At 32.3% G+C, this 59,626-nt stretch overlaps 1 protein-coding gene across 3 annotated transcripts; it reads left to right on the plus strand.

Moving 5' to 3' along the window:
* The first annotated feature begins 32,936 nt into the window (after window positions 1-32,936).
* On the plus strand, window positions 32,937-39,925 carry LOC143235394 (uncharacterized). 3 transcript variants are annotated; one of them, XR_013019163.1, is made up of 3 exons: window positions 32,937-33,615; window positions 36,000-36,161; window positions 39,789-39,925. XR_013019163.1 is itself a non-coding variant. In XM_076473529.1 (3 exons), exons 1-3 carry the CDS (start codon window positions 34,047-34,049, stop codon window positions 39,842-39,844), a joined length of 291 nt encoding a protein of 96 aa, XP_076329644.1. In that variant the 5' UTR covers window positions 33,640-34,046; the 3' UTR covers window positions 39,845-39,925. The 3 variants fall into 3 exon arrangements, 2 of the variants coding, with proteins under 2 accessions (XP_076329644.1, XP_076329638.1); XM_076473529.1 differs by lacking the exon at window positions 32,937-33,615 and adding an exon at window positions 33,640-34,119; XM_076473523.1 differs by lacking the exons at window positions 32,937-33,615; window positions 39,789-39,925 and adding exons at window positions 33,640-34,119; window positions 37,987-38,268.
* Window positions 39,926-59,626: the final 19,701 nt, after the last annotated feature.

The raw sequence follows: 59,626 nt of genomic DNA on the forward strand, positions 1-59,626 counted from the left end.
TATAGTATATTTAATGTTTGTTTGTTTTTTGAATTTCGCACAAAGCTACTCGAGGGCTATCTGTGCTAGCCGTCCCTAATTTAGCAGTGTATGACTAGAGGGAAGGCAGCTAGTCATCACCACCCATCGCCAACTCTTGGGCTACTCTTTTACCAACGAATAGTGGAATTGATCGTCTCATTATAACGCCCCCACGGCTGAAAGGGCAAGCATGTTTGGCGCGACAGGAATGCGAACCCACGACCCTCAGATTACGAGTCGCACGCCTTAACACGCTTGTCCATGCCGGGCCTTATATTTAATGAATATTTTCTTACTGTGATTTGCTTGTGTATAACATTACGAATACAAAACAACTCTTTATTTCTCTTTAGTTAACGTTTGTTATGGTCATCTTTATAGATTGACAATTTTGTACAGCATGCTTAATCTACAAGTTAATGTTACACGAGTAGTTATCTTGATTGTTAAACGCCATAAGGCGACTACTAAATGAGGGTTACATAATTATTAAGTAAAGTAAATTATTAAATAAATTATCCTGATACCTGAGGACTACGTATTTTGTACATAATACAGACACCTAAGTGCTACATCACTATTAAGTAATATGTAAATTATGCCGATAACTGAGGGCTAGATATCTGCTTTGTAATAAGCACCACAGGTCACGACTATCTTGGGGTAGGGATGACGTCATATTTCCTCGAGGTGTTAATGCCTTAGGGGAAGGAATGATATCATAGCTTGATACTAGACGTCAAAGTTCTATGTCGTGGGTTGAGCTCCCTAGATGCTAGTGTAAGAAGGTACAGATTCTGCATATTTCATTTGTTTATACCTGCAAAAATTATGTCTTAGTCAAACTTCATTTTGTTATAGAACATAAAACAGAAGTCCATGAAAATAGATGTATTTAAAAATAGGGTATCGTTTTTACTTCCACGTGACAATGTGAAATACATGCAACTTCGTACTTTCCCCGAAAATGTATACTGCACTGCTTTAGAGGCATCTAATTCTAATAAGGCCTGGCATGGCCAAGCGCGTAAGGCGTGCGACTCGCAATCCGAGGGTCGCGGGTTCGCGCCCGCGTCGCGCCAAACATGCTCGCCCTCCTAGCCGTAGGGGCGTTATAATGTGACGGTCAATCCCACTATTCGTTGGTAAAAGAGTAGCCCAAGAGTTGGCGGTGGGTGGTGATGACTAGCTGCCTTCCCTCTAGTCTTACACTACTAAATTAGGGACGGCTCGGTGCAGTGGGCTAACAACCTACTCACTTAAATACCTGTTGAAGAATCCGCAAGCGATTGCGGACCTCTGTTCCTTGATGGAATCTAATGGTGATAACTAACTAACTAATTCTAATAATGATGTTTTTCTAAAGAATTAATATCAACTTGTGTTCATGTTAAAACATCTACGTATTTAATTGAAATGTGTAATTTGTCTGAATTAATAGGTGAGAAGGAAATGATGAATATCTTGATTTTAACAAAATAATAATATTTATTTTGTTATTTGAGATCTATAGGTGGTTATTTTAGATATAAATCTTGATTAAATGTACATTAAAAACACGTACAATATCGAAGACAATATTAATGTTTAAGCTTAATAAATCACAAGGCTTTTGTTTCGATATACCTGTTGACAATATAACTTGAAAGAACATATAAACTTTACTGAAGAGTTTAAAACAAGTGTATGTCATATTTCACACATATGTATAGGCCACTGATTTTATTTATATAATACGAAAGATATTTAAAGCGTTTTTTTCAAAAATATATTGGTGTCTTATTTCGTTGATTTGTAATACAACAGTCGCAAAGCTGTCGTCAATGATTTTAAAACTCTTTAATAGCCCTAGTTTTTGTCTGAAGTTAATGTTTTATTTTGTTATAAGAATGAACGAAAGCTAATCAATATTAAATATATATTTCAATTGGGAATGGAGAATATCTTACTGTTATTTTTATTAATCTGTGTGGCATCCTCTGTAAGAAGTCTTTAAAAATCCCTTTCTTTACTTTCAGCTTATCTGAACCGTCACAAATTAGACAACTTGGAAGTCGTCGTGGTCATGGTTATCACTGTTGTGGAATTTTTACTAACAGTTGTGCTGTTGTTTGTCTTTTTCAAATCGTAAGTATTCGACAACAAACAAATCAATTTACATTAGCATCCTGAATTCGTGGTCTTGTCACACCTAGTCGTAATGATAAAAGTCGTGTATAGCCGTAGATAAATAACATAAAAAATGAACAGTTTCACAGGCCTGCGAAGTTCAACTTCATAAAAGTTGTTTGCGTTTTAATAATGGATTTTCGAAAAATCAGTTACGCAAAGTTTAAAGATAGTGTTTATTTTATTCTATCACGCAAAAATTATTTATTAGGTTGTTCAGAAATAAATGTCATTTTTGAACTGCGGAATTGGAAAAATATAAACCAGTGTTGTAAAATATGCTATAATCAAAGTAAGCACCATTTGCTTCAACACACTTTTGTCAACGTGTAACGATACTGTTTATGTCCCTGCTGTAGAAATCAGAGTTTCAATAAACTCCCTGAAAGCTTCTTTTGAAGCTGCCTGGTTTTGAAAGCATTTTTTTTTAAAAAATTGTCCAAATGCTTGAAAAAATGAAAATCCGAGAATAAGGTGGATGAGGCAGAACCTCGATTTCCGATTCGTTCAAGTTTTGGAGCGTCATATGAGACAGGTCTCATAACGCTGATTTTGCTGAACTTTATCCAGTTCATGCATGTATATTTAACAAATTTAATGCTGTTAAATGCATTAATTGTCCATTGGCGATTTATATCAGCACAAAAATGATGAATTGTAGTAAAATAATAAACATAACATTATAACTAGACAATCCCCAGTGGTTCAGTGGTATGCCTGCAGACTTACAACGCTACAATCCGGGTTTCGATACCCGTGGTGAACACAGCACAGGTTGCCCATTGTATAGCTTTGTGATTAACTCAAAAATTGAGAATTATTCTTTTATTACCCGCCCTCGTTTTGTATATATATATATATCGTTTCTATGACAATTCGATTTTTACTGACTTTGATAATATTTTTACAGGGTTTTTTAAAATTAGTCTTTATTGTGTAATTTCTTTCTTTGGTAGGTGGAAAAAACTGCAAGCAAGACCAAAGCAAAATAATCTTGATCTCGAAAAGGTTCGTCAGAATATATAGGTTGTGGATATAAAATAGAAATTTAGTTAGAATCAGAAACGCATTGTGATTTGTTTTATACGTGCAACATTTAAACGTCTTTCTAGTTATTAGAATTATAATAAAAGTAATGACGTATTATTGTCATTAGCGATTGTAGGAAAACATTTATGTAAAGCATTAGCAAGTGTTATTAGTCATAACAAAATTATCTTTGTTCTGTGGTTTTTGCACAATTTACTTTTAGAATTATATATTTTACATCTTGAAACTGCTGCTCTCTGCTGTGGTGAAAACAAAAAGAAATGAATAAAAAAGAGTTGAAGCGTAGAACTGTCAATTCAAACAACCAGAGATGATTTATTTTGAACTGTAATTTTTTCTGTTCTGTATATTGTACTGTATTAATAAAATTTCTTTAAATTTGAGATCCAGTTTAAGACGAAGGTTAAGAACAAAGTTTATCATATATAAAAGTGTGTGACCCAATGTTTCTTATATATGTACATACATATGCTGACAAGACGACACTTTTAAAAATCCTAAATATTTAAAAAAAGTACAATTTTAGAATTCAAGCTATAAGATATAATTAAAATTTTAAGTACAAGAATATCAAAAGGTAAAATCACTTTCTATATAATTTTAAAATATTTAACTTGAGTTCAATTGAAAATTTATGTTAATAATGTAACACATTTAAAAATATCTTATAAATTTGTTTGTTTGTTTGTTTTGGAATTTCGCACAAAGTTACTCGAGGGCTATCTGTGCTAGCCGTCCCTAATTTAGCAGTGTAAGACTAGAGGGAAGGCAGCTAGTCATCACCACCCACCGCCAACTCTTGGGCTACTCTTTTACCAACGAAAAGTGGGATTAACCGTCACATTATAACGCCCCCACGGCTGGGAGGGCGAGCATGTTTGGCGCGACTAGGGCGCGAACCCGCGACCCTCAGATTACGAAGCGCACGCCTTAACGCGCTAGGCCATTATCTTATAAATGAATCTAACATCAATTATTTTGTCTCTTTTTTGACTAATAAAGCAATAACTGCTGCCACTACTATTCGTCGTAAATATAAAATGGTGGTTACTGGTGTATGCTTTTCTTCAGTAATAAGGGTATTTTCTCTTTATTTTGTAAGTCAATAACCTTCTTTCTTAAAAGGAGAGCTATCCTTAAATGGATAATTGGGACAGTCTGGAGTCATAATATATTGATTTTTTTTAATGTTTAGTAGATTTTGACTATTCTTACTTTATTAGAATGCATACTTCATAAATATGGTAGCATTTTACACAAAAAGACTATACGAGATCCTTCAAATATTGGTTTTGTATGGGAATCCTTGGAACTTTATTCTAAAAAGTCCCTATTTCTATAGGATCTCCAGTGTGTATAAAATCTTTATTTCGAAATGTCAACTAGCAATGGCTTAGGTTAGTAGATGCAATATTTTTTCTCATTTTTATGTGTAAAAGTTTTGTAAGGCTTCAATCCTCCTTGCTTTTTAAAAAAGTATTTTTCAAAGTTAATTATTTTTTTCCACAGTTTCAGTTTAATAATTTAATAAATTGGAGTATTTTGCATTTTTGGTGTATCTCATGGATGTCCAGTAAGTATGATCCGAAATTGAATACATATTATTAAAAAATCTTAATTTTGTTTCAATTAAAGAAACTTCAAACAATTGTGAAAAATCTAAGTCCGTTTAAATTATGATGAATGGAAGTGACTGCTTTAACTTGTTTTAATAACATACTCGCATTTTCGTGTAATCGGCTTCTAAATTTAAGACAGCTAAGTTTGTCCATCCCAGTGTTCTGCTGAGAGTTCAAATGACAATTATTATTCCAATTTATGTACTTTTCTGCTTTACTAAATCAAGAGTATCATCGCTAGTAAATTTTAGTCTTTGCGTTTTGGTTGATAATACTTTTGAAACAATTTTATTTAATCTCTGTTTGAAAATGTTATAGTATGTCAGTTCTCTGAAGTTTTCTCTTTGAGGCATCAGAATTATGGTTATAATTTCTTTTCGAAAACAATATCACATTTAACGTAAATATGAACATTTAATTGATTATTCAACAAAAGAACTGTCATATATTTCAAAATATTGTTTATAAAATGGTATTGATAATTATTATATGTAATTTACCTATACCTAGGCACATATTTCTGTTCACGGGCTTAATTTTTCTTGATATATTCTTTGGATTTACAACGCTAAAATCAGAGGTTCGATTCCTTTCGGTGGACACAGCAGATATCCCAATTTGGCTTCACAATAAGAAAACACACACACTAGATATATTCTTATCTTCTTTTCCCTTAAGGTAAATATTTGAAAGATATTTTTCATTTAAAGTAGTACCTATTTTCCTATTTTATAATATTTTAGTAAAGCAGTTAGTAACATGATTTAACAATTATTTCGTATCTTATATCATGGAATTATTGAAACACATTTTAGTAATTTGTTTTTTCTTGCAAAATGTATAGCTACTTGCTCACTCTGTTCGATACTATTTATTCTTGAAAGTACTTTTTTCTGTCATCAAGTTGTACACATTTATTTATATTATTTTCTACTTTTAATATTTCACAAGACTTAGTTCCTTCTTTATTCAATTCCTTTAAGGTTGAATATAAGGCATAACTTGGTATAAGTTAAAGTTTTATGAAAGTTTTTTTGTTACTTTGAAAGCTTATCATCAATGTGTTGTAGGTTTATTTGCTTTATACGGGTTATAAGGTTATTTTGTTTAAAATTCAAGGGTTTAGTGTATCAATAATGATTTTCAATAGTCTCTACCAAAATGATGGTACACCGTACCTTCTAATAATTAAAGAGAGTGTACGAGATACGTATCTGGCTTAGATACATTGGACAATAAAGATTTGCAATATATTAATTTGTTCAGTAAACGCCTTAATATTTTTATTACTCATGCATGGATATAATCGACATTTTGCGGAAATCTCCACGCAGTACCTGTTTTTTATCATCTAAGAATAAACCTTTATTCACACGCGGTATTCATACTCCGAGTTAAATTGACTTCATAAAAATAACTTAATAGCTTCCCTAATAAAAGGTTAAGTGAAAAACGTATTACATGGTTTGATTTTGGAATGTAAATTAATTGTATTTGAATTATTCCAAAGAAAGTGACTGGAAAACAAAGTTAGATGGCAAGACAGAATGTTTAATTTTAAAAAAATAGACATATTCAAAAGGCTGATGTGAGATCACAGCAAGTATTACTTGCTCTAATTTACGTTCTGATAGTTGATGAAGATCTGATCTTCACGTCAGATTGAGAGAATCAACCACTATGTTACATAACAGAATAGTACAAACTTCTCCATAATTCATTTGCTTTCATGTCACCCGATCGAATTGATTCTAAAAGTGTATATGAATTATTTCTAAAAGAAATAATTAGAACACTTGCAACCATGGGTAAATTTAGAAATATTGGGTTGTCCAGAAATAAATGTCGTTTTTGAACAATGAAATTTGGAAAAGTATAAAGCAATGTTGTAAAACATGCTTTAATCAAAGCAAGAACCATTTATTTCAACATACTTTTGCTAAGGTATAACAATACTGTTTATGCCCCTCCTGTATAAGTCAGTTTCTATGGTCAATGAACTCTCTGAAAGCTTCTTTTGCAGCTGCCTAGTTTTGAAAGCGTTTTTTATTCAAAAAATTGTCCATGTGTTTGAAAAATGAATATCTGAGAATAAGGTGGATCAGGCAGAACATCTATTTCCAATTCGTTCAAGTTTTGGAGCGTCATATGAGACAGGCCTCATAACGCTGACTATGTTGAACTTCAGCCAGTTCATGCAGAACCCACTTATCCAACATTTTCGTATTTCCAATTGCACTCAGGTATTGGCAGGGCTTGATTTGCTTGTGCCTAGCTTTTCTGCAAGCTCATGTACTGTTGTGCGAGTGTCTGTCTCAACTGTTTCTCTTAATGTGTTTTCATATAAGGATGGCTTCCTTCCACGGTCTTCGTGGTCTTCAAGACTTTCATCTCCACGTCAAAACCTTTGGAACCAACGCTGAACTGTACGTTCAATAACAGATCCATGCGTGTTTGATGTTCCGTGTAGTTTCGGTAGATTTTCGTCCAAGTTTGAAATCGTAGAGGAAAATTAGACGAAAGTCCTTCTTGTCCATCCTGCCTTAGAGTTTGACAAACTTTGTCTGAGCGTAGTTGAAACAGCAGACAATTAAGACACATTGTAAGCAATAAACTTTGGATTAAACCAACCAATCAACGACAAGTTACTCAATATTCAGCTTCTAAACGTCATCGTGAGAATTCCGATATTTATTTTCTGGACAACCTAAAACCCAAAATATTTGTTATAGAGTAAACAAAACTTTGCTACAACCAGAGTAAAAGCAAACAAAAATTTACCACTTATAACAACAAAAAAGCATCAGAAAACTAGGATACAAATTGTATCACTTAAACACATTTAGTAAAACCATGTCTGGCCAGAACTATCTGTAAGAGTTAATAAAAAAATCTAAATTTCAATGCAACTAATTTCAATAAATATCAAAGAAAGAATACAATTTTTAATTCACAAGAGAATAACAAAATGTTGTTGATTTAAACCATTTCTCACTATTGTCTCCCCCTGATACAACAGTAAGTCTACGGATTTACAATTCTAAAATTAGGGTTTTTATTCCACTCGATGTACTCAGCAGAGAGCCCGATGTGACTTTGCTGTAATAAAACACATACATACTTCTTAAAAACAAGAATTAGCAACAATTTTTCTAACTACATATTGTAAACTAATTCATTTCCATGATCAAGAAAGGCATTTACTGAGTGGTTAAACCACGAGGTTGTTTGTTTTGTGACTAATTAATACCGTAAACTTACATACTCTTTCACAACAGTAATATCAGTAATAGAAGATGAGTTACTGCTTTAATATAAGCAACAATTCATAATTGAACTACACAATAGAAGATATAATAAATGAATGACAAACAAAATTATAATAAAATAAATGTAAAATTTGCTATCTCACAAAATTACAAATATTAACGTACCTCTGACAAAAAAGATAAAATAATATTGGTTCAAGGCCATCGATCCACACCTTTAAGTGAGAACAAGTACTGGAACGTATAAATAAAAGTAACGTTTACTTTGCTGAAATATAAAAAGAAATATATTTTATATTCCATGCATTTTCATATTATTCCAGCATTTTCTGGTTTCAAACTCTAAATCGAGTGAGAAATGTAAGTAAATAAGAATAGTTGTAAACCAGCTGTGCATCTGCGAAATCTTATCCTCGTGTCTGATAAGCATGATTTACAATACAACACGTGGACTGGGCAGACAAAGAATACTATTTAATATGGTAAGGTACCATACAAATATAGCATACAATCTTATAACAATGAAGCATATAAAAAAGTACATAAAAACATTATAAATTAAAAGTTTGAGTTTATACATACAGAGTGTTAGAAACCCACATTCATTTACTCTTACAGTTAAAATTCAATGTTTTTAACCCATATACTAAACACATCTGAACTAAACCTGTACCATTATTCAAACTGCACATCAGATGAATAATAACCCTTTTGAAATAAAAGTTATATATAGTATTTATTACAAAAACCTTGATTTAGAATAAAACAACAATATATTTCAGGAAATATATTCAAAAGCAATTTCGAGATAACTAAGACATCATTAGATTGTTTTATGACGACTCAAAGTAATTCATCGTAACTCTCTTTCTCGTATATGTAAGTAAAGTATATTTGTTTTACAGAGCAGATTTTAAGAAAACACTTAAAAAAATTTTTAAGATGACGCTTTTAATCTATAATAAACCTTTGGGGGATATGATTCACCCAGATAGAATATTTAAAACTATGATTTAGTTATCTCTGTAATAATTTGAACAGTGAAAGACTTTTCAATTAGAAATTTTACTGAGTAGGATTAATGTCTGTGTTCTTGACTACAGCACACAATAATACGTATATAATCACTTACAATAATTGAGAGTAAAAACATTCCTTCCTTCAATAACTTCTAATACTAGCAGCTGAAATATTACAATATTTTACAATTATCTGTAAATTCGTCAACCTCTGACAGTTGACATCCCAGACAAAATCACAAACACAATCTATTGAAATAACGTGATTCATTTTATGTGTCAATCAACAGCACAAGCTATACATTTGGAAAGTGTATACACAATTAGAGAAGTAGTGAAGGGGGTACAAAGGGAACCCAGCCCCCAAAAAAATCTAGGTATATTGATCACATATTATTTTTCGACTTTTATATATAACGAACTCTTTTTGCATTATTTAATACAAATAAAACTTCTATAAAAGCTATTACATTCGATTTAATTTGTTTTTATGACCATTTTACTAAAAATTTAGATTAATTCAGCTTTTCAATTTATTGGCCCTTCTTAAAATTTTCTGACTCTCTGAATGGTAAACATGGTTATACAATCGACTTAAAGGCATGGCCTTGTGTGTAAAGGTATTTGTGGTTTCTTTTGCAAGTATCTGCCAATGTTCACAGAATTACACTTGAGTACCTAAAATGTCCTTTCATCTTACACTTGTATCAAAAGTTTTAACAGTCACTTCCATATACTCTAGTTGTTAATGTTCTAGCCATCACGTCTAATAAAATCGATTGCCCTAGCTATATATGATTAAGCGTGACCAGCAGCTAGTGGATCTGTGGATCCATTGTTTGCATATCTTTAGTGCAAAAAATTAAGCTCAACAATTTGAGTTCGTGGGTTTGTTATAAAGGTGATATTAAAATCTCGTTACTTTATCAGACAAGGGTAGTCAAATAGTTGGTGGTAGGTGCTTTTGAATAGCTATTTTTCTTGTAGCTCATCAGTCCATAAAGATTAACATACATACAAGATGTGTAACTTTGTTCAACTATTCAAAAATAAACAAAAACGCCAAAACTGCTTCTTGTATTGTAAATAAGTTTTTGTATTACAATATCTTGTAAACATTATATAATAGACCATAACTCTACAGCTAGGAAACTAAAAAAAAGCCACTTATGTTTGGCTGTTGAACTATTAGTCAAACAAAATCCATAGATTTTAGTCATGTAGCCAATTTGAATCGTTCTGTTAAGGTCTGCGTCTCCACTGAATATTGAAATGAAGAAATTACTTATATACCAGTATTTCCTCGACAGCTGAGTTCAGATCACACAATAGAGTTTTATCGCTGTTCTTTGGGCTACGAATCTCACTTACCTCTGTATTTTTTGTTCAACCAGGACATCATATGTTCGTAAGTAAGTAGCATGAAGCTTTAGCCTGTTAATGTGTTCTGTATGATTCCTCATGTCATACCAGTACTGTGATTTTCTTTTTATAAATTGAGTTACATAAAAACAAGATAAGGAATGAGTCCATTCGGAACATATCTGTTCTGGCTTGCCACTCTGTATAGATGCATAATTGGTAGGATATTCAGAAGATTATATAAGGATAAAAACATCTAAAATGGGTAATTTGAAGCAAAGATATCGCAACATAGAGAAAAGTGAGAGTGACAATTTATTTAGACATATTATTTTAAAATTAAAACTTGGATAATGTAAAACCTTGAAGTACAAACAACGTTTCAGAATCAAGCTTATTTACATACAGTACTAATAAGGTCCCAACTTGTTTTATAGTCACTAAAATTTTTATTTTTATTTTGTCAATTACTGCACATGACTTCCTACTGTAAATCATGCAAAATTGTATTAGTGACCAATGACCTTACCTTTCTAAATGGCAATACCTTTAATTTTACACACATGATAACCAACAATTTCAAACAAAATCAATTTTTTACCTAGTAATTATAAATTATGTTGAATAAATAACGATTTCTTTTCTGTGTGGGCATTGTTTGAATAGAGTAACATTAACGATGTATTCAATAAAAGGGGATTTATATAATTGATCCAAATACTTTGCCATTGTTTACAGTAGTCGCTAAACCTAACTAAACTTATGTGCTGTTTTCTAAAGATGGCTGATATGGGTATTAAAAACTTTAATTGAAATGAAGTACAGTACAATGTTTCGATCTTCTGTTTAAACTAAATTGTTAACACTCACACCAGTCGTCTTCAGTACAATGTTTCGATCTTCTGTTTAAACTAAATTGTTAACACTCACACCAGTCGTCTTCAGTACAATGTTTCGATCTTCTGTTTAAACTAAATTGTTAACACTCACACCAGTCTTCTTCAGTACAATGTTTCGATCTTCTGTTTAAACTAAATTGTTAACACTCACACCAGTCGTCTTCAGTACAATGTTTCGATCTTCTGTTTAAACTAAATTGTTAACACTCAGACCAGTCGTCTTTAGTACAATGTTTCGATCTTCTGTTTAAACTAAATTGTTAACACTCACACCAGTCGTCTTTAGAATACAGTTCAACCTCAAGTAGGGTTCTTGTCCATCATGAATAAAAGAAAACAGGTTTAGCTTTTAAACAGATACCAGATATTTTAACACAAAAACATTAGAAAGAGTAAAAATAAACTATAAAAATTATTAAGTTTGTGTTTTGTTTGCAAAACTACCAATATTTACATTAAGTTTCTTCGTTCACTCCTCCTGGAACTCTTACTGTCTTGTACATTGGCATAACATAAACTACTCCTAAAAACACTGTTTGCTCTTTAGTGATGTAGATAGATTAGAGCTTTTTCTTTTAACCTTTCTTCAGCCTTGCTCTCTAGCTATTCTCAAAGCTGAACTTTCATTTGAGAAATTAGACCCGTTACTGCCACACGACAAAAAAAGAGGTACTTGTAGTAATAATATTACTGACAGAGAAGAAATGTAATGTTTTCAAAGTAGACCCAAAATTCAAGCGCTTTCGAATAGTGGACTATTCTTATTCAGGAGAATAAAGAAAAGAAGGGTCATGAAAAAAAGAACGTGAAATATATATATTCTATATGGAAAATAATTTGTTAAAAAATGCAAACCTAATATTTAGGATGGGCAGAAAGAAAAAGGCAAATACATTGTTCACATGCAGAACTCTAGAGAACTGTGCGGAAATGAAAGTTGGATTTTTTAAAATTTTCTTGTGAAATATACTAAATGAATGTTATATAATGTAAAACTATCCAGTATAAAAGATAAATATCTATGAGTAAAGAATTGAGTTAGAATTATAGTTTTCTTTAAAGTTTGTAACTTGATATGCAGATGTGTACCCAACACCTGAAGGGTACACATTGGTCTAGGGAGGGTTAAACAACTATGCAAACTGTTATTATTCTTAATTAGCTTCTTGGTTTATGTGTATTTCTCCAGGAGTTTTCAATTATTCACTGTTCATGTGATGCATCAGTGATGGGTTGCACTAAATTATTAATCAATGAGTTTAAGCCTACTTGATAAAGCATTTGGTAATTACAAGCCTGTATCAATCGCGCTTTTTATTTTACATGAAAGTAACGGGGCTATTTCTAGTAAAGAAAAACTTATAACTCTATACCAGAGGTTTTCATGGTGTGGCCAAAGTTTCCTCTGGGAAACAACCAAAATATATAGTTTGCATCATTTCTCAGTGCTTGAACATGAATTATCCTAGAAAAATTACTTTCATAAAGTACGATAAAGTCCCTGATAACCTCCAGACCCTCAATTATGCAAAGATCAAAGTATCTCCTGCTCAAGAGATTTGGGAACACCTAGCTACATCACATATCAGGCATATGGTTATGTTGTTTGTAACAGTAGTAAAATCCATTGCTATATCTATGACTGCCCAAACAAGAGCTATAGTTTATAAAATTATATATTTAACTTCTCTGTATTTGACAATTATGTTTTACCATGCAGATTTCAGTTAGTGTCTACAGTGAATTTAATTTTTTCATTTGCTATTTATTGAGTTTCTGTATTATCATTCACGGAGTTCATCCCGCAAATGTAGAAGCAGTAATTCCTGTAAAGTATTACAAGTGTTCCCTTGTTTATGTAACACATGTCTTGAAGAGCTATAACTTTGTTACTAGCATACATTCTGCCACATCTTACATTTTTCAATACTCTCTCTATTTCACTAGCATTAGTATCAGTATCCATGGTATATGGACTATCTTCTTTAAGACAAACTAACACTGAAACCTTAACTAAGGAATATTTTAGTGATCATAAACTGTTTGATGCAAACCTAGTTAGCTGTGGAACTCTTACATTACATTGACACTTCATCTCTACTCTAGGTTCTAATGGAACATTTTCTTCCTCAACCATTGATACACGTTTACCATATTTTGGCATCAGCCACACATAAACTTCTATAATTAATAAGATATCTCCCTTGTTATATCCATTCCATAAATGGCTCAAAATAAGGTGCATTACCCATGTCAAAGACATGAAATGTCATTTGATATGAAATCGTAACAAAGGCAGAATTCGGTTTTAGGTACACTTTCATCACCCAAATTGACATGCCGGTATCTGAAAGTCAAACTCTTTATGATGAACTAATGGGAAACAAACGTACATCTTTTTAGTAGTAGAAGAGAAGCACTTATCTATAGTTCACACAGTACATTGTGATATCTTTCTTGGTTTTGATAATTACTACTGAAGACAATTAAGCAAATTACGATCCACTAGCATCCTTTTCATCACAGTGTTTTCCCTTGTACTCTCACTACAGCTATGCACTGTTTTTGTGTAGCATGTGTGTCAGTTGTGTTGAATATATAACTATTGTTCCATGCATTTGCCCATCTGGTCCCACAAACACATACCACAGAACTAAACCAGTAACTCAATTGTTATTTTATTTAAAACAGGTTACTTTAATAGTAATGAATTACTGAATTATACATGTAAAAATGGCTGGTATGGATAGAGAAAACTCTATGTAGAGGAGCGAACAACGTTTCGACCCTCTTCGGTCATCTTAAGTTTCACAAAGAAATAAAGTGGTAACTGACCGATAGCTGACTACATGTTTCAAGGCAGTTGTGTAATTGAGTGTAGGAATGTAGAGGGTGTGCTTAGATGTTTGATTATACTTATTAGTATGGGTATAAAGGTGTTCCTCTGTATTGGTTTATTTTAGGCTTGAGTTGTTGTATAAGTAAGGCTTTTTTAATTTTGCGTTTGTTTATGTTTGTTTCTTTATTTAGTATTTGGGTGTTTTATATAGTTATATTGTGTTTATTTGGTTTGCAGTGTTCGAAAATGTGTGAATGTGACTTTTTGTGTACTTTGAATCTGATTTCCATTGTCCAAATATGTAACATCAGCCAGCTCATTCATCAAAGACTCTTTTAATTTCAAGTTTAATCTTAATCAACTTAATCATAAAGCCTTAATAGCCAGTTTCGATGTTATATCCCTCTTTACAGAAGTCCCAACCGCTGAAGCCTGCAAGATAGCCTTGGAACTCTATATCCGAGACCCTAACCCATCAATAGATATTTCCAGCAACCAATTAGCAACTCTCATAGAATTCACCAGGATGAAGACAAACTTCATGTTCAACATCCACAACTATATACAAACAAATGGCCTAAGCATGGGCAACCCAGTATCACCAGTTCTAGTCAATATTTTTATGACACAAGTTGAAACACAAGCAATTAACATAGCATTACATCCACCACTATACCGCTGCCGATATGTAGACGACACGATTGCGGGATTCAGTTCTACAGAACACATACTTAATTTTTTTCAATCACTAGCCTGCATTTATAGTATGTTTGAAGCACTGTTACTTTAATAATAACATCTACATGTGCACAGCACTATTCTTGAGCACACTGTTTATTTTTTGGCAGAACTAAAATCCATTTGATGCACAAGTGAAACTTTATGACAACGTCTACTATTATTCCATTTTCAATATACCAAGTTTGAACTTCTATTGGAAATAAACACCTTTTCCCATTTGGCAGTGCTAAGAAACAAATGAAACTGTGCTTCTTCAGCAACTTATAACTTGTATCGAAGCGTTAGCTTCATTCAAAATGTACAGAATCCTGAAAGGCTACCAGTTTGCTAATAACTCTTGTACCTACAAGGAACTCAGTCTCATTTCGTTGCTACCACATGACAATTCTTCGCCCGATTCAACGAGAAGTTGCTGGCAACTAAAGCTTTGGATATATTCTGGCGAATGAGGCTCTAAAACCAGTGAAAATGAAGATTAATCAGACCATTTCTTGCCTGTGTCTTTCGAGCATATTTTGTGAAATTGTATACAACTGCACATTTATTTATGTGCAAAAGATTTACAAATTTACACCCACTATTGAATCTTTTATTTTGTCCGAAATTTCCTTGATAATATATTGAAGATTCAAGACGAGTGAATTAATTTTACGTTAATATTAAATCTAGCTATTAGTTCTTTCTTCACAGCATACACGCTGTGTTTTTCTGTTCCTGAAGTTATGTAATGTTTTCGTAAAAATATAGCAAATCAATAATACATACAATCTCTTGGCCTGTCGCGTTGGTTATATTTATAGGTGTGATGAGAGTTTCCAGAAATTAAAACTTGCACAATGATATAGACGGTACACCAGTGTTTATGTACACAAACACATATATTGTTGATTTTTGTATCCAAGAATTTTCTTCAATTTCAATCGATAGGAGGAAATGTTGCTATATAGTTATAACAGTATAAGTTAGGTACATTTCAAAATATCAATTAAACGTAAGCAAGCATCAGTATTGAAATAGATATGTGGCAGAAATCTGTCACACCTCCCTCATTAAAGAATTGAAAATATGCATCAGACAATTTTAACTGAAATAATGTATGTATATGCGTGTGTGTGTGTATTTACATTAACAACAATACATTCAATGGAATACATTAGCAAATAATTATACAAATTCAATAATCATGACAGTGCATAACAAAAACAATACGAATAACCTTATGATCATAAAATTATATAGCACATAAAAGTGTATCAGCACAAATGTTATCAATACCTTTGGCATGGATTATCTTCAACTTATTCTCATGTAATGTTAAACTCATCTTAACAGTCTTTCATTTTTGCCCTTCATTGGGTTCATAAATGCTAACAAGTTATGATCCGATTAGATGACAACAGATTGTTTTGATGTAGATAGATACATATTGAAATGTTCTAAAGCTAACAATAAAACCAATATTTCTTTTCCTCACTAGAATAGTTCTTTTGGTGAGACAATTAGACGTTTAAAAATAAGCAGGGTGTTCGGTACCTTTGTCATCTGATTGTAATAGAATAGCATCAACAGCTGATGCAAAAGGCTTGTGAAAGTCGGGTGGCATCAATACAGGATACGCACACAATAAACATTTGACCTTTTTGAAATGAGACTGGCATGTTTCAAACCACTTGAACTTCTGATTTTTCTTTAATAGCTTTGTGAATGATACAGTGATGTGAGCAAAAATTTTGTACAACTTTCTATAATAACTAGTCGTTTCCAAAAATGTTATAAATGTTTTTTTTTTTATTGATATAAATTGGATAGTTCACAATAAACTCAACCTTGGCTTGAATTGGAGAAACTTGGCACTAGCGGTCTACATGATCTAAGACTCTGAGTAAGAAATGTAGACTTTACAAATGTGACATTTTGCCAAATTTTCTGAGCTTGTCAAAAACATCATGTAATCCAAATAAATGCTCTTACAACTTAATGGACACTCAAAGGCTAAAATATTTTCAAATGATTATCAGATTGAGAAAATTTCAACATATTAATATGACACAGCTGGGTAGCCTTTTGATTATCAGGTGTTTTTAAAATGTAGTCTGTATTATTAAATTAGGACCATGATACGTAGCTTTGCGTGGATTTCACATAGTGAGTAACAATACTAAAAACATATCACCAGGACAGAACTTACGCTCTTTAGTTTTACGGTCATAAATGTTTTTAATTTTAGCTTGCAATGACTTAAATCTTTCCCGAGCCAATTCACAAGTGTGTAAAAGTCTGGATTAAAATAAGTATATTTCTTTCAGAACATCTTCCAATCATGGTTTCTTCAACAATTTCAAAGGAGACTGAATGGCCAATTAGCAACTCAAATATGGTAAACATTAATGGCTCCTGAACTGAACTATGAGGAGGAACAACAATAATAACTTTACTCATTCATCCTAGTCCTTCTTGTTATCGAGATAGTAAATATGTATCATATTTTTCACGGTGGAATGTAATCTCCCAAGAGCACCTTGTGATGCTGAATGATATTAGCATCGAGATAATAAAGAGCTTGACGAAACAATCCCGGCATAAAATTTGCTTCCAGATCAGACTGAATTTCTGTGAGAAAGTCAACAAAAGTATAGAAATTAGCTAAAGCTTTAGATATTTTTTGGGCTAAAACGTTTTTCAAAGATATAGCTTCAGGTAGTCAAGTGGATGCATTTATGATACTCAACAAATACCGGCTTTCTGGTCGAATTTTTGGTAAAGATCCAACAAAATAAACAATCACAGGACTGAAGGATTATTTGAAAGCTGTGATAGGTTTCAATAAAGCAACGCGACCAACTAATAGGTAGCACAAGTTTTACAAACTGAGAAAAACAGAGTCTAATTTTTGGCCCATATAAATATTTAATAATTTTTTGTTGACACGTAACTAACTTCTCATGATGAATTCATTGGTAACTTTCAATATTTCAGAACAATATGCTTTCGGAACAACATATAGGTAAAGTATAGCCTACTCCTCTGAAGCTGGCACATCTGGTGATCTTCATTTTTCGTTTTTAAAAAAAAGTAACAATTTGTTACTTTCTCCAGTTTATTTTTTGGGACTGAAAATTTCTGCAGACCATTTTCTTTCTCAGAAATAAATTTATTTAAAGCAAACAAAGCTTCGCCAGTTAAACTACATCTCTTATGTCCATCATTGTGACTCACCAAGGAATCGCCATAGGGCAATCATTCACAATTCAGGTCTATACCTAGCATGACCAGGTAGTTAGGGCGCTCGACTCGTAATTTGAAGGTTGTTTGTTTTGTTTGTTTATTTTTGAATTTTGCGCAAAGCTATTCGAGGGCTATCTGTGCTAGCCGTCCCTAATTTAGCAGTGTAAGACTAGAGGGAAGGCAGCTAGTCATCACCACCCACCGCCAACTCTTGGGCTCCTCTTTTACCAATGAATAGTGGGATTGACCGTCACATTATAACGCCCCCACGGCTGAAAGGGCGAGCATGTTTGGTGTGACCGGGATGCGAACCCGCGACCCTCAGATTACGAGTCGCACGCCTTAACCCACCTGGCCATGCCGGGCTATTTGAAGGTTGCGTGTTCGAATCTTCGTCACACTAAACATGCTAGCTCTTTCAGCTGTAGGGGCGTTATAATGTACAGTCAATTTCACTATTCGTTGGTAAAAGATAAGTGTTATGAAGAAGAACATTAACAAAGCCATCCTCAATACCTTGAGCAATAACAGACTCACCAGTGGCATAACTCGAACCCAAAGGCAATATATCTTCTGGCAACAATGAATGATTCGCCCAATAATCATGTAGAATACAAATTAGTATGGGATAGACAATGTCGTTTATTAATGACACAAAACCAACAAGTATAAAAGGTCTTAATTCCTCCCTGATTATACCAGCCTTTATATCAGTGGCAGAACCAACAAGATCGAGTGAGATGGTAAATTATGTCCATATTTGGACACAAATGCACTGGGTCTTAACTCATTTTTTTTCAAATACTTAGAATCAGATATAACTTGACTAGATTTTTTCACAAAAATGACAGAGAGGATTTGATGGTTTTGATGAAAGTCTATCTCGATTTCTGAAGATTATAAACTGCTGGATTTTTAGAAGAATCCTGAATATTGGTGAATTAAACAAACACAGGGTTTTGCAGAGATATCTGGAATATTTGTGAAAAGTGGTGTTTATGTATTATAGCGTTAAAGAGTAGCTGCTTCCTATAGTGTTTCAACTTTCTTTTTGTCAAAATAACTTTAATCTGGTCACCTGCATAACATTTAAATTCCTCATTAGACATAATTGTCTTAGATCCACGAAACTGTTACCAATGTGCATAGAGATATACCATTGACCAAAATATACCTTCTCTTCGTTAGAAAACTCCATATAAGTTCGACTGTATTTTTTGCAATGACCTCAAATCCTTTGGCAATAAGCCTCCAGTTCTAAATCGTATGCTTTGAGAATAGCTACTAACCTTATCATAATTCGTACAATATTGTAAAGAGAGCAGCATAGGCTTCTTGTACTTTACTAGTTAAAACACATTTCTGGTGGGCCATTTCATGGTTTAGGCAACCTTCTCAAAATTTTGGAAATATTTATCAAATTAATTTTCATTGCACTTTAAAAGATCGATTGAATTAACAGTTTTCATTTTGTCTTAGTTGACTGTAGTTAAGTCTAATTTCCATTTCTTTCAGCTTAGTTTCTTTATCTGTTTCAATGCGAGCTTGTTCGACCCCTAACGTTTATTTGTTCTTTCAACTTCAAAACGAGCTTGATCTTTCTCTCTTATTTTTTTTTTGCTTCGATACCAACTTATTGTTTTTTCATTTGGTTTTGATACGAACTCGTTCATGGTTGCTGTGTTTGAGTTTGAGGTGAATCCCTAGCTCATCGTTATGGCTAAACACTGAATAGGGGAGACTTGTGTATCTTCCTAATAGTTCCTCAGGCAACAAATCATCATCGATTCATATTTCAGTAATACGATTTTTAGTTCATTTATTCTTATCGATGTTTTAGTTTTTTGCTCTAAAACTTCGGTAGTTTCGAGCAATTCACTTATGCTATATGTTTCCAATTTGCGGCAAGGTGATTCCAGAAAATCCTTACAACCAAATATGATCAAATATTGTCGTCACTGGTAAATATAAATTGAATTATAATTTGAGTTTTAATTTTGATCGAACTTTGTCTCTGATTCAAACCTATGACACAATTCCCCAATTTATTATATTTTGTACTGCAACTTATCCTGGATGAGCCTCCAATTATAACGTATTATAATTTCGAATAGCTTGAAATTGAGTCAAATAATAATTGTCCTCCGCTGGGACACCAGTAAGTCTTCGAATTTACAACGCTAAAATCAGTGGTTCTATTCCCATCAGTGGACACAGCAGATAACCTGATGTGGCTTTGCTGTAGGAAAAACAGACATATAAATGATAATTTAGATTTAGAAGTTAAATAACTATCAGTAAGTATCCAATAAGTGTTATAGATGACATTTGACAGCAAGATTGATACGCACAGTTTTTTAATACAAATATAGTTTAATACACAGATAACAGGACAATATGAAATAATGGTCATTTGAAATAAAATGTTTGTATAAAGGTTTTACAAAATACGTGTAATATTAAGTGTTCTACCTTTTTTTGTTGTTTTGGAAATTCCTTAATATCGAGGGTTCACGATGAGCCAGTTTGTTTTGGGTTGATATAGATACAATTAACTTATCAGAAAGCAGCTAGCTCTATATTCTTTTTTGTCAGTCATACGCCGAGTTATTCCGCAGCTGAAAATACGTAATGTTTTTGTAAAAATACTAATGTCTGATGTAAATCCACTGAGATTAAAGGTAACACCAAAAACATTTATTGGTTGTCTGTATTTTAACTATCTCAGTGGGTACTATTCTTCCTCTGATTGTTTCCATAATAAAATACCATAAGTGTTTGCTGATTTATTACCAGAATCTAAACAGTAAAGTTTTAATAAAAGAAAAAAATCTGGCTACTGAAGTTTAGATGCTAAAGATAACTGTTATACTATCAGTATGAGCAAATATATGGAAATCAGTTAAAAAACCCGGAAATGGGCCCCTTTAAACACCTAATCTTTTCGAATTCGTGACAGGAAAGATTATAAAAATAATACATATATCTCTTCCTAAGCTCTGATGCGGGCCGGTTCAAGATCGATTTGTTTGAGTTTTAACTGGATTTCTAGCTTGTCTTTACCACGATTCTTCAGATAATGAATCATCATTGACTAATATTTCAACAATACTCTTTGTAGTTTATTTTCTCTTATTCATTTCTTAAAATTAATTCTAAGATTTTGACAATTTTGAGCAATTATATTTTGTTTTTTATAATAGTTGTTCGAGGGAGGGTGATTCAAGAAAACTTCGATAATCACATGATTAAATCTTGTTGACAGTGATGTATATAAATTTAATTATGATTTGCATTTGAATTTATTTCGAATTTTGTCTCCGATTCAAATCTCGGACTCGAGCCCATAATTTATTATGTTACATATTATAATTAATCTCAGATGAGTTCTTCAATTTATTATGCTTGTTCGTTATGACGTATTAAGATTTCAAATAACCGGAAATTTTAATTCAGAGTCAATTGAATCTCAATGTGTGTCAACATTTATGTCATTTGCCAGCAAAACTGATACACACAATTTTCTTTCTTAATACAATTATATTTTTATACACAAACAACAATACATTTTATAATAACGGTTACAACAAATAGTTATTAAAATATTGGTTTATATATAAGAGTCTTATAAAATCACAAACTATAGTAAGCCTTCTATCTGGTCTAGGACTGAGTATTTGTTCGATGATCCAAGTCCACGAGGAGCAAATTAATTCTGAGTTGATTTTGTTACACCTCGCTTACTCGAGCTAACTTGGCTAGCCGCACGCCATTTATAAGCTGAATTTTTACCAACAAAGATATTTAATGTCCTCGTAGAAATGCTAACGTCTGAAGTTAATTCACTGAAGTTGAATGGTTTCTAATGTTCGAAAGCTATAAACGTTCCTAGTCAAATTTTGTAGTTTTCCGATTAACAAGCGTTAACCACAATTATAACTTTTCACTCTTATAGTATACTCACTGTAGTTGACCAACAATATTCTGTTATTGTCTATTGTCAAACACTATCTAATTTATAGATAACAAGTCACAGTTACCTACTCTGAGGAATGACCTACGAAATCAAATAGTAGTACTATGGTTTCGGATTTCCAATTGTAAAGTGCATACACATTTTTCAAGCCAAAAATGCTAACACTTCATCAGAAGAATGTCGATTATATAGAAGGTAAACACCATAAAACATATATCAGAAATGGTTAATCAAAATGAAAAATATGACTTTAAAGTTAATTAACAGAAGGATTAAAAAGCTGAAAAATAAAAAGGATCAATGAAGGCATTCTCCAATTAGTAAATAAAGAATAATATAATTTATTTTTGTAATTTCAAACAATTTAGAGAAAATGTTTATTGAATGTCTGGACACTTCTGATTATTTTCTACGAAAATTTAGATTATTTTTTTCAAGTGCACCATCTTCTTTTGAACAATCAAAGCCACTAATTAAAAGTAAACCAGATTGCAACTTTAACAAAATTTAATGAAAAACATATGTATAAAGTGTTCTATTTCATAAATGTTTTTAACTACAGGGTCTCGATTTAAATTAGAAAAAAAACATCATTTTAAGCTAACATATAGAACAATAGAGAAATTAAATTCCTACAACAATAAAGACAATTAACTCTACCAAAACTCTTTTAAGTGTCGCAGCTATTGAAAAAATTTAGGACATATCACAATCTAGAAAATGAATGAAATATTAAATCCCACCTTGATATTTTTTAAAGATTAAATCTATATCTCAAGTTAGTATTTAGTTTCATACAATTTTTAACTTGAGAATAACAAAACCAGGGTATTTTAATACTCCGACTATGCGGAGAGGTTTAAACGTTGTGTTTAATAATTTTAATTGTACTTTATGTTCTAACAAAGTTTCCCAGTAGCTTAATGGTTGGCATATCAGACTGTGGATATGAGGGGCCATGGTCCGTATCTTTTTTTTGTTATAAGAAAAGGGTCTCAATATTTTGGAGCCATGGATTTATATAATTTGATTTGAGTAGTCTAAGACTGGCAATGGGTACTCTTAACTAGCTGTCTCCTCTCTAGTCTATTATCTTAAATTATTAGGGACAAGAAGTGGAGACAAGCATTGTATGACTTGGCGAGAATATATGAGACAAAACAATTTATACTAGTTGAAGCAGAAAAGGGTAACATTTTCACCACATATGATACAAGTTACTTACAAAAAGGGACATCTAAATAAACCTGCTTCAGTTTTATATTTCTACCAAAACCGTAAACCAACAAACCTTACCTCCGAAACATAAATTTAAAATTCATAACAAAAAAATCGAAGCTTTCGTTGGTATAAAATAAGTAAACCCTTAACCATTTTGCTACGACTCAGCCTATTCGACCAAGTTCGTAACCTCAAATTAACCATTTAAGTTTTTATACTGTAGCTTCTAATATGTTCTCTGTACCTTCATAAAATTTGGCAAACTTACAGTAAACATTGCATGTCTTCTGTGCAGAAAAACAGTTCTCTAATTAAATACTTTTACTAAAATTTGCCCATGAAAATCTTGAGACAGACTGTTGACCACTCTGTGTGTAAATTTATTTTTATGTTACGGTTAAGAATACTTTTCTTCACTTGGAACTCGTGATACTATTTTTAAACTTTCGAAATAAATATCAAACCTTTTTTATTATAAAACTTTAAATTTTGTCTGGTATTTTTTTCTTTCCGAACTCTATACACATTTAATCAATTTGAAGACCTCACTAATTAATACTTCTACCACACAAGTTGTAAACTCATTCCTCGAACTCGTAGCTCAAGTTACCGTATTGAATAACCTAACGTACGAACTATTCAGGAGTATGTCTCGTAAGAATTTTTTCATTATCTTTTCTAATATAACCTATTAAATGACTAATTTTTACATTTTAAATAATCTTATAATAATAAAGAAAGAATATACAGGTAAACAAAAATATGGTACTTAGTTGTGTTCTCTTCTTCTTGGTTTTTTATTTCAAAGGCAAACACTAACAATATGGTTTAATTTTCCAGTTTCAAAGTGTCAACAATCACTTTATAGTTCTGCTTCCGAGTTTCGAGGAAGCTCAGCCAACCACTCTATTTTCGTGACCTGCAAAATTATGCTTATATAATCATAACGCAACTTCTTATAGTACTTAATGCTTTAGCATTAACATTTTTGGCTTGAAATAGTCACATGCAGTAGCTTATGTTGATGCTCTGCAATTGAAAACCTGAAACCATGTTGTTAGTGTCCGGTTTTGTCGGCCTGATTTTTTACAGCAAGTGTATGTTACTTGCTGGCAATAAATTTCAACAATAAACAAGTCATAAGACACCAGCTTCTTTTCAACTCGTAGTTTACAACAAATATTAGTTCCACTGTTGGTTATTTGAATCCAAAACTTTATTTCTGTTTTCAGAAACTGCTAATGATGCAACCCAGTCACCAACTCAGTCATTCACTGGTGTCAGTGATGAACGTGAAGCTTGTGATGTTGATATTATTCAGCCACATTATTGTGGTGATGACATTTAAACAGGTATACTTGAGCCTCAAACTACTTCAAGCACTAACAACTTCATTCTTTTTGAATCAACATCATGTAATTGCAATACAGTAATCATGATCTACCAAACTTTTGTCATGGTGTTTCTGTAGTTAATGGGTCTTGCATTGACATCGGGAGTTTATTAACTACAACAAAATTGTTTGATGAAGATTGTCAAGCTATAATTAATCTATCAAATGCTATTTCTATGAGCATGTGACACCACTAAACGTTTTCTACTACCTTTTCTATAGGTGTAACCATAAGTTCCAAACAATTTGGCTTGAAAATGTCAATTACTATGATATAGCTCATAAGTGGATGGATATTTTTTGTTATCCTAGTGCTACTTCAATGCCTAGTAGACGTGAGTAAGTAGTACTTTTCAACAAATGATTTAACAAATGGGTAAAAGTTAGTTATAGTTTAAGCAATTATTCTAAGACTGTTTATCATCATGTTTTTATACGGGCTGCTGAAGCTTAGAAGGCTTTCATTAAACAACTGTCATCCAGTAGAACTGACATTATTATCAACAGTGCCAGTCAGTCATGCATAACTTAGAATATACATATTCTCCATCAGATTGTTTGGTGATTTTATTTTTAGGAAAATAAAGCTTAACATTTTGTGATGATATTAAAGATACACAGAGGGTGGATTAAAAAGTGAAACCCCTTGAAAATATTGTTAATTTGTTATATATGTTATCAAATGACAGAAAAATATGTAAAACTGTGTTTTCAGAACACACTCGACAAGATTTATTCACATATGATCCATATCCTAATTTTAACAGTAGCTTTCGTAAATACCTGAACTTTTAAATATTTTATATCTAAAAATCCTCTAATTTCAAGGGATCACTTGATCTCTAGTATCTAGCAGTTTTTATCCAGCATGAGCATAGTTAATTTTACGACGTGCGAACAACCTATGAAGTCTTCATACACTCCTGAAATACATTCATTTATTATGTAATATCTTGATACTTTTTTAATGCAACTAACTTATGTTCTGTAAAAGTTATTAGAATAAAAAAAATTAGAACAAAATGGTTCTGTGTACTGTAACTTTTATAATTCTTTTGATAAGACAATTCTTAGGAGATTGTATCAACTGAGTCAGAATATAAACTAAGAATTGGTTAGGCGGCAGAAGTTGTTAATGATATTACTCAAAGAATGAGGCCCGGCATGGCCAGGTTAAGGGGTGCGACTCGTAATATCAGGTTCGCATCTCTGTCGCAACATTTCAGTGGCCGAAATGTACATCTTTAATGTAGGCGTGCTTCTAAGCTTTTCGATCTAAGCGATAGTTCGTAAGTATCAGTCAGTAGGCTTAAGTATACATGCAAGGCTTGCAAGCACTATCGCAGAATCTACCTACGTCTTGTACGTAGTGTAAGATTAAGTAAAATTTTCATCACAACAGATTGAACAGAGCATGAAATTCGAAAATATTACTCTCAAGCGTAAACTAATGTGATCTAGATCTGGCAGGCCATTTGTAGCTTGTAGCTGCATCAATCTTATGTGTATATTGTGCGGTTTTCCTACGCCATTTGTTCTTATGCATGTATAGCCGGTTTTATTGTCGAACGCCTTACTCTTCTTAGCTGCCGAAGGCGCTAACCATAGTGTACGTTTAGTGTACAGTTAACGACAGGTTCGGGCCGCTCAAATCCAGACGCGCCTTACATTACCCCCCCCATCCGCTCCCTTTAGTCTGAGCCTCGATTTTACAACAGGGTTCATTAGACCTGTGTTTGTGGCCCTCATTAATCCATGAAATTTCAGATTATCACCGCCCTCTAATAAAGGGCTGGAGCTTTATGGTAAAAGAACAATATATTCTCTTATCATAGATAGTAAAAAATATTGTATTTTCTTGTATAATTAGAACACAAGAGGAGCGATTTCAACGGCCTGAAGCCTCTACTCGAATTGTATTGCTAGTCTTTATTAAGGTGTTTTTATTTAATAGACGTGCTTATAGACATTTATATCACAACGTGTTTGCCTTTAGATGAGCTTTAACAGGAACATAATATATTTGTGATTGTTTAAGTACTTTTCGAGAAACTTGCAATTACTTGCCAACACAAGTAACTAGCACACATTATTGTCTCAGCGATGCCCAGGCAGTCAATCGGCTCGGCTGTCACTGTGAGGTTCGTGCGTTCGATTTAAATACATTGTACAGTTCAGTCCTACTTCCATTCTGTTCTATCTTTCTTCGTTGTACGTTACAGTTTTCCAATAAAGACTGTATTTAGCCTTTTGAGTCATCTGGGAAACAGATTCCAATTATGACAAGCAAGCGTCTGAAACTTTCCGATATTAGACAGTTCTGCAAGCCAGTTACTAGTACTACAAGTGACAATGCAGATGCAGATAATCCAACAACCTTAAACAAAGGAACAGAAACTTGCCATACAGAGAAAATACCACGTTCATCAGAGGACGAGTCTGAAAATGCTTGTGCAACTATTGCACATTATGAACCACCAGATAGTTGTGAATCAAGTTTGTGCAGTAATGAAAAATCTGACACTCCACAGATACAGTGTGGAAAACCATGTCATCCAGACGCATAACTAATACCACGACAGAAAGCAACATCTCAAAATATGAACTTCCAGGGCAAGTGGTTTGATGAGTTCCCATGGCTGCACTTCGACAATCAGACTCAAAAAAGTCATATGCTTTCATTGTGCTAAAGCGGAAAATAGAGGCCTTTTTATAGGGAAATTGGAGGGGCCAGTGGAGTTTACCTTCATATCCACCGGTTTTTGCAACTGGAAAAAAGGCAAAACAGGTATTCGACGAACACCAATCTTCCTCTCAGCACAGATACTCTATATCACCAGAAGGTTCACTTGATGTAACTCCAGTGACTGTCCAGCTACATGATGGAAAAAAGAAGCAGCAGGAAGAATGCAAAAGAAGTCTAGCCAAAATATTCAGAAGTTTACGTTTCTTACTGTGTCAAGATTTAGCATTACGTGGACATACTGAAACGGTGGGGAACTTCCTGCAGTTCGAAGCTCCTGGAAGAGGAAGATCCTGAATTGACGCCCTACTTGTCAAAGAAAACCACATTCGCATCACCCCAGGCTAGGAATGAAATAATGGAGATGTTCAGCCATTAAATACTGAGGAACATAGCACACGAAGTGCAGCAAAGTAAAATCTTTGCATTAATGGTTGATGACACTCAAGATGTTACAGGTGCCGAACAGGAAGCAATATGTGTACGATACGTAGATGAGAACCTTGACGTCCATGAGACATTTCTTGGTTTGTACAGTGTTTCCAATACAACTGGTGAAACAATATCCTCGACTATACTTGATGTACTGACTAGACTCAATTTACCAATGTCAGGCAAAAATAAAAGAGAAGCAACCATCAGCTTTGTTTTTTCACTGCGGAGCACACAAGGCTAATTTAATAATGCAACATGCAGTTGAAGCTTGTGAATGTGTTCGAGATTCTATTCAGTGGGTACATGAACTTGGTGTCTTGCTTCAGAGGTCAGGCAGATACAAGACAATCTTTGAAATTATTGTATCGTCAGACAGCCACAATGGTCCAGTTAAATACATCCGCCCACTATAACCAACACACTGGTTGTGCCGCCTTTCTGCAATTACATGTGCTAATGATCACTACAGTGACATTGTTGTTCTTTATTTGAATTAGCAAATGAAAAATCAGATGTCTGCTGGACAGATTTGACAAAGGAAAGACAGTTTTAGGATTGTTCATGGCTCAGCATCCATTAGCGGAACTAAATCATGCATTCCAAGCAAAATCAGCGACAGTATCTGGCATGATTGAAGCATCTGCAATGACAGTTGAGCAATTGCGGGTATTGCGAACAGAGGAAAATTACAAGATATTTGATGAAGCTGAGAAAAAGGTAACTTCCCTAGATCTGGTGCCTATTGAACTACCATGCATTCGCAGACTCCCAGAAGGATCACAGGTGATGGCTCAGCACACCATTCTGCAACAGCTAGAGAATTTGTGGACACAGTCATAGAACATCTAACCACTAGATTCAATGCAGACAACAATGACTTGAGGCAGTTTCTGGCACTTGCGAAGATGATCACATCTGGCAAGATTAACAACTCGGTTATAAACTCCTCCCCAGAAATCTCTGCACAACGGCTCGAGTTTCAGTTGCCCATGTTTAAAGGAACAGGAAAAGCAGTAACTCTGAAAGGTACGAATGATGTTTTCTGTAAAACGCATAAAACAAGCCAGCAGATGTTTAGTGAAGTGTTTCTTCTCATATATATTTTGCTTGTATGTCCAGTATCCAGCTGTGAATGTGAACGCAGCTTTTCTGCATTAAGACTGTTGAAGACGTGGTTAAGGTCAACTATGTCTCAGTGCCGCCTCAACCATGTGGCAGTTTGTCACACTCACAAAGATGAGGTCGACAAGATAAATATAGAAGAGCTTATGAAAGAATTCATAAACAGATCATCACGAAGGTCTACGTTTGGGAACATGTAGACTAGAGGACTAAATGAATCTTACTTCAATGAAAACTATGAATAATTATGTGCTGCATTGTATTAATGTGTAATTTTCAAGAGTTCGCAAAGATATTTTAATTAGTTTTATCAAACAACATGAACAATTTTTCAGTAGATATAAAGTTACGAAGGGTAATTACTAATTTTATTAATATTTGAAAATGTAATTCATGCAATGAAATTTACTAGTAACCTTGTCAAGTATAATGGCCATCTTTTATACTGTGCAGTGTGTAGGAATAAATTTATGTGGCAGTTAATTTGTGATACATTTGTCTTTATTCTATTAACATTTTGAAAACTGTTCATAACACCTCACCTTTACAAACCTACATGGAAACCTTGAAATATCGTGGCAACAACACTACTCTGTGACTGCATGTTTACAGCTTTCAGGTTCACGTAATTAGTTTGTTTGTTTGTTTGTTTTTTGGAATTTCGCACAAAGCTACTCGAGGGCTACCTGTGCTAGCCGTCCCTAATTTAGCAGTGTAAGACTAGAGGGAAGGCAGCTAGTCATCACCATCCACCGCCAACTCTTGGGCTACTCTTTTACCAACGAATAGTGGGATTGACCGTAATATTATAACGCCCCACGGCTGGGAGAGCGAGCATGTTTAGCGCGACGCGGGCGCGAACCCGCGACCCTCGGATTACGAGTCGCACGCCTTACGCGCTTAGCCATGCCGGGCCCTTACGTAATTAGAGATCACCTATTTGCAAAATGAACAGTCCACATAAGTGGTTGCAAAAATCATCCCTCCCCCCCATCGGGTGTAAAAAATCTACGCCCCTGATGTTAACCGTTTATTCCAGAAGAACATGAACCTTATATTACTGCCAGAGGATCAGAGATTATGCTCGGTTTCCTTGCACGTTTCCTGATCCCTTTCAAGGCCATATCGATGTAATTACTTAAAGTAATATTTAATATGTCGAACACTCTTTCTCGTTATTCATTGCAAGCGAAAGTTTTGCATATTGTAAACTCTTAAAATTATATAATTACATATTCATCTTTAGTTTTAGTTTGCTTTGAGAGCGTTACACACATATATATATGTATATAAAAAACTCTTTTCAGCGTTTTCGCAGTTAATATAACTGATGATAACGGGTATATCTACCAAAAGCTGACTTCAATCTATATCCATTTCTTACGTATTTATCAACTGGAGAGAGGCACCTAGGATTATTTCTATAATGTATACAGTAGCGGTATGATTCAGAAAAGAATTCATTTTTATGCTAATATTTCGCAAAATAATTTCACAACACAGTGTTTGTAGACTTTCATATTTGTGTAAGAAATCTGATGATGTGGATATCAGTAATTTGCAAGAAATTTTGTTTTTATTGTTTATGTGCGTCGGTGTTATGCCTGTCCATATCGGCATGTTTGTTATATTATAAGATATTTATATGTTTTATGCATTTTCACTATGTTTACAGCTGTTTTTCTACCGTTTTTTGCGTGTGAAACTCTTGGGGTAGTTCGAGCGTTGTCAAACTTTCGTGTTTTTTATTTAATTAGTTTGTTTTGTGAATTTCGCACAAAGCTACTCGAGGGCTATCTGTGCTAGCCGTCCTTAATTTACCAGTGTAAGACTAGAAGGAAGACAGCTAGTCATCACCACCCACCGCCAACTCTTGGGCTGCTCTTTTACCAAAGAATAATGGGATTGACCGTCACATTATAACGCCCCCACGGCTGAAACGGCGAGCATGTTTGGTGCGACCGGGATTCGAACCCGCGACCCTCAGATTACGAGTCGAACGCTTTAACCCACCTGGCCATGCCGGGCCTTTCTTTAATTATGTGTGCGTTAACCCACGCCCGTTTTGCATTATATTTTAGACCTAAGAATTTTTCCGATGTTGCACTTTGGAGAATTGTACCGTTCAAGCATTGTTTTGTGGGTTTTGTGTGTGTGTGATGAGTTTTGAACATCACTTACTTATTACGCCCGGCATGGATAAATGGTTAGAGAGCTCGAATCGTAACTTAAAAGCCTGCATTACACCAAACATGTTCGTTCTTTCAGCCGCGGTGACAGTCAAACTCACTATTCGCTGATAAAAGAGTAGCCCAAGAGTTGGCAATGGGTGATGATAACTAGCTACCTTCCCTTTAGTCTTACACTGCTAAATTAGGGATGGCTAGTGCAGATAGCTCTCATGTAGCCTTGCGTGGTATTAAAAAAAATAACTACTTATTTACTTTTTGGTGTGTTTTTTTGGCAGTATTTAACTATTCTATTTAATTGAAGTTGGAGATTTGTAGCTGCTATTCATAGAGCTGAAGTATTTTTCCAAATTACTGTATCATCAGCGAATTAAGTTTTTGTGATTCACATCATTAAGAAACATGTTCACAAGTGACAAATCGAAGGAGATTATTTATTCACTTCAAAAGATGCTGATAAGATCTTATTTAAAATATTTTATTCAGTTTTGCCATCATATTTAAGACAAGGTTTTGAGCTATTTTAAAGTTGAAGTGGTTATTGTATGAAGGTTTGTTGAAATCTTTTTGACGTGTTAACATTGGGGAGTAGAAGGTCCACTAAGGGGCTTATTGCCTTCCAGGGGCTATCAAAATAGTAGAAAATATGCACGTAATTCTTCAAATGAATATGAAACATTTAAGGAAATATCAACCACACTCTTACCTCACTATTATTTGTGCGTGTTACCATACTAGAAATTACTGTTGTATGGAGAAGATCGCATAACATTTTTTTCTCAGGGCTTATGATGAGTCTTGGCAGTCATGAGGAAAAGAAAGACTGGTGAAGGAGAAAAGACACGGGTTATGTTTTAGGTTATTAATAGTTTGAAATTAGTAAATGTAGATGACATTGAAAAAGTAAATGGACAGATATTTTTCCACTTGAGGCCATACAATTTTCCTAACACAATAGTCAAATATAGTATTTTGTATTTGAATGCTACAACACTAAAGGAAGTTGAGGCGCTGTAAGTAATTGATTTTGTAGATTAAGTTTGGTTTGTCTGTTTTGAATTTCGCTCAAAGCTACACGAAAGCTATCTACGCTACCCGTCCCTAATTTAGCAGTGTAAGACTAGAGAAAAGGCAGCTAGTCATCACCACCCAGCTTCAAATCTTGGGCTACTCTTTTAGCAACAAATAGTGGGATTGACCGTCACATAATAACGTCCCCAAGACTGAAAGGGCTAGCAAGTTTGGTGCGACGGGGATTCGAACCCACGACCCTCAGATTACGAGTCGAACTCCTTCACCCACCTGGCCATGTAGAAGAGGGAAGGAATACTTTGTTTTGTTAATCCAGTTGTGAAGTAAATGAACCAGACCGTGTGGCCCTTTGATGAAAAAAGAAAAGAATGAGTTAAAACCATAAATGTAACCATGTTAAACAATAGTATAACGAATTTTATTTGTGCACATGTTTGACTTGTTTTCAATACATATATTTTTATAAAACAAGTAGAATGTGTGCTGTCCGTTTATTGTTGAAATTTATCGTCAATAAACATACCTTTTGTAAAGTTTTCTAAGTATTTTGTACAGGCGTGAACAAAAGTTATAACATTTGTGGGATTAGAGTGCGTCATTTCTTCTCACTGCAACAGTTTAAATTATTTTCGTAAGGCTTCGGGTGGTTCGGCATTAAAGTTGAGGGCTTATAACTTTAAATGGCCTGGCATGGCCAAGCGTGTTAAGGCGTGCGACTCGTAATCTGAGGGTCGCGGGTTCGCATCCCAGTCGCATCAAACATGCCCGCCCTTTCAGCCGTGGGTGCGTTATAATGTGACGGTAAATCCCATTATTCTTTGGTTAAAGAGCAGCCCAAGAGTTGGCGGTGGGTGGTGATGACTAGCTTCCTTCCCTCTAGTCTTACACTGCTAAATTAGAGACGGCTAGCACAAATAGCCCTCGAGTAGCTTTGTGCGAAATTCAAAACAAACAAACAATTATAACTTTAAAAATAGGATTTTCGTACCAAGTTGACTGTAAACAACCTATTATATAGCTTGGCCCTCAGTAATCTTTTCTTAAATATAAAATAATTATGGCAAGTAAGAAGGTGAAAGACAATAACTGAACTAAATTTGTTTGTGATTTGGAGATTTAAGATTTGTAAAGTGTAGTGACATAGTTAAGGTTCGTTTACTGCGAGATTTGTTCACTATACTATATAAATTTTCAACACATTTTAAATACAGGTTAACTTTAAAATTTTACTATGTATTTTACAGCAAGATTTCAGCAAAACTTGGATTGGACTGACCATACACTGATCTTGGTAAGCATACTACTATTACGACAACTAGTTCTAGTTGTAACACGTTTTGTTTTGTTAGAGTTAGGCTTAACGTAGAATTCTAGGACCTTCGTTTATATAATTAAGTTATAGTAAATCCGTCTGTGACTTTTTTATGTGTAATTAGAAATTACTGTTATGTATACAAGATTAGTAAAATGTATGGCTGAGTATAAACTATATAAAAGTTACAACTTAAATTGTATGTAAATAAAACATTCAAGAGCTATGACATATATAGAAAATTTAAATATAAAATGCATTATTTAACTAGGAGACTTCATTATCAAGAAGCCGCTACTTTATCTGTACTATTTAAATCTATACATAATACATACGGGAATATATTAAATATAAACTAGAATAATTCATCCTGTTACGTTAAATAAATATGAGGTTTACAAGAAATAAGAATGCAAGCTTTAATGAAATTTTGGGACTTGGGGAAAAATGAGAGAACCATAAGCACTGATACTTATGATACAGGTATGTATTAAGGTACCATTGCTGTTCTAAAAAAATTATGGTGAATCAGCTTAAAAATTTGTAAGTATACTACATTGGTAATTTAATAATTGGCAACTGTTTCATATTTCATGTGTATCGAGACTCAAGAAGTTAGTGTTTTGCTTGTTTCCAAATGCAAAATGTTCTATTTTGTTGTAGCAGTGTAAACATTGTGGCTGAGGAAATTAGTCTAAAATTAAACAGAAACTTCTTTGACCAAAAAACACTCAAAACTATAAATGCTGCAACGATTCAGACATGATGTAGTGAACAAGATATAATTGAAGATACTGTTATTCATAAGGGACTTTAAAGTTCCCTAAAATTAATAGTGGTTCCATTGTATCCACAATGGGCTTTATAAACATTTAATCCTGTTAGTCTTTGAATTATTTTGTGATATATATTTTTGGTCTTGTGTTAATTTGTACCCACATTGGTGTATAACTAAAGGGAAAATTGCAAATATTTATTTCATATAGTAGAAATATTTTCATTTAATCAATTTTATTTAGTTGTTTTTTTTGCAGTGCAGATGCAAAGAATCCATAAATTTGTCTAATGCACCAGAAAAGTTTATCTTTTCTTTCTGTGACTTTAAGATTGCTGAAGAACTTTACATGGCTGATGACATTCAAATTATTAGAAACCTCATGCATTATATTGCATGTATTATAATTAAAACCCATCTACCATTTATTTGCCCAACTCTCTAAATGACGTTAATAATTTTGTATTTCAACAGCATTCTCTTCACATCTAGCAACACTAAAGACCTTAATATCATCAACAAAATTAGTTAATTTATTGACCATTTTTCAACTATGTCACTTGTAATTTAAAAGAGCAAAGGTTCTAAGACTGATGAACCTTGAGGTATTCCACTTGTGACATTAATTCAGTATGAATGAACTCCATTTGTGACAACCCTCTTCTTACCTCCATCTCTCCACTCTTTTATCAAATTCTCTTACTTATCATCCAAACCTATGGAAATATTTTTTATGCAAGCCTTTGATGTGACACTTTGTCAAATGCTTTCTGTAAAGCCAGATACATCAAATCTATGCTTTTATCCTCATCTACATAAGCAATTTTTAAAGAAGGTCAAAAAATCTGTAAGGCAAGATTTTCACTCATGGAAACCATCTTGACTATCCAATAAAATTCTAAACTTTGTTAAATGACTACCAAGTATCTTTTAACAAACTTTAGAAAACTTGTTCCTACAACTAATGTTAAACTAATAGGTCGTTAATTACTGGAACAATTTGTATCACCTTTCTTAAACATAGGAGTTACATCAGCTATCTTGCAGTCCTCTGGTACCATTATTCAAGCAATGACAATAAAAAATAGAAGCAAGTGGCTCACATACTCAGTCTTTTACTTTGTTTTAAGCCATTGGGAAAATATTATCTTGCCTAGGAGTTTTATCAATCTTTAAACTTCCCAGTTTTTTTCATAACTTAAATTTTTTTTTATTGTTATACTTCTGAAGAATATCTTTACTCTTAATAATAAGTTCTGATATACAATTTCAAACATAGTTTATTCTGACATACTAGGAAACAAAAGGGAATGTTTCTAAGCTATCAACATATGTTATTATGTTCTGTACTTAAGCATCTGTAATTATAGTACTAATCTTTCTATATTCCTCCCATCCAACAAATAACTTTTTCAGTATACTTAATGAGAGAGTCACGTTCGTTTAAAACAGCTATTGGCTCAAATCTCTTAGAGATTGTTACCTTTTAAGGTTTTTTTTTAGAAATAATTTTTTATAGTATTTATGTTATAGTATAATGTATTTATGAAGATTTTAAAATTGCATTACAATCTGTTTTTATAACTAGCCTGCTGTAGCTGTTGGAAATGTAGGACAGCTAACTGTAGACTTGCTTCTCTCAACTTTGGAGGTAGAGCTGGTGGGTCGCTCCATTCTACAGCATTTCTCCCTCTAGTGGGACCAGATCCATTTTATGCAGAACCAAAAGGAATTGTCACTTCTTGTCAAGGTTTGTGGACATCCTAGCTTCAAGAATATACACTTATAATACAGGTTTATTATTCAGAAGGGTTGATTATTATTCTGCAGTAATATCATTTTGGTATAACTGACTTGTGCTGAATCTTATTAATTACATTTGCTATGTGACAGTGTGTAATTTGACACAAAATTAATGTGAAGGTATTAGTTACATAAACAAATTTGGGAAAATTATACAAGTTATGATTCTTGTACTAAGTTATATCACTAAATTTTTTATAGACTTATTAAAAGTTTAAAATGATTGCAGAATTAAAAAAATAACATTGTTTTAATTTTATACTTTTGGTTTGGCAAATTCCCTAACTAATGTAATGAAATACAAGTAACTTTTTACTGAAAGAAATAGTGGAGAATCTCTCTCTGTTGTAAGTCATAGATATGTGCTTTCACCATCACTTTTTGTTTTATCATTTCTAGGAATTTAAACATTTCTCATCTACTCATTATAAGTATTATAAAAAGCAAAAATTTAATTAACTTCCATAATGTGCAGAAGGTTTATTACTTATCTGTTGTTATATTTTTGCTGTAAAATAAACATGAATAATATATTAATTGGAATATTCCTTAAGGTAATAGTGAACTGCTCTAGTGTATTTAGCACATTAGTTTTACTTTAAGCTATTATTACATATACTTACAATTAATTGCATATAATAGTTCCTTATATAATATGACATTCGGTTGGTAGTTTAGGTATGTTAATTTTTATGATTACTTTTTTTATCAAATTAATTGCTGTTATAGCTTTTTTAATTAAAAACTTGTTTTAATTGAGCTTTGTATTTTTTAGAGGCTCATTGTGTTCATACCAAATGTATTAAAAAACTAGGCACAAAATTAAGGTCTATACTATGTAAAAACTACACTGACAAACACATAACACCAACATAATTTATAAAATACAATGCAACATCTGCCACGACTTCTATATTGGAGAAATAAGTAGAAAAATGGAAACCAGATTCAAAGAACACAAAAAAGTCACCTTCACACATTTTCGAACACTGCAAATCAAGTAAACAAAACATAACCATAGAAAACTTCCAAATACTAAATAAAGGAACAAACATAAAGAAATGCAAAATTAAAGAAGCCTTACTTATACAACAACTCAAGCCCAAAATAAACCAATACAAAGGAATGCTTTTATACCTAATATTAATAAATATATCCAACATCTGAGCATGCCCTCTACATTCCTACACTCAATTATACCGCCTTTAAATGTGTGATCAGCTATCGGTCAGTAACCCTTTCTTTCTTTGTGAACCTGATGATGACCAAAGAAGGTCGAAACGTTGTTCGATCCTCTACATAGAGTTTTCTCTACTCATACCAGCCTTTTTACATATATAATTAACTGTACACTTGATAATATTCTTCATTTTGCTTTATGCTCAATTTAGCTTTTGTTTTACGACTTTAATTTTCAACATAAATTTCAAAGGACAATAATTTATATTTTGGTACTTATAGTGTAATATCATACAATACTTTAGGTCATGTTTCTATTGTGGTTTATGGAGGCTCATTGTAGTCATTGTTCATCCTCTTGAATGCTGTCTAATGTTGTAGATGACCACATTCTTGACCATTTGTCAACTGCCTGCTATGATTTATAGCATGTGATGTCTATACCATTGTATTTTATTAAAAAATATAATTAGTGAGTAAAATGGTTTTAAATTTGACAAGAATGTTTCTAAAATTACACCTTGAGGTGATTGCTGTATGTGGTGAGAGGACCTCTTGGGGAAGGTTCTATATTTTTTGTTTACCCTCTCTAGGATCTGAACATTTACCTGCACGTTTGTTGTGTGTGGCAACACGTGAAGAGGAGGAGAGGTTCCTTATGGTTGAGAGGTCCAACCCAACAGATCACTTTGGTCTTGAATTCCTTTAAACAGGTGGCTGTGGAGTGGCCACCCAGAGTCAGTTGGCTGGTCATGTTGGACTAGGGTCAACTGAATACCAATATTGGATGTCCTAAGCACGTGTTGTGGACATTGCATGTGATGATGGTGTTTGGGTATGGTGCTCGTGAGTTCCTAGCATTGCTGCAGAGTTCTTGTTTGGCATTGTAGTGCATCCCCTCGTAAGGATGGTGAGGTCAGTGAATACTGAATCTTTCTGTTTTCATTATGAATCTTCCAAATTCTCAAAAAAACAGCTGATTGGTAAATGATTGTGTGTTGAAGATAAATTTATACCTCATTCTGCACTTGTACCTCATTTGCTCTTACTGTATTCTTGGTCAGACAAACATAGGACAAATGTCTCTCTCTTTCTTTTTTTTCTTTTATTAAGAAGGGATTAGAGGCTTGCTAGCTCTCCAAACTCAGTAAAGAAGGTATATTCTGGGGACATCTTGGTAAAAACATCTACTCCAATCCACCTCTTGAATTTGTAGGCCATTGTGGATATATTCATTGAGATTACTCCCCATACCATTTTAAGTTCCTCATGAGGAGTTATTGTTGAGAGGGATTTGAAGAACTTTCCTCAGATGGAGATTTTAGCTGGTTTCTCCAACCAAAGAGTTTCTGCAGCAAGACATATCTCTACTCATAAAAATGGTATTATGCTGCCTGCCATTGTTCTAGTTTTGGCATATACATTATCATGTTAACTTGCTGCTGTCAAGGCAGGCTGTTTGAACTGTAAAGTGTGGCCATATATTGCCAACCATCTTAGATGTTTCCAATGTAAGCAGTTTGGTCACTTGAAGACATCTAGTCTTGCTTCTGTGATGTGTGCTCTTTGCAGTGGCAAAAGACCATGATGCCTACAAGTGTGAACTGGACCTTACTATTGATCTTGTCATAAGCGAGTGGAGGAGAAAGAGAAAGTGTTAAAAAACACTTAACAGCATCTTTTATCTGGATGTTTGAAAGTTTTTTTGTTTTGTTTTTCCCAATTCCATCACATACATATACTGCTTTACCATGTTTCACTGCTACATTGGGAGTTCAGACAGTGCTTTCTGTACTTCCATCAGTCTTTTCTCACTTACTATTACCATTGTTTAGATGTCTAATCTATAAATACTTCCTACATCCTCTTCCACCACACTTATATTTCTCTCCCTGAATTGATCTTTCCTTCCTTAGGTTTTTTCATCGCTTGGAAGGTTAACTGTACTTCTTTCCTAGTGACCTTCCTTCTGCTTCTTGTCTGTTGAACCATTCAGATCTGGATCAACTCCTGTGTATTGTTGGGTTGTTTGATATGCTTTATCACAGACCTCTTCCTTTTTGAGTCTCTCCCTTGCCTGTCTATATCCTGGGTCTCATCATTCCTTTACTAGATTGATCCATCAACTTCTCCTGTTGACATGTTTGTCTCAAGTTGTGGGTGCTCTCGCACTATTTCACATTTCTTATAATTTAGTTTGTCGTCTTTTTCATTCTTTTTTCACTGAATCTAGGACAAGCTTCTGCAGGTGGAAATGTGAACTCTGTTTACATATTCTTTTCTTTCTCTACTTATTGTGTCTATTATATCTTCTAATGGTTTTTAGCATCCACAGGTTAAGATTTTTGTATCATCCTACAGTCTTTGAGAAGAATATATATTTCTTCTCTTTCAGAACCCCCCTTGTCATTCATAGGATTCCCCCCAGGTGAATGTTGGATACTTACCTAAAATCTTCATTGAGCCAGGATAGTGGAAAGTGTTTATATCATTTGCTCTGCCTCTACATGTGCTTACCATGAAGTGGAATGTACTGCAAGACCACATGTTTGTATGTGTGTATTTATGTATCTTTACTTGTTTATCTGATCAAGACTGTACTTATTTCCTGGACTATAACATAAAAAGTTAGTACAAGAGGAATGTTCTGCTCACATCTCTGGCTTGTACTAGCTGGTTTTGAAAATAGCTTTGTGGTTGCCCATTGCACCATTTTTGGTAAAATATTTTTCCAGACAGAGAGACTGATGGGGATCTGGACACTTGTTTGTGCTGAAAACAATATAATATGTCATTTGGTAGATTGAAACTTTGGCTTTCTTCTGGTTTTAAATAATATAACATTAATCATCAGAGGAACTATTGGCAATTTCAGAAAGAGAGGATGTGATTGGTGGGTGTGGCAGGAGGAGTCTCATTTTATAGTTTGACTCTGAAACCAAATACAATTAGAGGCTATAAAAGTTACACCTTACCTGAGTGATAACAATGTATATTGAATAACTTACATTAAATTCTAGATTTCTGGAGGAGTGGTAGATACATTACAAAAGAGGGAAGACATAGATAACAAACATTGAAGTTTTCATACTTCTGTTGAATTATTTTATTAATGATGTCAATAAGTTTGGTATCAAATTGTAGAGTATAATTCAAATGTTAGCATTGTGTGCTAGTTAATTTTAAAAGTAAATATTAAAAACAAAATCCTAAATATTGATTTTTTGTGTGCCATATTTTTTGTGAAGGAAACTTTTTCTCATATGATTGTGATGTCCAAGTGTAAAGTCTTTAGGTTCTTGTGAACTAGAAACCCAAATTATCAATATTGACAAGCTAGAATGTGAAATAAGAAGCTCCTATAATTTCTGTTTACTAAAGTGTGATTATATTTAGTGAATCTTGTATAGTGGCCCTGCCTGTCTCTTCCACTTTTGGAAGTTCTTGCTTACATACACCTACTTCATGCAGAATTTCTCTCATGTTGGTTTCTTGTACTATTCCAGATGTGTGTTTTCCAAAGGGCTAAGAGGAAGTGTTGTTCAAAGAACAATAGTTTTTAAAGTGAAATAAAGCTTAATTAGTAAGTCTGATAAATCACAGCAGGATTCTGTAATATTGGTTGAGTAACTTAGAATTTTGTATTTCAAAATGCTTGTATAAAACCCAAGACATTTCTTTTACATCTCCATGTATGAAATTTGTCAAGGATTAGCATACAAGGTACAGCAAGTGGGTACAAATTTATTTACAATCATAAGTAGTAAAGATTGTTGTTTTCTACATTTTTTTATTTGCTGTTCTATGTTTTAATAAAACTTAAAGCTTAAGAATTTATATGCAAGTAGTATTAATTTTTATATGTATGTACTGTATTATAATCAAATGTGTGTATTTTAGAATCCACTAGAATAAAGCAAAGTGTTTGTAAATGCAAGTATTATACTACTGGATATGGTAAGATGGGATGCATGTATGTCATGCTTGTGACTTTTCTCATGTTAGTCATTCACAGTTGAGAAATCGATAAAATAATAAGTGTAAATAGATATACAGTCTTATAAGATTTAAGCTGTTTAGATTAAACATTTATGGTTTCATGTTATAATTTGTAGCCATTCTAAAATGAAAAAAGCATAATTTAAATCTTGTTTCCTGATGGTTATGAGGTTAGTCATTTTGACCAAACTCACACAAAGACAAGACAGAGAAAATAGCAAATAAAATGTGAAGTTCTTCTTAAAAACAATATAATATTTATCTGAATTTTATTCGTGAGGATATAAAGATTTTAATATTAAAATCAAAATTACTTTACATGTTGGATAGATAACATTTGAAAAGAAAGTATGCATGATCAAATCTTTAATTAAAGAGCTTTAAAACTTAATTAAAACAATGATATTTTTGTATGAAAGTCTTTTATATTTAATGATAATATACCAAATTTCATGATGATATGCTTGCTGTATTAAAAGGTATAAGAACTGTATCAAACACAAGATGATTGAGGTTGGTCCCTGTAACTGAACTAGTAGTGAATGGGTTAATGATTCTTAATATCTGTAGAACTGAGGTACTGGTTGGATATACAACTTAAATTTAGTCCCATTTGTCATTTATTCACTAAAGGTGTGGCAGCACAGAAATATGATACAAATATTGTATACAGTGTTGAATACTACACATTGTCTTCATTTCTTATATCAAAATATTACCTGCAAAGTTATGTAATGAATTAACAATAACAATTAAACAAATATTAACTTTTTTAAATTTTACTTCTATTCCCAACTGCCATTTAATTCAAACCTGAGAATTTGAAAGTGCACTCTAAAGTATGAAGTACTTCAGTGAGACAGTGTTTGTAATATAGGTAATAAATTAAAGACAACTTTAACAAACCATTGGTAATCTTTTTGTACCTGTATAGGTAGCATATGATGGCATCAATATAAAGATACATATTTTATCAACTACTTACAAGATATGCACCCCTAGTAATTACTGCTATAAACATGGAGTTACATAGCCTAAAAAATGGAGTTGAATTGTTTAAAGTTAGAGTAAAAATTATTTTATGGCTAAGCACATTTGAATATCTGAAGTATAGAATATTACACTTCAAATGAGAAAGCCAGATGTCTGTTGGAGATACTTAAATATATATTAAATTTGAATAAATGTATATTAATCATTTTTTAATGGTATGTTATAGCATATATGCATGTAATGAATGGTAGAGTTCTTGTCATCAGAAGCTGCACATTCACTCAGATAAATCACAAGTATGTTATGACACTATATTACATTTCATACATTTACATTTATTTATTATCCTTAGTATAGAAAATGAGTCATTAAAATATTTATGTTAGGTTTTCCAGGTACTATATTATGCTTCTTATAGATTGTACCAAATTTTCTTAGCTTTTTTATTATACTGTAAAATGGCTACAGCTGAGGAATGATAGTAAATGGTAGTGCTTAAAATAAGTAACTACGTAAGTTTGTTTTCAGGCTAGTTCTATGATGTTATTTCCAAGACATAAGAAGTCACTTAATCTGAGGTATCCCATTTTCTTGATTGACTACTGTTCTACAGTATATGAGCTGAAACAATTTAGATAAGAAAGTAACATTGGTTAAGTTAACATGCATTGAACTGAGAACTTTTGTTTTATGTTGCATTTTGGGAGGATTCCATTTATCAATATAATATACCATGTTTCTCAGAAATTAATGTAATATTGTTAATGAAGGACTGCTAGCAAATGATTGCTAATAACCAGAAAGCTTAATTACATCATTATCCTACATAATTTAGAACCTGTTTCAAATTTTGTGGGCTTTTATTGTTACAATAGGTGTTTTATAATATTTCTAAATTACCGAATCTTCTGTTTATTTTGTCAACAGTCTACCACTGCCTTGCACACAAACTTGTCATCGTGACAACAAAGAGCACCTATAGCAATGGTGAGTTTAAAACTTGAAATCTTGTAGATTTTTTTCTGATATTTTACATACACATACTAAGCTTGAAAATCTTAACTTGAGGAAAATATTTTATATGTAGTTTCTCCCCAATAAAACGTTGTTTTATGTCTATCACTTGTGCTCCTATACTTCCACTAGCTGAGTTAACTTAAACTCAGCAGTATTAACTACAGACATTACCATTTTAAAATTTGAAAATCAGTTTTAAGAATGCAGTTTTAAAAGCTATTTATTAAGAAAGTACCTATTTGTAGTTTTTTAAAACAACAACTAAACCTGAACTTTATTATCATAGTTTATCCCTTGTTAAAGTTTAGTAGGATATACTGCTACTCAATGTATCACTGGGCACATTAATCAGTTGAAAGATTAGTACAGTGCTCTGGACAATTTTATTTGATTACAGAGCAATAAACTAGAAAATTGGACTTTTCTTGTTATGCCAGCCTGTCATACCTTCTCCTTCTGAAACTGCCACTAGTTCTCTTTGATTTTTAATACTATACTAATTATAACCAATATAAAACCTGCTTTAATTTATCAAATGACATTTCATTTCATTTTTTGGTCTGTGATGTTTAACTCTCTTCACATGGGATCAGTCAATTTGACCAATCATATGACCTTTTTGTACAAGTATGGTTTTTATAGATTTGATACTACTAACTTTTAATATAGTTGGCAGTATTTCAGTAAATGTTATTAGTATTACATTTAAAAAAAAGTGTATAGTTTGTAGTGAAGAAAAAAGATTTGTCCTTGAATATATCAAGTATTTGTTTTGAATAGTCCATTTTCTCTAAAGCCTCCTAAATACATTTCTAATGTTTTTTTTAACACTTTATATTTGATCTCTTTATTTTCTGTACCCTCTAATTTCCTCTATCACAGTTTTTCTGGCTTTTTAGCTGTATGATAACAGTCATATAAATTTCTCCAAGCTAACTGTTGTGATTCTTGTGAAAGTTAAGTTGAATTGACTATTCTGTGTTCAGAACACATTATGCCATGTTTCATTTGATAAATGAAAACCTTGATTTCTATTGGCTACAGCTAATGTATAATTAAATGTAAGAGAGAATATTAACAAATAATGAAACAGGATGATAGGTTAGTGTGGCAGCAGGGTTCTGAATTTGTATGTGATAGTTCTGCAATCAAACAAAATTGAAGGCTATAAAAATTGTTTGTCTTAGTAATGATGATTCTATGGTGAGTAATTTATGTTTATTTTTATAGTTTCCAGAGAATGAGGGTGGATAAAATAGATATAAGAAGAGACTTAGAGAAAATATGCGACATGACACATTGAGTAAACTTCATGGGTTTATTAAATATTACTTTATGAAATTAAAAACTTGTGGTTTTAATCATGATGTTAGAAAAGAATGTAGGTTCAAAAAGACTTGATAGAAATGAAATAGAAAACCCTGTGACCCAAAGCTATGCTATACTAATTGGTATAACAATATAAAAAAAGTAGTTAAAATTTTGGATGCAAGACACTGAAATCTTGTGTCATGGTGCAGTAAATGATACCCAGGATGAGAAGGTTAACATGATAGTAATTATAATCAATAGAAAGTCAAAGTTTTAATCTGTTAAATTACATATTACATTATTTTCTGTACTTTATTCCCACGGGAAACATATCAACGAGGTTAGCTGAATTATCAGCTCTTATCACATAGTTTCATTGGCAAAAATGTTTGAAATTTATTTAGGAGATTTTAGAGATCATGCTAATGAAATAAAATATGATAATTTTAGATGATGAAAATATTTTTAATCTTAACATGAAAATCGCTATTACACTTGGAGCAGTCGACTCTATGACTCAATATATTCAGTGAGAAATGTTTAGTGAAAATGTTTCATTCATAATTATAATTTTTTTTAACAAGAAATTGAATGTGTGATGAAAACTTGAGAAATTCTGCAAAAATACATACAGAACATATTAGAAGTTATAGTATAAAAGCTATACTTTTAAGATCAATTTGAGGTTATGAACATGGCTAATTCAATTCAGCCTGTAGCAAGAAAAGTTTTAACTTTTTATTATACTAACAGTATCCAAACAGGAAGGTTGGCATGGTGTCACTCCTATTTGTTTTGTTGTTGCACTTAAAATGTTTAACCTAAGTGCATGCAACTTGTTACATTTTGGTATATTATATATAGTTTCTGCTTGGATATTTCTTCCATAATTTGTTATAGTATTTGTATCATATTTTAGTTTGTGAATTATCAGAAACTTTATTGAAATTCTGATTTTAAAAACAATAAAAGTATTTTCTTTTATTTTACAATTTCTAATTTTTTTGTTTGCTTAAAATCAAGTAAATGTATCCAGTAGAATTTTTCAATAAAACTGTAAATATGTAAGTATTGTTCTAATAATAACATAACTTTCTTTGTCTGTTAATACATTTTATAAGCACGGTGTACAAAGAAAGTTATTGAAAAATCTAAAAGAAATAAAATTCAATTATTTCATGTTCAGAAAATTCCATTTTGTATAAATGCAGTTAGATTTATATAAATCTTTTATTTTTATCATTTATATTTGTTAATTATCTTTATATATCGAATGTTGAAACAGTTAAGGAGCTGTAAAATTGACATGAAACACCAATGATCAGTAAGAGCATAAACTGGTTATAAACATAACTTTCACTTGTGACCTAGGCTTACACTGATATAAGTGATATTTTGGTCAATCTCAGTTGCTTTGTAGTAAGTATCATTTTTATTTTTCATTAACTAAGGTGTTTATATGTGTTCTACTTAAGTAATAATAAATTTAAATTATTATTACAAATAAAAAATACCTTTCATGTTATCTGAGTAGTTTGTTGTTGCATAGCTTCTGTACTGTATTAACTAACCCTAAATATCCTTAACTTATTTATTCTTCTGTAAATAATACAAAGAGAATATCCTGAATGAAAATGTAATTAAAAACAAACATTATTAAAAAATCTCAGGTTCATTGCTTATTTCAAAGTTTTTTATAAAATTTTGCATTAGTCTTTGTTCTCCACTACAAACAACTCAACTGTTTGTTTTTTGTGAAACCATATTAATAAATACCTAAGTGTTATTTATTTATAGCAACAAAAAACAAGAATGTTTTTTGTCTAATCATATTTAGGCAATGGTTCTATCTTGTATGGTGGTTAAGATTCATTAGTTACTGTCCAACCCATTTGTTGTGGTACCATAAAAGTTTTCTTTAAAATAACCATTGTAGGGAATTTTAAGTCGTGGAGAAATAAAACCTTGGATACATTTATTTATAAAGATGCCAGGGTTTGAGTAAATCTAAACCCGCATATTGAGTTGGATATGAAAAGTTTCAAAAGAAATGTGTAAGGGCTCATTTACAGATGATACAAATGGGATCTGCACTGAGATCAAATTTCATACATTATCTGATTTTTGCAATTTACCATAAATCAATTTTGCAAAATGACAAAACATTAATTCCTATATATTCTGAAGTGAAGAAGTTTATTATTGGAAGCTAGCTGCCTCTCATCATAATAGGGTTAATCAAGTTTATTCTAATTTAAATTTTGATTACCAGTTGTTTTAAGTAACAGTAATTGAATCTCCTAGGTAATAAATTAATTTAGTTAATTGTCCAGCTGTATCTGTCTTTAATGTTTATTGTTTTATTTAGCATTAACGAAGTTATCTTGTCATAGTCGCCAAAGTAGCTGACTGTACCTGAATTTAAGATGCATATGCAGAAGAAAATAATGAAATAAGATTATGTTGACTCAAGGAAAAGTTATCAATAAGATTACATGTCCTAATGAATTGTTTTTTTTTATTTGTATAATCCATGCAATATATTCACTTTCATTTTCGTAACTAAAGAAATATAAGTGGACCATGCATTCCTGATCAAGAAAGCCAACAAAGAAATGAAATTCCTTGGGAACGGGAATTTAATATTTTGATCCCTGAAATCAGTTTACAGTTCACAAGTACTGGATCATCTTGCTGCCAGACATATAACCAATTTGATCTTTTATGAAATAGATCTGTACACTTCATTGTTTAATTTATCATTTATCACTTGTATGTTTATTGTATAAAGACAACCTCATATTTATACAATGAAATCCATAACTTTCACATTTCATTGGCATGAAATCTAATTACTGATGTATATTCTGTAATCTCGCCCATCTTACACACACTTGATATACACAAATTATTTTTTGTTTACAATATAAATGTTATGTTTAGTGTTTGGAAAAATCTGTAACAATTAGTCATTCATTTCCATAATTTGATAATATATTGTAAGAAATAAGTTGTTTATGTGCATTTATGTAATTTACATACAGTATATTGAGTAAGCTACCTTCTTATGCAATGGATAAGCACATTTTATTTTCAATGAATGTTTGGTGATTGAAAGACATTTTGTAGTTATTTGTATTAAAATTTGCACATGTAGAAATTAGCTACTTTTACAATTGACATTGTATACATCTGGTAATACTCTCATTTATCCAATACACATTTAGTGTATTTTATCATACATACTTGATGTATGAAAGACTGATGGTTCTATATTTGCATAATTCAGGTCCATTTACAAAAGAACTTGATTGTTATTGTACATTTTTATGAAACATTTGAATTTTAGTAATCTAAGAGCACCAAACTCCTTGATATGCAGGACTGCACACAAAAGCATGTCACAGTTTCAACACATCTCAGGGGTTCTTTGCTGTTTAATTTATTATCTTGTGGCATGAGAGCAAACATGATGTCTCTGAAAATGTTTGGGGCACATCCTTTGCTGGAGTTAGGTTCATAAAATGTCCTTTAACTGATCTAGATTCTTCCTGATGCAACATGGCCTAGTGATGTAACAAAGTCAAGCAAAGCTTGTTTCTTACCAGTTGTTAGTAAGTAAATGTTGAATGCATTTAATATTGACATCTAGGATATGAAGAAAAAAACTTTGATGTACCACCTTTAAGTTTTTTCAAACACAGTATGCAACTAAATAGCATATCACTCATTGACACTTCTCATTTTGTTATGTATTTTAACATGAATGTGGGCTTCTCACTTTTTTACCAGGTTAGTGTGACCTCTCACTGTCAATCATATTATCTTGATGGACAGTAGAAAGCATATGCACAGCTCTGAAATAAATGCCATTATAGTTATGAGATACTACTTCACTATTTTTCATGCTTAGTCTTGTCATGAATTTACAATTTGTCTGCACTGTTCCACATACATCTGTATTCTGTTTTCATAAATAATGAAAACTTTCGGCTACTATACAATTATCACTGTATGATATGTCTTTTACCAGGATGACCTGGAAGCATTGTCTTCATTATGTAACCAGAGATGCCAAGTTCTTCATCTTGTTCTGTCTTAACCTGTTTCCCAGGATGAATAATAAAATCAAGAATATAATCACTTTCTACATTACACAGAACACAGTTTTCACACCCAAAATAATGCTATTTTAAAGGAACCTATTACTTGAAACATAGCCTTACTTTCTATAGCATTAGGTTCTCATGAACATAATAAATCTTGAATGGACTGAATTTCCTTTGAAGTTCCCATGGATATCTTAAAGCATTAGCCTTGGTTTTGCAGTTTATCATCACCTAAAGGCTGGGTAATGTTGGTGAAATGTAGCAAATGTAACACTTTAAAAAAAGTGATCCCTAAACACAAGTTCCATGAATTAATTTTATATCAAATATTTAATTTGTGATCCAATAATGATTTGTTCTCTGCTTCTTGTTATGAGGCATTATCATTATTATACACAAAAGACTATACATTTCACCCATCTCTTGAAGAGAGTGTTGCCTTCAAAATATCATAAGAGTGATTTGTTTCATTCACTGTTACATTTATCAATTTATTGTCAGAAATCTTGAAGAATCCTAATTCTTCTGAACTATCAGTAAGAGAACAGTTAATTATGAAACTCAAGTTTATTCTTTTACATAAACGCTTGTTGACTTGAATTTGCTGGCAACCCACATTCATGTCTCTGCCCGCGATACTGATATAGCAGTGCTGTTTATGCTTTTCTCTGTTGGATGTAGGTTCATCATCTAGCCAATTATCTTTAGCTAGAGAGCTAGCATTCTTGATGCTTCATTGCCTCTTAATCATCACTCACTTCAGTATCCTGCTATAGCTAGTCAAGTGCATTGCATATATTTGTAGGGTAAATAGGGTTGCTACTTACAAATGTAGTAAAGGTTGGTGTGTAGTTGTTGTATATTTCACTTAGGCATTTTTTTGATTACTGAAGGGCTAAGTAGGAAACTATATATTAACACTAGGTGGGATACTAATAAATACTTTCAACTCATTTTGTTCCTGTATGTTACACACAGCAATTTCTCAATAAGAATGGAAAACTTTGTCCCAGTCACAGTGTGAAGGGGTGGGAACACTGGGAAATGTATGTCCCACCTGCAGTTAATGAGTTAATCCAGGACCCAAGTAAAGAAAGTGACAGTTTTATACTCTGTAATTAAAAGTCTATTTACATGGGCTATTTCAAAACTTTACGTAGTTTTAGGCACTACTCAGCTGAAAGTTTTAAAACTTTTCCAAGCAAACATACCCAGGTCTCTTATTGGTTATCACAACAGGTAAATCCTGTGAAACTCTGTTTAAAAAAGTGAGTTTCAATATTTATGTTTTAGGCAAATATTCAGTTTTTTACTTTTTTTTACCTTACATTTGTCTGTAATGTAATACAGAAGAAGAAACTTTCCAAGAGCTTTCTAAGGGCTAATTATTCTTTCTTTGTTTATTCTAAGGAAGGTCTGTCTTCTCAAAGTACTTAATTGACTTGTTTTGTGATTCATATGTATTTTATTATTTTCTTAGTATAACCATTAATTTTAACATGTTTAATAATTATGGAAATTTTATAATTTGATTAACATTGAAAATTAATAGTAAACATTTTCATAAGACTCAAACAATAACAGGTATGTTTTTTTTTTTCATTTCTTTTACTGGTTTACTTATGTTTCTTGTGTGTGTAGTGAATTCTTGTAGTGATTTATAACTAAGTTGGGACATTTACATTTATTCTTTTGAGACAAGTCCTAAGACAAGGGTCATATCAAAGATATTATTACCTCGAAATCATTTCTAAAATTCTTTGCGATATTAAAATAATTTCACATAATTTATACCTAAAAGGAGAAGATAGGCTACTACTGTAGCCGATGTGGTTGCAAAATTAATGGTACATATAGTTAAAATGAAGTTGGATGTTTTATATATTTATAAAATTGGGTATATTTTATGTTAATATGAGCAGAACATAAATGTATTTCTGTTTTAGCCAGTGGTATATTACATTACAGATAAATTAACTTGCTACTCATCACAGTACAGAAGTTAGTATTTCTTGTGTGAGTGAAATAAGGTGTGATTAACCTGAATTTAATTTAGAATCCTTTAGGACAACAGGTACTATAACATTTGGCTTATTTTATACATTTGCATAGTATTTCATTTTAAGAGACGATATAATAAATTATCAGAAATTAAAAAAGGCTTTATAAATTTACTTTAACAATTCCAAATTTTAAAAAAATATATACAGTATTTTGTACAATTGCAATGTATACTTTTCATATCATATTAAAATTTCTGAATTTGTATAAACATCTGAAAAATAAAGATCTCTTCTTTTAGTTGTGAAGCAGTATATAATTGAAATGATATTCTGTAAAAAATAACTGTAATTAAGTGTGATAAATATGTCTTTAGTATGATATATGAAATAATCTGTGGGATATGGTTCATCTAGAACAGGGTAGATAAAATATGACCTGTAGGCCAAATCTAGATCATCTGACTTTTTTGTCCTACCTGTCATAACACCTGAAATTGTAGAAAGAACATAATGGAATTTTATTCATTTGATGTTAAAGTAATTTAATTAATGTAGTAGAAATCTGCAACTCATGATAAGTTATCAAAATTCTGGGAGTTGTCTACCAGCAAACATTATCTCATCCTTGATATAGAATAAAAAAAAAGTGTATATAAATAAGATATTTTGGTAATACACTAAACATTATTACAAGTTATGGAAAAATTTGCAGAACCAAGAAGAGAATTCAGGACCCTCTCATCCAGTGGATACAGGAACATTATTTCAAACAAGTGATCTCTCCAGTTGTTTTGCACATTTTCGACAGATAAAGATTTATTGCAGTAAGTGATATTTTGAAAGATAAAATTAATAGAAAGCTAAAAAAAATTGTATCATGTATTGCATGTGTGAACATTATATTTTAGTTTGTACTACAAGTATACTTAAATGAAGATTTTGTCAAAGCTCACTTCTTCACAAGAAAAATTTTATGAAATTCTCCTAATTGAAGAGTGTTTAGCATCACATGATTTTGCAACAGGTCACTGGTCAAAGGCCATCATCTCGCTTGTTGATTAGCATCTAAAATTTTATCAAACTAGTATTTTTTGAATTTATGTCAGTGACTTTGAAATCAAATTGTAGATTATAATTCAAACTTTAATATTATATATGAGTTAATTTCTTAATTTGAAAATATTAAAATAACACATCCAAATATAGATTTTAGTAACGTGATAGTATGTGGAATGCAGCATTGTTTAAAATGAGATATTTGTTATGTCAAAATACTAAGTCTATAGTTTTATATAAATTAGAAACTCAAATTACGAATATTATCAAACTGGAATATAAAATAAGAACCTTCCTTTTATTTTGCTGATATATGGCTTATATGCTGAATCAAACACAGTGGTCCCATTCACCTCTTCCCATTTTTGGAAATGGTCTCTTATACACACTACCAGTATATGGCTTAAATAACCAATCAACAGCTTAGAACATCCCCAGAGGCATTTTCAGCAATTTTAATCTTTGAAAAGCTACCACATTCTTTTGATCCCAGATTTCAGTGAGGTAGGTTGTGTCTTTAGTCTGCTCAAACTTTCATATTTCTTATGAAAATCTAAATACATTTTAGTTACTAAGCTTAATAAATTATAGCAGAATTCTATGGTATGAATGTAGCTATTTATGATTTTAGTTGTTCAACGTTATATATAAAACTGAGAAAAAATTTGTTTGATATCTTCCATGTGCAAAATTTTAAAAGACTTAGCAAACTATGTCCACAACAACTGATTAGAATATGTTCTAGTGAGAAGAGAAAATTGTTTACTTTGCTTCTTGATTTATTGTTATATATTATTAGGAAAATATCTTTAATAATTTATTTGTAAATTGTAATAAGTTATATATGATGCATAATAATTGAAATGTGACTGTATATTACAAATATTAGTCCACTAAAACTCAGTCATTACAGCTAAAGGTCAGTTTTATATTACAGGACCTAACATGCACATGTACCTGCAAGCATGCAAATGTTAATTAGGCACATGGCAAAGGTCAACATAAAAAAAATAATAAATATATATGTAAATATATAGCTTTATGAGACTTTAGCTAATTAGACTAAACGTTTGTATTTTCATGTCCTTTTAATCAAGTAGTGAAAAAATTCAGTTGTTGATCTTACAAATAATAACAAAGAGTTCAAATTGTTTTACTAATCAAAGCTGACTTGTATGTACTAATGCAATACAGTTTATAACATTTTATTACTATCTTCTGCAATACAGTTTTAAATATGCATTGAAATAGTAGTGTGATAACTTCTAACCAGAGCAAGTTATGTACTTAGAGTGAAACTAAAACAACTGGCAATCAGTATAGCTATTTAAATATACTTTCCTTGTACATCTACTTATAAAAATCATAATGCATTGTTTTATTAGCTGGGCACTGTTGCTGTTATTACTCTTTTCTACCATCATCCCAATGTATCATAAGATTCATCCATCTTAGGAGATTTAGTTTAGTTAAAATACGTAGTAAGTTATCAATGCAAAACAGTCTATTAAGTTGTCCAAAAATAAATGTCATTTTTGAACTGCAAAGTTTGAAAAGTATAAACCAGTGTTGTAAAACATGCTTTAATCAAAGTAAGCACCATTTGCTTCAACACACTTTTGCTAATGTAATGATGCTGTTTATGTCCCTGCTGTAGAAATCAGAGTTTCTATGGTCAGTGAACTCCCTGAAGGCTTCTTCTGCAGCTTCCTGGTTTATTGTTCAAAAAGTTGTCAAAATGCTTAAAAAAATAATAAATTTGTTGGAGAAAGGTCTGAGGAATAAGGTGGATGAGGCAGAATCTTGATTCCTAATTTGTTCAATTTTTGGAGCATCATCCTTGACAGATCTCATAATGCTGATTTTTTTATCTTCAGCCAGCTCATGCAGAATCCAACTTTTCATATTTTCAATCACACTCAGATGATTGGCAACCATTGATTTGCTTGTGCCTGGCTTTTCTACAAGCTCACGTGACTGTTGAGTAAGGGTCTGTCTCAATTGCTTCCTTTAATGTGTTTTTATCTAGGATGGCTTCCTTCTACAATGTTCATGGTCTTCAAGACTCATCTCCATGTCAAAACTTTTGAAACAACACTGAACTGTATGTTCAGTGACAGATCCATGGTCGAATGCCTGGTTGATGTTCCATGTAGTTTCTGTAGCTTTTCGTCCAAGTTTGAAGTCGTAGAGGAAAATCAGATGAAAGTCCTTCTTGTCCATGATGCCTTGGGGTTGCAAAACTTAGTCTGAGTAGAGTTGAAACAGCAAACAATTAAGACACCTTGTAAAGACAAATGAATTAAACCAACCAACCAACAATAGTTACTCAATATTCAGCTTCTAAATGTCAGTGAGCATTCTGACATTTATTTCTGGACAACCTAATATATGATAAAAGTGTAATAATAAACAAGATTGTAAAAAATGACTAGTACTGCCAATGAAATTAATGATAAAAAAATATAGCATGACTTAAGTGGGAAAACAGAAATGCTAGTTGTCAACTAAAACTACTGTTATTGTATCATTGGTATAATTTGTCTTAATGAGGTTTGTAATGTATGAAAATTCTGATTTGAAAAATGCAGATTTGCATCTTGTGGACTAAAATTATTTCCCATTGGAATATACTGTAAATGTTAGAATATATGCTGGCCAAAATGTACAAGTGTATCATGAAGAAAAAAATATGGTCTGCATAATTAGATAATGTGAAACATGGTGATTTCAAATGTGGTACCTTACCTTGCTTCTTTTGTTCAGTGCTACCTCCATACCCACTTGTCGCTAGCCTTGAAACTTCCACTTCATTGTGGTTCTAATACATCTTGACATGCAATTAGCATGTGCCAACCCTCCATCAATAAGTACATGACAAGCTTTCTTGATACAGGTTACTTCTCCTATATTGTATCTAGAGGGATGCACTGAATAAGAGGAGCTGTAATTTGAGAGGAGATAAGTGCCCACTGTAACTTTATATGCAATGTAGGAAGATATTAACTTTGTGAATGGCATTGTTATAAAAGGTTTTTGTTCACTGGTACAGAGTGCTAATTTAACAATTGTTGGTGAAAGGCTTTATCAGTTTGTCAGTGGAAAGACTGGTTTAAAAGTTACTGTGATCAAATGCTTCATTGCTATAGCTTCAAATCTTTTAATACTCTTTACTTATATTTGCTGAAATAACTGATGATAACAGATTGGTTAATACTTCTTTTCTCTTTGATACTATTGCATTGTATTTTTAGTGTTATGTATTTCAGGACATTATCAGATTTGAAAATTCATAGTTAATGTAATTTTAGAGCTGGAAATAACCCTATTATTTATCAAAAGTGCTTTATATACTTTGGAGTCCAAAGTACTTTAAATACAACATTGTTTGTAATCAAATGTGCACCAAACTCTGATAAACCTGAGATGTTTTATTTGTGATATTTTTTATATTGGTTTGAACATGGTTATAAACCTTTTACTTGAAGATCATAATGTTTCCAGATTAAACCCTTCACATTAAAGTTACAAGAAACATTTTACAATAAAAATAACATTGTTAGCTGCATTATCTTTGAAAGAGGTAACTTATCTAGTAGAAATGGTCAATAATCTCTTAATCATGGCATGTTATTGTTTTAATAGTTAATTATTTTAAGCATATTTATACTGTTATTGAATGTCTTGAAGGTTATCATTGTTATGTGCTGAGTTCCTAATTAAGATTACTGAGACAATTGTGATGATAATAACATTATCATATGTAGTTATGGGTTTATATTGTTATTATATTCTTTGTAATATGATCATTGATTTATAGACATTTTTATGTTTAATAATAATTTTATATGCATTCACTATCTATCTCAAATAATTACTTCCTTAATCGATTCAGGATTCCATTAAAATTTCTGTGCACTCCTGATTTAACTGATTCTGTGGGCTCCTACCACATAGAAGTCTTGGATGGAGATCATTGGAAAGAAGAGACCCTTTACTTACAGTGAAGATTCAGCTGGTGTTCTTCACATGCCTGGATCTGGAATAACAAGAAGTTTGTTTGAAGAATGGTGTGTATGAAGAGCTTATAATAGGCTGAGAGAAATTAGATTTGTAAATAGAATTATTTTTATCTGTGCTCTAGCAAATGACTAATTTGTGTGTAATTTCAAATAACTAATCTGATAAATAACTGCTGACACACCTTTGACAAACAAATTAACTTAATGTGGACATCCATGTTCAACCTTCAAAACCTTTATTTTCATCCTCTTTTTTTTCTACAATATTTGTTCAAAATGGGTAAAAATCTTTTATAACCTATAACTTTGAAGGTAATATATAATTATATTCAATAATATTGTTACGTAGTCTTTGGTACTGTATTCTGGGTGTTACCATAACTATCCAATACAGGTGTTTTGAAATATAATGCATTTGTGGAATTTTGATCTGAATAAATAATTCAGACTTCATTATCAGATTTTATGTCATATAAAATCTAAAGGGGAAAAATTAAAGTGTTGACCTATTGTGACACAGAAGAGTAATGAACAGATTTTTAATATTTGAAATTGAAACTTAAGTTATGTTAGAGTTGAATTATTAACTATGTTTTGATGTCAATATTATTGACAAGAACTAATAATAAAGTTGTTTAATAAAATTTAGATGTAATCCTTTAGAAAGGTCATGACATGCACACTTTCATTCATCTGTGTATATAGCATTAAAATTACTTCTAGTATTGTTAATGATAACTACATCACAGGGAAAAGCTTTGTAGCAAGTTTCTAAATGTAAAATTGTCTTGTTAGTGTTGCTTGCAATAAGATAAGTTAATGATACATCACATTAAGTTACAAAAGTTCTTCTCATTCAGATTAACAGAAATGTAAAATAAAATAGCAAACATAAATTTTGTTTGTTTTTTTCATATTCTCCTATTTTGTCTGTAATCAACATAAATGTTAGATCTGTTGGTTTCTAATGCAACCAAATTGAAAGATAAGATAATTTTATATTACAAAGTTGACATTACATCTTCCTTAATGGTGAAATAACTGAATCAGCAACATAATTAAACCTAGTGTACTAAATCAGTAAGTATTAGAATTCAGGGGAGAGAGGCAGAATTTAAATTGATTCTGTTTCTCAAAATAATTCTATATGCTTTATAAGTTTAGACACAAATAGCCTAGATACACCTGTTTATCATTGCTAAGCATTCTTCAATTTTATTTCAATATGCTAATTAATATAATTTATTAATGTAATTAAACTGAGTTTTGATGTTCAAAAATAACTGAAAAAAAGCATGATACAGAATATTTTTACAAATAAGTTGGCTACATACATATTTATTGACATTTAATTCATGAAATGATAAATTATTACTGTTAGATATACATAATTTTATGTTTAAAGTGATAGTTATGATACAGGTGTTTTATATAACACAAGTGTTAAATTTAGTTATTTGTAGAAGCAATAGTTTTATTGTAGATCTCTTTATGCATTATGTGTTGTGTAGTTCAAGTTACAAACTGGTGATTGTTATTATTACATTATTCTACTAGAACCTCCTTTTCTCTCTAGTTTTAATCTCATGTTATTGCATCAGAAAGTAAGGTAGTGTGCACATACCAGCTTGTGTGTCTAAGAGAGAAATGGTGCTATGGTGAAGATTTTTCAGGTATATGGATCACATGACACAAAAACTGTTGTATATGTATTTTTTTTAAAGATCTTCTTTGAAACAAAGTAATAAAACTCATATTGGGAGTACATCTGACACTTAATTGGTTATTTTTCCTTGATCATTTTGTAATACTTAAAACTGAAATAAAACCACTTGCTCATTTGTTGAATATAAAGTCTAAACTGGTAGCTGTCTCACTTGTATCCTACTTCTTCCTTAGCAGTTTTATTCATAACAATGTAAACATATGCCATAGCTTCTCCCATGCTGTGACAGTGTCAGTCTGTCGATAACAATCTCAGTTCTGTCTGTTGAATGAGGTTTTTCACAACTCTTCTCATGACCTGGATAGCATTGCTTGTGGTAAGCATAAACAGATGAGCAGGAACATTTCTCAACATGTCTCTCTTCTCAGGCAATTGCTTTTGTAAAATCATTTTTATAGTTTTGTGAACTTACATCACACTCAGTACAAATTATTATCAACAGTTGAAGCATTTTGAAATGCTGCAAAATGCTTCAGTTGCTCATTTGTTGCAGTTGGAGCCACAAACTTCTCCTATTCATTTCTAGTCCTGATTCTTATTTAATTGTACCAGTTTCCAGGTGTTTCTCCTTTGTTGTTTTATTGAACAATAGTGGTCATTTTGCCATCAGTACTTGTGACTAACCAGAGGGTTTTGAGCAAGGAGGAGCTTGCCTATGTTTTATTGTTACTTTTGGTGGTCTTTACAGCAGTTCCATAAGTTCTTTTGATTTTATCAGAGTGACTTGCCTTTACCTTTCTCAACCTCCTTTGTCACTGATATTCTTTTTCCCACAACTTGACCGTGCTACCAGCTTGCATCTGTCTGAGATGGTACAAGATTTTTTTTCTCTGTAGGACATTCCACCTGTTCCATCATCATTCTCATGCTTTTATTCCAGGCTGTTTGTTGCCCATGTGCCAATCTTGAGATTTGTGGCCTGAACTAGGATTATCCTGCCTCTTTCTAATTTTCAACCTGTCCTAATTTTACCTTGGAATTGTTCTCTCACCTTAGGTGGGTTTTACTCCAAGTTTATTGATGACAAAGAGAAAAGTCATGAATGATTATTTGTATGTCCTGATATTTAGTTACTTGCTGCTCTTTCTCTTGCTCTGTTTCACAAACTGCCCTTTGACTTTTCAAACCTGCATGTTTTTGGCCATTACAAGTATTTGTTTATCATTTATATGTCAGGGTTGCACTTTCCTCTTTTTGGGTCAGTTGGTTACTGTTTGCTTGTTCCAAACATGAATCCATCTGTGTTACCTTATCAGCTGCTTCTGAGGTGGCTATAATGATTTGTTATTCAAGTAGGAATTCTTACTGCAACCTATATAATATCTTGTGCATTTGATGTTTTTCATTCTCTACACACGCTTCAGTTGGGTCCACTCTTCTACTCTTGAACTTTGGTGGACTTTCTTCTTTGATTACTGATGGTGAAGCTCTGTTGCTTTTGAGGATGCTTTTCCACGGTGACCCTTACCCCTTAGGTCAGGCTCATATGCGAGCTCTTTTGTTGGCTTTCATGACCAGTATAATTTCATATGGGTCCAACTCTTCCTTTTATCTTGTCATAAATCAGTATTGGTGGTTAGATGCAACTCACTTGTCATTGAGTGTCTTGCTTTCCTTCTCCACATTCAGTTTTCCACATTTCAGGGACACATCTCTTTGAGGATTGGTAGTGGATTGATCCAAGTGGAAGATTTGGTTGGTTCTGCAGCTGAGAGGTCTCATGCTATCAACATCCCAGAGCTTTTTTGCTGTAGTTCATTTTGGCTAATTTTTTCTTTACTTGACCAGAAATCACATGGTAATGATCCATTACAACTTTTTTCAATGGTTACTTATCTTAATCATTAGAGTGGCATCTGTTCTCCATCTTTGTATTTATAAGTTATATCTTATTTTTGGGCCCATGCTAAATATATCTATCATTGTGTGATATGTTCTGTGATTTTGCCTTGTTATGGATTGGATTCCTGTACAGGCAACATTTATTTGATGGAATG

Source organism: Tachypleus tridentatus, chromosome 2, assembly GCF_004210375.1.
Source record: "Tachypleus tridentatus isolate NWPU-2018 chromosome 2, ASM421037v1, whole genome shotgun sequence".
Classification (NCBI taxonomy): Eukaryota; Metazoa; Arthropoda; class Merostomata; order Xiphosura; family Limulidae; genus Tachypleus; species Tachypleus tridentatus.

Excerpts from the sequence above, each read along its gene's own strand:
- LOC143235394 (XM_076473523.1), top strand. The coding sequence starts at position 34,047 with ATGCAAGCTTTAATGAAATTTTGGGACTTGGGGAAAAATGAGAGAACC. Across the intron at positions 34,120-35,999 it reads CACTGATACTTATGATACAG|CCTGCTGTAGCTGTTGGAAA; the intron begins GTATGTATTAAG and ends TTTTATAACTAG. Across the intron at positions 36,162-37,986 it reads AATTGTCACTTCTTGTCAAG|GATCTGAACATTTACCTGCA; the intron begins GTTTGTGGACAT and ends TACCCTCTCTAG.